The sequence below is a fragment of the Anoplophora glabripennis genome, unplaced genomic scaffold, assembly GCF_000390285.2.
Source record: "Anoplophora glabripennis isolate ALB-LARVAE unplaced genomic scaffold, Agla_2.0 scaffold2, whole genome shotgun sequence".
NCBI classification, from domain to species: Eukaryota; Metazoa; Arthropoda; class Insecta; order Coleoptera; family Cerambycidae; genus Anoplophora; species Anoplophora glabripennis.
In genome coordinates, this window is record NW_019416325.1 from 3,389,426 (window position 1) to 3,461,514 (window position 72,089).

At 32.5% G+C, this 72,089-nt stretch overlaps 3 protein-coding genes across 6 annotated transcripts; all 3 read right to left on the reverse strand.

Annotated features, from left to right (window-relative positions):
* Window positions 1-15,688: 15,688 nt before the first annotated feature.
* LOC108916932 lies at window positions 15,689-32,003 on the reverse strand. 2 transcript variants are annotated; one of them, XM_018723273.2, is made up of 11 exons: window positions 31,737-32,003; window positions 30,418-30,610; window positions 26,191-26,367; window positions 25,894-26,132; window positions 25,524-25,832; window positions 22,009-25,467; window positions 19,938-21,459; window positions 18,807-19,391; window positions 18,582-18,751; window positions 17,609-18,434; window positions 15,689-17,020 (listed from the first exon to the last, which is right to left on the reverse strand). In XM_018723273.2, the coding sequence occupies exons 1-11, from the start codon at window positions 31,821-31,823 to the stop codon at window positions 17,013-17,015; spliced, it is 7,575 nt and encodes a 2,524-aa protein (XP_018578789.1). In that variant the 5' UTR covers window positions 31,824-32,003; the 3' UTR covers window positions 15,689-17,012. The 2 variants fall into 2 exon arrangements, with proteins under 2 accessions (XP_018578789.1, XP_018578786.1); XM_018723270.2 differs by having other exon boundaries at window positions 15,689-18,434.
* A 2,532-nt stretch (window positions 32,004-34,535) lies between these two features.
* Window positions 34,536-41,453, reverse strand: LOC108917024 (rab11 family-interacting protein 2). Of its 3 annotated transcripts, none has more exons than XM_018723440.1 (9): window positions 41,143-41,453; window positions 40,919-41,063; window positions 40,704-40,867; window positions 38,471-38,853; window positions 38,128-38,347; window positions 37,848-38,060; window positions 37,608-37,693; window positions 37,068-37,237; window positions 34,536-35,466 (listed from the first exon to the last, which is right to left on the reverse strand). In XM_018723440.1, the coding sequence occupies exons 1-9, from the start codon at window positions 41,171-41,173 to the stop codon at window positions 35,421-35,423; spliced, it is 1,458 nt and encodes a 485-aa protein (XP_018578956.1). In that variant the 5' UTR covers window positions 41,174-41,453; the 3' UTR covers window positions 34,536-35,420. The 3 variants fall into 3 exon arrangements, with proteins under 3 accessions (XP_018578956.1, XP_018578953.1, XP_018578954.1); XM_018723437.1 differs by having other exon boundaries at window positions 37,608-37,759; XM_018723438.1 differs by lacking the exon at window positions 34,536-35,466 and adding an exon at window positions 36,278-37,007 and having other exon boundaries at window positions 37,608-37,759.
* Window positions 41,454-43,155: 1,702 nt separating this feature from the next.
* LOC108916442 (M-phase inducer phosphatase-like) lies at window positions 43,156-46,218 on the reverse strand. The gene is made up of 3 exons (XM_018722700.1): window positions 46,074-46,218; window positions 44,095-45,171; window positions 43,156-43,994 (listed from the first exon to the last, which is right to left on the reverse strand). Exons 1-3 carry the CDS (start codon window positions 46,121-46,123, stop codon window positions 43,724-43,726), a joined length of 1,398 nt encoding a protein of 465 aa, XP_018578216.1. The 5' UTR covers window positions 46,124-46,218; the 3' UTR covers window positions 43,156-43,723.
* Window positions 46,219-72,089: the final 25,871 nt, after the last annotated feature.

Here is a 72,089-nt window from a genome sequence, read left to right on the forward strand (position 1 = left end):
AGTAGTTAGTGTCAAAAATGGTTTGCGTGTATAGCAACTCAGAGTTGATGGATATCGTTTTAATTTATGGTGAAGCAAGACAACATTTGTATTATGGTGAAGCATTTGTGTTATAGTGAAACAAGACAGTTTTTGTGTTAGTTCGTGGAAACTGAGTAAGACGGACCCAAATGTGTTTACACGTTGGTTGATAAAATTTTGAACAATTGTTGTTGTAACATCGGGTATGTCAAATGATTTTATTATTTAAAAACATAAATCAATTTTATTAATTAATAATAACAATAAAGGCAAAAGCAGTTGAATTTGCCGATATAAAATATGTGATATAAAATTCTTATTATTTCTTTCCTTGCGAAAGTTTTTTGTCCGTTTTTATCACACCTCCATGCCGGTCGCATTGTGCGAGGTCAGGTTTTACAGTGGACCAGAATTGTATTTGTAAGGGTCCCCTGTACATCCAGAATTTTTTTTTTTTTGGATAAGTTCTAAATCACCCTGTATAGTCCAACATTTAAACAAATAAATTCTTAGGTATATCTCCATTGCATGTAATATTTCATTCAAATTTCACTTTCTTACATTAAATTTACTGGCATTTTTTTGTTCACTCTGTACAAATGAAGAAATTTATTAAAAAAACGACCCTTCCCGTCCATTTACTACATCATGGCTAAATTTCGCGTTTAATTCGTTATACGTGGAAAAGTGGAATAAGTTTTGAGTCGAAACGTGATCTAAATTAGTTGTAAATGTGAGATATTGTTCCTGACAGGCAGTTCATATACCAACAGACAGATGACAGTCAAAATAAATTACCTTCTCTATGTTGCGTTATGTTCGGGTAAAGTAGATGACTGACGGATACGAAATGAGATATTATCCATATCTCATTCGAAAAAAGTTATACTTATTATATACAATATAAAATTGCACTTTCTGGAGACGTATCTCATTTCTCATTTATTCGTATGAAACAGGGCAGAAAGGATACTATTTTTTCGATTTAAGTTGTCATGTCATGTATCGAATTACTTTTGCATCAAAGCAGATTGTTCTTTATCCAAAGAATTATTTAAATCATCAAATGTAAATTCCGAAAACATCATCAATGTACCCCAAATCACAGGTTTTTTTGTTTGGATTATTAATTAAGTTATTTTCGACATATTTTATAAATATAAATGTATTATTTATTTTAATGGGATATAAAGTACGTGATTTTTTAGTAAACCATAAAAATGAGAAAGTTTACTACAACGTGGATGTAAAAATGTTTCTTTTGTTTATGTGTGTGTAGCGTTTTATAAATTTTATTTTCCATAGATTTAGTAGGATATTTAGTTTAGTTTAGTGTGGCATAAGTAGGAAATGCCACAAATAAATAATTACAATTAATTATATTTTGTTTAATCAGGAGTGTCGATCGAAAAAACGAGACATTTTAAAATTTCTTGTAACCACTAATACGGTTCACGATGCAAACCCACAGCCCCGTTTCCCTACGTCCTATTTATGCACCGAAGCGTCAAACTCTCATTATAGTGGTATGTATATATTTATGTTTGATGTTTATGGCGTATGCTTTTACATATACACTAATGCAAACAATTGAAGGGTCAAAAGAATTTCTGAAATTTTTCCGTGATTTTTGACTGTATTTAGGTGAAAAATGGTCGTATCCGGAATTAAAAACAAGTATTTTGAAGCTCTAAGATTCTAGTTTTTAGATCTTTCGGTCGAAATTTTTTAGGAGCTACGGTTATGCAATTCTAAGAAATAGTGCGACAAACAATTTTTGCAAATTTTCTTTTTTTTTCCGAGTCCACGGACTTGGAAAAATTTTTTTCAGCTAAGTCATTGCATGGACCAGATAGCTTGTTTATTCAGCTTCAATTTCATTTCTTTAAATTTCGATACGACTATATTTCATCGAAATATCGGACTTTTAATGGAAAAGGATCCTTTTGTCTTCAATCATCGATATCTCGGCGACAAATGGTCGTACAATTGAAGGGCACTTTCGAAAACTGGAAGAAATTTCCTATAATATGCTGCCGCAACTTTTCGGAAAAAATTTTTCATCTTTTACACGAATTTTAAAAAACAGGAAGAAACGGGTAATTTATGGTTTTTTAGAAAATTGACGGCTATATTAGAAATATTCACGAAATGACTAATGTTAAGCATGACTTTTATAGTTATAGATATACCCAGAAGAACCCTGTGAAGTTTCGTCTCGATCTAGCGAACCGTTTCAAGGAGTCAAACTTTTGAAAAAAATTAAAGGGTCACGTTTTTTGAGCTTCAACACTTCATAATCATAATTAAAATGAAAACAAAAATTTTTTCTCACATTTTTACCGGAAATAACCTGACGAAAAAAAAAATTGAAAATTTCTTTTCGGAGAAGAAAAAGGGTAGTTTTGAAAAAAACTGTCTTTTGAGTGACTGCACAAAAATTAATTAGAAATTCATTGGTATGAATTGGGGTCGAAATCTGGTTTGGGTCTCATCAACTTTAATTTTAATTTAATTAAAAGTTGATGAACAGAAATAGACTCGTGCTGGAAACAATAGGATTTTATTTTCTTCAATGTCCGGAAGGTTTTTCAAAAAAACAATAAAAAAATTCAAAAATATTTTCGAAAATTTTTCGAATTTTTATTTTTTTCATTAATTTAAAGGTTATTTGCTGTGAAAATGTGAAAAAACCCTCAACATTTTTTTTTCCATTTTAATCATGATTATGAAGTGTTTAAGCTCAAAAAACGTGATCCCTTAATTTTTTTCAAAAGTTTGATAGTTTGAAACAAAGAAACGGTTCTCTAGATCGAGATGAAACTTCACAGGGTTCTTCTGGGTATATCGAACTGTAAAAATTATGCTTAACATTAGTCATTTCGCGAATATTTCTAATTTAGCCGTCAATTTTCTAAAAAACCATAAATTACCTTTTTTCCTGTTTTTTAAAATTCGTGTAAACTATGAAAAATATTTTTTTCGAAAAGTTGCTTCAGCATGTTATAGGAAATTTATTCAAGCTTTCGAAACTGCCCTTAATTTCTCTGTACGACCATTTATCGCCGAGATATCGATGACTGAAGACAAAAGGATCCTTTTCCATTAAAAGTCCGATATTTTGATGACAAATTAATGGTCGTATCGAAATTTAAAAAAAAAAGGAAATTGAAGCTGAATAAACAAGCTATCTGGTCCATGCAACGGCTTAGCTGTAAAAAAATTTTTTGTCGCCCTATTTCTTACAATTGCATGATAACCGTAGCTCCTAAAAAATTTCGACCGAAAGATTTAAAAACTAGAATTTTAGAGCTTCAAAATGCTTTTTTTTTTAATTCCCGATACGCCCATTTCTCACCTAAATACAGTCTGTCGAAAATCACGGAAAAATTTCGGAAATTCTTTTGACTCTTTAATTTCGTGCATTAGTGTATAAATATTTAATTATTTAAAATCTCTCTATGTTTAATTACGATTTTAATAACAGAAAGAGCTGATTGTTTTCATAGATGGTTGTTTTCGGTTTTATCTAAATATAGCTTGGCAATACACTCTCGAATATTTAGGGTTGGAAAACGTCCAGCTTCTCTTTCATATAGCTTTTTCTATGGAATAACAGGTATCTACAATATAGGCTAAATTATATGTATTATTATCCATTTAAAATTTAAGAATATGTAACATTATCACTTAGTGGAGAATTCCGAGAGAAGATTCGATCAAGGCACACAATTTCATCCTTAATTGCGACGCATTAATGTGTGGTCTTTAATTTCTTTACCAGCACATTTAATTTTTGTGTTATTACAAACTTATTAAAATTTTATAGGCATGGACCTTTCCGTTAAACAAAGTCCATCTGCGGCCAACAATCACGAAATGTACCGTCAAGAAAACAACGTAGGACCCGCTAGGAGGAAGATATTCTCTGGCTTACCGACATTGGGGCGGTCTGGCTTCCAAGGGTACTCTGGTTCTTCAGCCGTACCCTGCGCCATTAGCCCGCCATCCATCACTACTCGGCCTTCGAGAAGCACAGAGTGTTTGCCCTTTAACAATGTTTCATCGGCGGCAATGTGGCAGTACATGAATTTACCCCATACCGTTACTTCTAAAGCTACTGCCCTACCTTCTCAAAGACAAGACAGCTACAACCTCAATAACCAAGTCCAGCCTACTTTGTTCAATGCTAGACCAACACAGATGCCACCACCAAGACAAGTGAGATCGGCGCGCCCTTCTAATTCGCGATCTAACTTCTCTGCTGAGTCTATGGACTGGCAAACTACGGAACCTTTACCCAAGACTGCTTCAGCTTCCAAGGCACAAGCATCAAAAAAACATAAGAAGAAGGTGTCTTGGTGTGACCAGCCGCATTTTTCAGGCGCTGCTAAAGGTGGTAGCGAGAAAATGCCTGTGCCCAGGGAGAATGGAGATGCTTGGAAAGTTGATAAAAAATTTTTAGATCAAGCCGCGTCTGCATCTGTTCCGGCCCGTTCCAAAAAGTATCCCCTGTAGATTAGAAGTAAATATAACCCCACAAAATTATATTTTTAATATAACTGTTCTTATTTATGATAATAATTAATCAAATGACGAAAATCGAAAGCACAAGGCAACATCTGGTGCCCTTGTAAATGAACCAATTGTCTATATGTTATGGCAGATAATAGACTTTGGACCAAATGATCCTCGAAACAGCGTAAGTCTTATAATTTTTGTCTGTAGGCTACTTTTGTATACCTATATCTATTTATACGTCGAAAATTTCGTGTCCAGGCGACATGAAATATAATAGAATTTGTTTACCATTTGAGTAAATTGGGAACATATTGATAGCTAAAAACACTCAAGAAGGTAATGTGATGGAAAATGCCCCTTTAGGTAAAATCTTTTTTTCCTATTTTTTTTTTTTTTGTTATGTCGATCGCCAGAGTTATTCGTTTGAGAAGTCTCCTTTTTGTAGAGAAAATGGAAAAGATAATGAATCTGGCACATACAGGATGTCTGGGAAAAAGATATCACAAATTTAGGAACCGAGAGAACGCAAAAATAACGAATTTTTTTCGTACTAGACCACAGGCTTTCAATGTATTACATCGTTTTTCGGAAAAGATAGGGCTAAAATTAGATTTTAAAAAATCATATTTGATTCATGTCAAACGTTTTGATGTCCTATCGGCCCCTGAATGTCGATCGACACTTTTGAATATGTCTGTATCTCAGCTGTTAAATAAGGTAGAGTTAAAGAAAAAAACTGTTCAAGACTAATTCTTTGGCGTAGAATTGAATGCCGGTATTAGATTTTCAGTAGGTCTTAAGATTCCAGAGTTATGACCCAAAGTTAAATTTTTTTAAATGGAAATCGTAGCTGGTCATGACCTAAAAAAATGAAGATTTGTTTGCTTTTCAGCAATATATCACATGCTATAGTTATTTTTACAAACACAGAAGATACGGGGTGTTTTATATATAAATTTGATGCTTTTTTACATTTTAATATGACCGGCTATGAAAATACATACAAAACTATAATTCTTACTCATATCTGTAGTAGTTTATTTAAAATATATATTACAGATAAGAAAATACAGTTTTCAAATTTTTATTCCACTTCAAGTCAAGTTACAATATTAAACGTAAATTAAACAACAGTAAGTATCTACATCATCTAAATGTTCAAATTGCCGTCCCTCAACTGTCACACATTTCGCGCATCTTCTGGCAACGCTTCGGGTAGCATTCATTAAATGTATATTGGAAATATTATTAAAAGAATTTTCAACATTTCGTCGAAGTTCCTCGATAGAGTAAAAAGGAATTTTAAATATAATGTCTTTTAGAAAACCCCAAAGGAAAAAGTCCAACGGAGTCGAATCACGTAACCTAGATGGCCATCTGATCGGTCCGACGAGTATATGTTGTGCATTTAAAATAAACGTCATATTTTTACAACAGATATGAGTTTTGTAAAAGTAGGAATTATAGTTTTATATGTATTTTCATAGCCAGCCATGTTAAAAAGGAAAAACATATATTGCTAAAATCAAAAAAAAATCTCTATTTTTTTAGGACATGGTCAGCTACAATTTCTATTTAAAAAAAATATGACTTTGGGTCATAACTCCGAAATCTTAAGATCCACTAAAAATCTAATACTGGCATTCAATTCTACGCCAAAGAATGTCTTGAGCAGTTTTCACTTTAACTCTAACTTATTTAACAATTGAGATACAGACATGTTAAAAAATGTGACAATAACAAGAAACGCCCTGTAACTTAGAAACAAATGAATTTTTCAAATTTCTGATTTGACAATCGAGTTTGCCATGAAAATCGAGCTCGACAACGTCGTGTCAGATTTATCATATCTTTAGTAGTTTCTGAAATACCCTGAATTCCTATCGAAAATGGACCAGGACATTCATTTTTTTTCTATCAACTCAAACTGTTTGGTATCTATTATGTGTTTTTTATTAAATATGTGGGTATTCTGGGCGCATATATATTGTGAATTCGGAAAATATGAATGATTGAAAAACGTTAAAAGGGGAAATTTTAGACCTTTCTCTAAATAATTGGCGCTATTTTTCTGTCAAGAAAAATTTTATAAATTTAACGACATTAACATAAAAAATCAAAACTATAAAGGGGAACAGAGGAACCAATTAATTGCGAAATACATAAGGCATTCCTTGGATTTTATATTTGTACTTTAACGATTTAGTTCTCGTGTTCTGTAAGGAATATCTTATATCATAAACAATAGCAAAACTTCATCACTCTATGCCTCAAAAATACAGCGTTTGCAACACAACGTACAAATAAACATTTTTTCTTTTTTCTCGGTGGAAGGTTATAATACTAGTTTCCTTACCAGTATTGCTGTAGGTCTATATTTTAGGTAATTAAATATTTACTTATGTTCAATGCAGTATAGGCAGCTAGGCAAATGATAATAGGGTAATTTCACTTTTACTGGCTTCTTGTTGAACAACTTCACTTAAAAATCACACTATTATGTAAAGAGTTACTGTATTTTCCCAGGTTTCTCTATAGTTATCCGTACACGTATTTTTTATTGATCTTCAGTGTTGTGCCAGAGGCAATGCCTGAAAGGAAAGATGAATTAGAAGCATTTTGTGTGAAATCATTATTGCGGCTTTGAGACAATATTGTAATATGGAATCTTTGAAATAACTTTTAAATATTTGTCAGCACAAACGGATTTTAACAACAATGACATTCACCCTTTAACACTCAAATTTTGTGATGTATGTAAAATTATTGGGTGACAAATTTGTTTCATTTTTTGGGACAAAAACCACAAATGCAGCAGGCACTTACAATATACTGCGTGCGTATGTTTCCAGCCTCGCCTAGGAGGTCTCTTGGTTATCTTTACAGATACAGATTTCGTTTGGTAATATACAATACAAACGAGGTAAATTCATAGTTTTTATGAACTCCATTTGATTTTTAATTTTCATAACTTTGAGAAAAGTTTTTGTTTCTTTAATTAAACTCGCTAAATTAATTGCGAGTTAGTATTGATACCAATAGTATTTAATAATCAAAAAGCATTTTAAGCGACATACCAGATTATGAAAGAAAAAATATAGGTACTTGCATAGATACAGCAACTTACCTCAAATGTCGTTAAAAATGCTAATAAGTATTGCTATTAATATGTTTAATACTTGTAGGGTAATACATTTTATTACTAGATATATTTACATACTTAAATCGTTTTATATATTTTATACCTTTTATGTTATTTGCTCATTTTTATTAATAAAGTAAAAAAAAATTATCGTTCTAGCTCTTTATAAAAAAAAGTTAATCAAAAATAATATAAAACTAAAATTACTATCGCAAACATTTAATGAAGTAAATATTTAAAATATGTATACCTTTTTAGTAGTTACGTCACATACGCCCAATAATAGGCAACCCCATAGTACACGTTATCATGAAAAATTTCTCAGTATTTTTACTAGATCAATTTTCGACCTTATGTACTTTAGACATAAGTGCCAAAAAATGTCTTCTTTTTCATGACCTTAAATATCGCGATATTCTGGCAATATCAGAAATATTTTAAGAAGCTTCAAACCCCAAGTGACAAACTAAAATAACTAAAAAATTTATATATTTAAATTTATAGAACAATATTGACTTTTACAGTAATTAATAAATTAAAATTATATCAATGTTACTGAGCATGCGCATTAAAAATAATTTCATGTAAGCGAAATAGCCTCGCAACAGGATATCATTCAAGAAAAGTTTGAAGAAAAAAAACTCGATAAACAGACATAGCACAGCACCAAGAAAAACAATAAAAACACTTGGTAGAATTAAAAAATGCCAAGAAGAGAAAATACGCTAATAATGACATATCAACAAGATCTCCCCTGCGTATGAGGCTATTCTTTCCGAGCATGAGTATTAGGAATAACACGGCTATCGTTAAATTTTTACTTTTTTAAATTTAAAAATATTCTTTTATATCGTTTTTGTAAGTTTTAAGCACATCTATTTTACAAAACACGTGTTGATTGTTCTTAAATACTTCCAAATCCTTGTAAAAATAAATTAATTTGAAGTTAATTTTTATAGTATCTATGTAATTAGTATACAAGGGTCAGATTCAACTATGACAATTTGTTGCAGGTTGCCTATATGTGTGACGTCACACTAAAAGAGTCTATTCTTAATATGTGAAATTTAATTTCATATTTTAATATTATCTACATATTCAATATAGGGCGACTTATGAATACAAAATTTGGTTTCAGTATCTTCATTTACTAAGAAAATATTTAAAGATATAACGATTTTTTTAAAGGCAACTGTTTATGTAAGAAAATATTTTTAAACTTGCGACGAGGAAAACCTTCATTAGTTTTTGACAAGGTGGTGTGTTACACTCTGTATACCAACTGCCTCGTAAAAAACGCCGCAAGCTATAACCACCATTTATAGTCCGTTTAAAAAACAAATAATTAGCGTCAATGGCTCTGAAAATACAACTAATGAACATTTTCAGTCTTTTTTTCTCAATGCTCTTTACTTTTTTTGCATTAAATTAAATATAACAAAACAATCAAATTGAATACAAAAATATACATCGTTCCATAAAAAAAAAACAAAAATGGCGAAGTTATAACTTGCAGCGCTATTTTACGTAACACCCTGTACCTAGAGGTCTCTATAATTTTAGTCTAACACTCCGAAATTTACTCTACCGCTAATACAGATAGTTCAGACAAATTCTGACGGAGATATGATCTCTTATTAATTCGCACTAGAAAATATAAATGCAGTTTCCTAGTTGGATTCGAGTTAATTCAATGTGATTTCAAGTAAGTAGGTACAATTATGCAGATGGAACAATTGGGCTCAACTGGAACGTCAACTTCGCGGTAGGTTTAGTGAGAAATGTCAGTCGTAGTTAACGTAGAACTGTAGTTGTTGTTAATAATGCAAATATTCCTGAAATGTAGAAGATATAACTCGTTCATGCAAATAATTTTCTTTTACCAAAATGATTTTCTCAAGATTTGCATTTACATTCGGTATTTATTACTTTTACCTAGTTTTATAAGTAACACCCTGTACCAAGTTTTAGTTAATTTAATTAACCCGTTTGGAAGATTTAAATAAAACCAAATATTATACAGAATCTTTAACACCCCGTATATCGTACATGAAGTGTTTCCGGATATACATACGTTTATAAGAACTTTTTTCTTATTTTTTTTTTGCAAAACTGTGCGTTTAATATTTGTAACTGTTTTAAAATTCTGGCTGTAGCGTCGTGGCGATATTATTTCATTTATAATTGGTAACACTGAACCAAACCCAATGATTCAAAATTTTGGATGTCGGTCTGTACGTATACATATAAATTGAACTATAAACTGTTCTTCTTAGGCGCATTTAAAAGGATGCTTATCGAATTTGTCCTTCCATGTAGACACACAAATAGAATCAACTTTAACTGCCCTAATTTCATTTCATTCGGTAACTCAGTTTGATAAATTTGTTTCATAGCGCAATTTTCCAAGTTCAAACATGTGCTCAAACGAATAGATATGCATCCATTAAACTACGTTAAAGGTATAGTCACAGCCTGTGGTATAGTCACTGATATACCTGATATTGAGTGCTTTTAACTCAAGTGATAGATTATTAGAGAATTAGCTTACAGCAGTGCACTTACTGAACTTTAAAATTTACCGTATCCTCCAAAAAGTTCCCACGAATTCTATCGAAATTATATCGTGAGAAAATAAGTTATTGGAATATTAAGAGAATTCTCTATGTTAATTGTTTTCGCTTCTCTTTACTTCTTCTCCTTACTGAATATGACATTCTTCAAGATTTATACTGCGCGACTTACTAAGAATTAGAGATTTTTTGAAAATCGCTTTAGAGATTTCTTTATTAAAAATGTAGCTGTTTAATTTTTGTTTCAGTTTAAAAATTTAGAATGTAGAGGGTGCATTTTTCAGAAAATATAATGGGAATTTTTTTATAGAAAAAAATAACATCATAGAATTCTAAATAAAGATAATGTCAATGGTATGAAATAAATTATTTTTCTTGGAAACACACTTTCAATTTTAAGAACTTGTAGGAAGCTGAAAGTTAGGCTGGATGCTACCTCTAGCGTCCAATATAAATACTACGTTGCACGGATTTATTGTTTGCTGTAATAAAAAACTTGTGAGTGAGTGTATTAGACTTATTAGAGTGTGCTCTTGCCTTCTATTTTTAGTTCAGACGACGTCCCGGAGGGCGCTGTCATCACCTTCGAATGTGTTCTGTTCCATGTTCATGGTTATCAACATCTGTCATCTATCAATAGTTCTGTGAGTAGTGCGTGCTGCAGTGCATCGCGTTCGATAACCTGCGTGCCGGTCGTTTTGAAAATTATTCAAAGAAAGTGGTTTATTACTTTTAACTATTATTCCCGCGTGTATGTGGTGTTTACGCAACTTGTAATATTTTATAATTAAAGCTCTGTGTATTTTAAGTTTTTGTTGCTTATGGTCAAAACACTAGTAAAAGACACACACGTTTGAATATGAAATAGTAAGTTCGTATTCCCATGTATACACTTCGAATTAGATTTACTTTGTTTTGCCATCTTTTAACATACTATTCATATACGTACATACTAATGCTTTTTAGAATAGGACCTAATACCAAATCAACATCGTACGTTGTAGATATGTATGTTTTAACGTAAAACTCGGACGTAACACACGTGGTGTGTACGACGAGTTGGGTCATGTAGACGTACAGTCATCAGTAGGTCCATGTTCCACCAGCCTGTACGCATTTAGTTTGTACATCATAGATCAATTTTTGAACTTGTTGACCTGTTGATAAGTGTCCAAATTTGGTACACGTTTTTAGCAATAGATAGCATGGAACCCACTTTTTCTTGGGTACCTTGATAAAAAAAAATTCTCAGAGGAAAAATATCGACAAATATATCAACGTTGCTGTGAAAAGCATGGGCGTAGCAAGGGGGGGCAGGGTGTGCACGGGGTCACCCCAGAAAGTCCGGTGCTTTGTTATATGGGCAAGTTGTGACTTTTTTTTTATAATCAAATCAAAACGTGTTCAGGTTTTTGAAATTTTATTTAAATAAAAAAAAATAAATGAAAATTTAAGTCTTTAAATCGCTGATTGCGAGGGTTTTTTTTTAGAGGCTTCCATAGAGCATAGTGCCCTGGGCCCACATCAAACAAAGCTTCTAGCTACGCCCATGGTGAAAAATGAGTCCAAGCATCTTTTGTGGTCTTGTAAATATGGGTCATAAATAGCCAAAAACGTGTACCACATTTGTTACAAATAAAATTGGTTTAGAAGATATTTAAGAAAAAATATTGTCAACAGGTCATCTTCAAGTCGCTATATATCTTCGCAAGAAGTTGGAGTCAATCCCTTAGTTTATTTGAACATGGCGAAAATTCTAAATCTGTCCCGATTAAACGGACAGTTCATCAACTTATTTAGATACCTGTATTAAGATGAATGGTGTAAAAGTTGTTACAAATGTAACTTCTCCTATTTCGATGTATATAGTTGATGATGAGCTGTCAAAATGGAACTCTATGATGAAGAGATGTATAATTAACTATACAGGGTATGCCATTTAACACTCCCGCTGCCAATATCTCCGAAATGAAGAAATTTATTTTAGTTTCGGAAATTGGAGTAGTTAGGTCCCTCGAATAGCTTCAAATTGTAGTTAGAGTTGTTAGTTCAAATCTTTTTGTATAGGTGGCGTGGCGATACTAAAAAATGTTTTGTTCCCTGGAATGTAGAAATACAGCCCATCTGAAAGATCGTTAAATTTTGAGTAATTTTTGTAATATAAAGTTTTTCCCTATATTTACTTGTTTTCGAGATATGCCGACTTCAATATGCAATGTATCATAGAACAGGAAAATCTATTATTTTATTTAAATCACATCGAGACAAAGTATTCTTTTAAAATATTGTTATAATAGCTTTATTCACATCACATACTAACAAACAATAAATTATTAAAAATACGAATGATCAACTACAGAAAAAAAATTGTACAATGGTAAATCTTATAAGGGGCAGAGTCGAACCATATTTTATCAAATGTTATTAATAAATGTAGTCGTAGGTTATGTTTGGTTGTTTAAAACAAAACAATGACAGATGACACATATTAGTTTTCCAATAATTACAGTTTTATCAGTTTGCGTCTTTCAATTTAACTATACGATTTACCATTGTACAATTTTTTTTCTGTAGTTGATCATTTGTTTTTTTATAATTTATTGTTTGTTAGTTAGTGGTGCGAATGAAGTCATTATAACAATATTTTAAAAGAATATTTTGTCTCGGTGTGATTTAGATAAAATAATAGATTTTCCTGTTATATCATACATTACATATTGAAGTCGACTTATCTCGAAAACAAGTAAATATAGGGAAAAACTTTATATTACAAAAATTACTTAAAATTTAACGATCTTTCAGATGGGCTGTATTTCTACATTCCAGGCAACAAAAAATTTTTTAGTATCGCCGCGCCATCTATACAGAAATATTTGAACTAACAGTTCTAACTACAATTTGAAGCTATTCGAGGGACCTAACAATCCCAATTTCCGGATCTAAAATAAATGTATTCATTTCGGAGACATTGGCAGAGGGCGTGTTAAATGGCACACCCTGTATACTACTATTGTTGGCGTTGATCGACGCGTTATTTGAGCAATTTTTCAGGAAAGCAGTATTGTGGAGTATGTACATTGGATATTATAGTAATCATTGTGTCAATATGGGTGAATATGCAAACTCTCATGTAGTAAAGAACTTGATTCTAAAGAAACTGGTTAAAAATTTTCACGGGTGGCAAAAACGCAAGTAAATTGCACGTTTCTTATGGAACTTGGTTAAAAAATTAAACATGTTTTCCTGTTAATTTTCATATTAGTCAAAAGTGATCTAGTGAAGGGAAGGGGACCTAGCACCAATGAAAATCACTCGCTATATAAAAAAGAATTATTTGATTTATAATTTTCTATACATAACAGAATATGAAAAATATCACTGACAGGTAAATAAAAAAGTACAAAAGTAACTGTCAGTGATATTATACAATATTTATCATGTTAATTTATAAACTGTTACAAAGTTAAAAAATCAAATTCTAAGCCAAAACATTTAAATTTGGCACCTGCGATATCAAAGTACAATTAAAAATAAAATTATATTTTGTAAGAACATTTATTGGAAAAAATACTGTAATAAAAAACCATACAAAGATTTATCTTATACAAATATAATTTGCATACTGCATACACTACAAGAATGAGTATACATAGCTCAGATTTTTTAACAAAGGATAAAATAAATCGTATCAATACTTGAAATATTCTTTAATAATTCATCGAACTATAGTAATACAATTTCATAAATGTATTAGTAGTAAAGTAATACTTTTATAATTCTTATAAATAATAAGCCCTATTTTTTATATAAACAACATATTTTGATTAACAAACAGCATCTTTTACCCAAAAAGAAACAATGAACGCTATATTAGAAAGGTCTTACTAAACTGCTTGTTTCATCAAAACTTTTTATTTTGAATTTTGACAATACATAACATAATATACATATGTACACAAAAAAATGGGCCTAAGGGCTAAGTATGTTCTTATTCACTGTAAATAGATTACAAGAAATATACACATTTGCTCAAACTTTACTTCCAAGAATTAAATAATTACTATACAGAGAACAAAAAACTAATCTTTTATCACACGTCACATGACACAACAGTCTTGAACATAAAACTAAAATACTCTACAACCATTGAATTGCTGCAGTTAGTTTTATTCTAAAATTTTTAAAAGAATATCAAGAGTGGTTTCAAATTGTCTCTCGATGATAGCTTCGTTTGCGGAGCCAGTCAAATTGGTCCGGGATCGGTCAGAGGCAGTAGTCCGGCTGCTTTCTGTGCTATTTCCCACAAGCATAGCGTAAAGGAAGTGGCTGGGCGATTGCTTCTGACTGGTTCCGAACTGGTTTCAGCGACTCCGCGATCAGAGCTATTATTAGCACAGACATCGCACATCCGAAAATAAGGATACTTTTGTGTACAAATTTGCTTTTAAAAATGAATAATTTTTCAAATGTGAACTATTTTGAACAATTTCTATAAAACAAGTACTTTAGTTGTTAAGGTATCATTTAAAAAAAATTTAAAGTTTTACAAGATGGTGCATTTTTATTTTCAATTGTTTTCTTTTTAATCATAGGTATACTACAAAAATAGTACACTACAAATAAATCCTAATACGTAATCATTTCAAAATCGGCTTGATTTATCCACGCCAAACAAGTTTTTCTATAATTGTCTAAATCTGAGGTCAGCAACTGGCGGACCGCAGAAGGTAAAATACTGGACCCCAAAAAATTTTTTTTAAAGTATAAATTACTCAAATTATTTAAAAAATATTTTTTTATGTTTGTGTGCCACTCTTTATCATTTTTTATACAATTGTGCGATTGATTTGAGTTCTTAATGGTTAACAAGCAGAAATTTGAGTGCAAATTAAAATAAAAAATTTGTAAGAAATATGTTTTTTCTGGACTTCCATTAAAAATTTTGAAAAGTAACCGGACCCCACCTAATATTACTTGCCGACCCCTGGTCTAGATATTAATATTACAGTATTTAAAAAAAAGTATAAAAACTAGAATATTAAGGATGAAAAATAGTAAGTCAACCCTAGAATTAATCTTTACACAAGATGTGGGATTTGAGAATATATCTGGCTGCGTCTAAATTTAAAATATGAATAAATTATATTGAATCGTCTTTAAAAAGTATCTATTAAAAAATATCCATTAAAAATTTTACATATACAGGGTCGGAAAGTCTCCATGGTTCATCGGCCGTTACGTGAGAGCGATAAACTAAGTCATAGAAATCCGTGCGATAGAGAAAGATGGCTATAATGAAGGCGTCTAATAGTCACCGCCCATTTCGCCCTTCCACAAATAAGAAGTGGATCTTATTTGTGGAAGGGCGAAATGGACGGTGACTATTAGACGCCTCCTTTATAGAAATCTTTCTCTATCGCACGGGTTTTTATGACTTTCTTTATTGCTCTCACGTAACGGCTGATGAACCATGGGGACTTTCCGACCCTGTGTACAAGAAAGGCGCCCTTATTTACTGATATTACTATTCGTCTGTCTATAAAATATGGGTTAAGACAAAGCTGTATACAGGATGCATCATAATTAATAATACAAATTGAAACAGCTGTAAGTACACGATACTAAAAGCAAAAATGTCTTAGTAAACATAGGTCCGCAAATACAGTATGCACCGTTTTCGACATATAGAGTGATAAAAAAATTAATTTCTTTCAGTTTTTTAATATATCAGGAACTTTGAGATACAGAACTCAAATTTTATAAACGTATTATCATTAACATTAGCTACTTTTGAGCACTAATTCAATTTTTATTCATCTGATTAAAGGCTGGTTATTTGGTGATGAACCAGTGCCATTTCAAAACACACACTCACACATTCATCTGACAGTGGCGGAGATTTTAGGATTGGGCAAAGTTCGTTTGCCCCTAATTTTTCCGACTGGGAAAAATTGGCATTTTGAAACCATATTTTAAACTGCTAATGTTTTCTATACAAACAAGATATTCACCGTCAAAAACTCTAACATGAACGGTTGTATTTTTTTAATTTATAAATTTATTATAGCCACGGAATTTGACCCCTCGCATACGTTTATGTTGAAAATGACCTTCTCCTATAGTAATGCAATAATAAAATTTGAATTAATGCTCCAAAGTAGCTAATGTTAATTTGAGTTCTGTATCGTCAAAAAACTGAAAAAAATTGTTATTTTATCGACACCCTGTATTTTAAAAACGGTGTGTTTGTAGACCCATGTTTACTAAGGCTTTTTTGCTTCAAGTATATGCATTGTACTTACAGCTGTTTTAATTTGTGCTATTAATTATGATACACCCTGTATTTCAGATAAAATCACTCAAATCATGGCAACAAATTTTCCCAGAGTTAGAACTAAGGCTTGTCCATAGAGTAACGCTCTGTATAAAATGTTATGTAATTCAAAAGTCAATTAACAGGAGCTAAAATGAATGCGACTATACTTTTTTGAAAAGTAACAAACGTAATTTTTATAAAACACAAAAATGGAAACTAACGCACACAAGGGTAAAAACTAGTAACAGCAAAGAGTAATACAGTTCAAACCGACACTGCATTTATATATTTTTTTGTTTTATTGATTATTAAAATTAATTATTTTACAAACCAAGCCTTGTCAAACGATCATATCTAATTTTTGTTTAAGTTCATTTTGGTGATTTATTTAAATTAATTATTCTTCAACAGATAATGGTGTTCCTCTAGGTCATTTACATTATATACCTGAAAGTAAAAAATAAGGCAAATTGAAATATCTGGAACTGCTGTAAAATAAATTGTGAAATGTAAAATGTGGTGTGGTTTGAATATATCTACCCTAAATAAAAGTAGAAAATTTACATTGCTATTTGCATAATAAAAGTTAACACACTGTATGAGTAACTTATTGCATTCCAATATCCAAGAGCAATATGGTTTTTTAGACAGGTAATAGAGCCTGTCTGTGATAAATTATCTATTAAATTAAATATATACAACGACAAACTGCACATATAATTTAAATATTTTACATATACGAGGAGAATTTACAATTAGAGGTACTAAAAGATTGCAAACGTAGCAATTACTATACAAGTAATGAAGTCTCTCAGACACTAAACACCGGCTGTCAATACAATAATTTGTACTAAAGTGTGACCAGCGACCACTTTCCAACTTTCTAAGTCAACCAACAAAAAATTATAAACAACAATTAGAACTTGCTAAAATGTACAATGGTGCACTATCTTTTTTTATTAAGAAAGGCCTTCTTGTGCGGAGATGCCGGTGTTTGCGGCCTGGAAGAATGAGGTCGTTTCCTCGATATATTACCATCTTGTGATCCGTTGCAGCAGGAGCAGAGCTTCCTAACACTCCTTCGTGCTCCTCTTCCACTCGACGAATCTAGATCTTCTTCGCAGTGCAGCTCGCACTTGTCCTCTTCTTTCACTATATCTGTTTTTGTTATAGCCACATGCACCACTTTGAAACTGTCATCGTCGCAGTTCATTTTTCCCAATTCCGTGCTACCGATGGTATCTTCGGAGCTGGAAACTACTTCTCCTCCAAAATCGTTGGATTTTACTCGTTCTCCTTTTTTCCTATTGCTATACTTGAATTTATATTTGTTCAAACTTGTTTCTGTGTACAGTTCCGGTGAAATAGGCGAGTTCAGTGTTACTTCAGACATCGTCGCACATTTTGCTAATAGTGTATTATCTTCACATCCCGACGATGTTTGGTAGTCTAATTCCGTCTCAACCGTTTGGTATTCAACATATTCAAATAAATCCGTTCTAAGAGAACTGGAATTCTCATCATCACTGAATAAATTCATAGCCGCCTTCACCTCCTCCTTTATTTCACTGCTGTGGGGTGTACGTTTTATAATATCTTGAGACGATTGATCAAACGATGGCGAGTGATTCGAATCGAACAGTAAATCAGCTTCTGGAAATAAATCGCTAGTGCTGGGTTCATCTACACCCAAGTCCTCACATTCTTCCGACAGGGACTTCTGTAAACGCAGCTCTCTTTCCATTGCGGCTTGTTTTTGCATTTCACTGTCAATTTTTTGAGAATCGGCATATATTTTCTTTGCTTTGTTTGTGTAATAAGTCACATGGCCTCGGAAGGTCTTTTGTTCATTACTGCTTGTCTGTAAAGAAACGGTTATCAATTTTCAAGTCAATAAATGCTATTTAAAGTATTGATATTTTTTTAGCAAATGCTGTAATATAAAAATCAAAATTTTTGCATCATAATTAAAAGTAAAATAACATATTTAATCAAATTAATCGCTTGCCTTTTCTCCATTATGTAAAAATTCCTCCTTATTTGGCAGGTCGTTATTATTTGTTCTAACAGTTTCGGAAGGTTTCCTATATCTGGGAGTAGTATGTGACAACATGGGTCCATTTGAGGAACAAGCGGTCACCAGAACAGACTGCATTCTTTCGGTCGACTTAGATTCAGCTGAAACAGGATAACCGAGTTCTTTCATATAATTAAAAAAATATATATTCCTTACCTTTATTGTCTGAAGTCAAAGTCATATTAATTATATTTTGAGAGGTATTCACATCTTCCTTAATGCCAGATGTGGAAGTGGTGGCAATAACGGAGGTGGCGACAGAATTAGTGATAACAGACTTCTGAAACGTCTGGAAAATTTTCTCATTTGAACTATCCGACTGCAAAGCTGTTTCCTCTATCTTAATATCAGTGCTGTCACTAGATACACTAGTGCTACTATCTGGTTGCTGCAACTCATTTGGATTTTTGCTATCAGCCTTAGGATGTGAAATGGTCAGCAATAACTCGTTACTATCTCTATCATCATTCAATTTCTTCAGTGTCAACGGTTGACCAAGCGCTACGGCCGTTGCGACAGAGTTCGATGGTAAGATTACCGGTGGCTGTGCACTAACTCCTGCCAAACTTTGAGATGATATTCCAGATATCGGTTGAATGGTGGAATATTTAACTGCGGATATAGCACCTTTTCGGTTTTGGTTTGTAAAGCTTTGGAATAATAACATATTCTGACCAGACCTAGCAGGAACTGTTGCCAGGATTTTACTGCCGCCTGACACCACAGCAATTTGCTGGCCACCTATGATCAAAGATTGCTTCATTTGCGAGTGTACGGATGGACATATCTACATAGTTTTACAAATGTTAAACAACATAAATTGAAGAGAAACGAGAACAATTTGTAACATAAAAAATTATAGTACACCCTTTTTTAATTATAGCAAATTTATTATTTAAAGCTTGATAATGACAAAAGTCAAATTTACAGAACCATGAAAGTACCCCATAAGTTTTATTACGTCATCGTTGCACCTTTAAATTGGGATATGTGAATTTTATTTAACCGTTTCTTGGCTTTTTTCATTTAAGAATATTTGACTGCTGGTTTTTTACCAGATTATGTGGTTTCATGTTCATCGAATGTGCACGACTTAACACGTTTTACTGAAAATATGCACCTGACGCATTCTGAAGGCGCAACGACGTCTTGAATTAATTCACGACACTTTGTAATGTGAAAAAGTGATTTGTGAAATTATATAATTTGTATTTTAATAAATTGTCAAATACATGACTTCCTGTTTTGAGGAATATATATTGACCAATATAAAAAATGTCTGCTTACCTTTGACCATGGAAACAGGCATGATATAACTGCCAGGCACGATAACAGCAGTATTGGGCATTTTCAGTGCCTCCCCAACACTTGAATCCGCAATGATAAGATTCCTGGATTGATTTCCGCAAGCATTACCATCCGTCAAAATAAGTTGTCTTGAGCTAGATGGGCTAGAATTTTCTGTAGACTCAGGCGTGTTAACTGTTGCTGCTTGTGACTGCTCGTCATCAGTCACTGACAGTTGAACGATGCCACCTCCGGAGCTATCCTCGCTGCCTACCGTAATATCATCTGCGTCAATTTCTATAGTGCTACTCGACTGCCCAGACTTCTTAGCGCTGGTTGAAGATTTCTTACGTTTGGAGTTTTGACTAGGATTAGTAGGAGGGTTCGATCTACGCCTTGGCGCTGGTTTGTTATTCAAATCTGGCGAATTACGTAACTGCTCCGCATACTCCGCTAAGATATCAAAAATCCTCTGGGTTGTATGTTCGTCTTCTTGTGGCTTCTGTTGAGGTTTTGGTATTGGCGATGACTTAGTCGTGCTGTTAGTTGTAGTACTCTTCAAAGTCTTTCCTTTCGAACTTTTCGTAGCTATTTTAGGTAAAGTGGGTGTCGGTGCTGGCGTGACGCAAGGACTCGAACTTCCCTGGGAAGTAACACTAAGAGCTGGCGAAGCAGCAGGTTGGAGATTGCTGTAACTGCTCACAACGACAACTGGCGACAACTGAGTGTATTTCTGTAACTGATTGACGTAAGTGACACTGATTCGCTGCTGTGTAACTTCTTGGCTCTCTGGTGGGCTATTACTTGTTTCTGCTGGAGTCGTACTACTACTACGTTCTTTTATCTGCTTGTAAACCATGTCGAATTCCCTTAACTGTTCTAAAGTTGTAGAGCTTAAATTACTGTTAGGCGCACGTACAACATTCGTAGGTATTTGCAACTGCACCGGTTTTACAATTCGAGCATTTTGCACAAGCGTCGGGCGGGCGAGGGTTACTTTTTCATCGCCAGAGGTTGGTTCTTCAGAACTTTTTTGTCGACCCTGTAAGGCAGCTGCTAGCAATGCACTCATTTTGCTGTGAATGACACTGTCTTTAACCAAGCTGATCTGGTCAGAGTTTGAAGTTGCTATACGGAACACTTGACGAGTAGTGCCACCTGGAGGTATTAGACTTATAGTTTGCCCCACGGGCATTTGCCTACTGTATATAACACTTCCTTGAATTGGTTGTACATTTACTGGTACAGTTTTTGTTGTTATATTCTTTTTACTGTCTACTGTTACAGTAGACGATTCGACGGTGCTTGTGGTAGTTGTAGATGATTCACTGTTATTCTGATAAACAGTTTTTCCAAATGCTTGTTGAAACTTTGGTAAGGCTGATTTGCAAATAAATTGCACAATTGTGCCACCTTGAGCACTCGTTACTGGGGTGCCAGTTTTTAGCTCAGTATTGGCATTTTTAAGAACATTATTGACTTGACTGTTGACAGCTTGTTCACTTGTTAGTATGGGTTTTACCTATAAAAAAAGTTACTCATTAAATATATGATGGAAATGGTTTATAAATGATTAAAAGTATTCAAGAGACACATTTATTTAAATTAATTTTTAACCTACTAGATTTTTAGTGATCAGTATAAAAAATGTTAGTCAGAAATTCAGATCCAAAATAGTTATTAATAATTTAATAGCGTCATTCAACAAAATGGAGTGAAATTTTTATTCATATTTGAATATCGATTCACTATCAAAAAGTATCATCTGTACATAAGAATATTAGCTTACTAAACTTTATTAAAATTAAAAAATTTTTATATGAAAAAAATTAAGAGCAGCCAGAGTGGTTGACTTTATATCAAATAACTTTTGTCATTAATGAAATGATTAAATGAGCCATTTTATAAAATGAATATCATTCCCAAAATTTTAACAACATAAAATACATCTTACACCTTTAGCGATACATGATTCAAAATAACAAATCTTTAAATGATCCACAATATGACCAATTTCATGCTGTAGACCTCTAGACTGGAAAGGTATGAAATTAAATTTGTACCGACTCACCTGGTTGCTGTCAGTTGTGGGAATGGTGGTATTAGTTGTCGTTTTCTGCATTTGAGACGGCCTTATAATTTGCTGTGATAAAATATTGATAAGTGGAGCTTGTCTCCTCACAGCATTGCTCTGGGCCGTCACTGGCCGAATAATTTGCTGAGAAAGTATGTTGATAAGTGTTGAAGGCTGTGTGGTTGTAGTCTTAGCAGTTGTAGTAGTAGTTGTAAAAGTAGTAGTAGATGGTATAGAACTAGAATGCTCTGGTTTCTGATCTGCGACACGAGGTTGGCCGATTCGCTGAATGTGAGGGCTGACTTGTGTACTAGTTTGTGTTGTTTGCATCGGAACATTCTGTGATGATCTTCCTCCCGAGACTTGGACAACATTAACTATATGGTTGACATTAGTGGGTCTGATCATTTGGTAATCATTTAGACCGGGAACATTTGCTAATACAGATCTGGCATAATTCTTATTATCGAGGTGGATTCTTTCGAGTAGAACTTGAGGAAGCTTGATCTCCTCAGTGGACTTTACTTTGTTTATAACATCACAGCAGGATTTAGAATTTTCCTTGGGAATTACCCTTGAATTAATATCTTGAAGAGGCGAAAGATTATAATTTTGTACTCGATTTGGTGCAGTATCATGTTTGTTGTCAGACTTATCCATACTCTTACGTCTTCTGCCATTTTTTGGAGGAGTTTTTCCTCTATCACATTTTCGTTTGACACTTGGATACTCTCCCTCAGCAGCAAACTTTCCAGTTTCAATCAAGTTCGAGGGGAGACGATACAAAACAATTTTTAATTCTTTACAGTTGGTCTGGGGCTTTTGTACATTGGAATGTGGTTTCTTATCTCTATTATTACTACTACTAATATTTACATTTCTACAAAAGTCTAATTTATCTTTCCTCTTGGGAAGATTAACACAGTCTTCATTTACTACAGGTAGCCTTTTTGTAGACTTTTTCGTGTAAGTCCTAATGTTTTCAGTCAAATTAATATTCTTTGGTAATTCGTCTTCTGGGATGTCTTCAAATTTCATCATATTCTTTGTTAAACTCGAGTAATCATTATTATTTTGAAAAAACGTTTCCTCAGATTTATCAGCCAAATCAGAAAAAATCCCATTATCAATTATTCCCAAAAAATTCTTGGACGTCGACTTCTCGTGAGCAATCATTTTAGAAACAACTAGCTCAGACTTTTCAACACAATCCTCTTTTTGCACATTTTTCCCAATATTATTGCACCTTTTATCACTATCTTCATTGTTTACAGCTTCCTGCACTGGTATTGATATTTTCACTTGATTTTTCGTCTTCTGACCCGATTCCTTGCTGTCTATGTCGTTCGAGCTGTTGCATGATGTTTTGCAAAGCGGCAGACAAGTTTCTTTCTTTATCGGCTCGAAGTCGTTCTTGATGCAGGAAGGCGCTAAACTGCTCATCAATTTCCATGTGAGAGGCACTACTAGTGTTTTGTCTATGTCCATATTCTGAATATTGGGTAAGCGCAATTTCTCCAAAACTACTTGAGGTTTGTCCTTTTGGAGATATACTTCGTTTAGCAAGTGGTTGTTGTTTGAAGTTTTGTTCAGATTTTTGTTTTGTTGTTTTGCTTGACTTAAGGATGGATGAGGAGCTACCTCCTTGTCCGGACTTAGGATATGATCCACATTTTGCGAGTTCTGAAGAGAGTAATTTTGCAAGCTGTCCCGTTTGGTAGTTGTTATGGATTGAGTTTTGTCCTGTTTGTGGTTTGAATTTGTTTGTCGACTGTTGTGATAATACAGATTTTTCCGACATTTTAAGAAAGGACGTGGTGTATTGGTTGCCACATTCGTACAATTGGGACGCTGTTGGTCTACATTGACCTGTGAACTCCATTTGGTTTGCTGATGATTCAGTTTGTGCAATTTGATTTTTAACTGATCCATATCTGGGATCTTTGATATTTTCTCTAAAGTGTGATTGGGGCTGGGAGCAGTTTGACATGTCTGTGAGTTGACTGATTCCTGTGTTTTGACTTCTTTGCTGGTTTTCATCAAGTTTCTGCCGAGGGATTCGTTCTGGGTTGTAGGATCCAGAGCTTTCTCCAAACTGCTTGCGTTTAAGTGCTTGTAATTGTTGTTTTCTTTGGAACCATTGAGTGAGTGCCTGCTTAACAATTTGAGCATCAGATCCCGTTTTGTTGTTTCCGATATGGTATTGGTTGACTGATTGTAGGGTTTGAGTGCCTGATCCACTAGGTTTTTGAAAGTCGGGTACGTTTTTTCCATCTTGCGAAATAGATCTTGAGGTTGGAGTTTTACTTGGATTAGGTTGGTTTCTTTCTTCGCCACTTGCCCACCAAGTGGAGGCAATGTGGCAGCCTTTACGTTTTTTGACTGAGACATTTGATTATTTGGATCATCAGATATTGGTACTTGTGGTGGACCTGTGATTCCATTTAAATAATTGCTTAAGCTGATCTTTTTGTCTCTGGTATTCGAAGCAGTGGGGTGAGTTGTATTAACAGCATTACCATCTGTTTTGTGTAATTTCTCCGGACGGTTATCACCAGGTCCCGCATTTCTTGATCTTTTAAGATTAGGTCGAAACATCCGAAGACTTTTAAGCGTATTTGGATCAGATTTAGGTTGAGGGGGAAGTGGCAAGTAAGGGCCTTCACCAGCTCCATCACTACCTAAACTATATGGTCTGGAATCCTGTGACATAGAATCTTCACTAACAGTACTTGATTCTGCATCAGAAACAAAATCTTGATCCAAATACTGTTCATAACCTCGTTCGATACCAGCTAGCTCATCCAGAGGTTCCCTTTTTATACCTTTGAAAATGGAATAGTCAATATCGACAAACTTCAACTCCGTAACAAAGTTTTTAGTTGTCTGAGGATCTTGCAAATACATAATACAAAGCCTATGTAAATCATCCCATGGGAGAAACCAACTTAGTATCTGGTACCTTGGATTCGATAAACATACAACTAGGTCATCACATAAAGCCTCAGAAATTCCTAAAACGGAGTTCTGTAATGCTTCATTAAGTGCCATGTTAATTTTTAAGGGTATATTCAACTGTGGCTTGCACATCCAGTCTCCACACTCAGGGCAAATCCACGCGATATCATCCGAAGGCAAAACTGGAGGATGGAGCTTGCATTTCCATTCTTGACCTGTATCCAAGACTTGAAATCCACTTCTCCTGGCTAGTTCTTCTATATTTCTTAACCGTTCTTTTGTTGGTTCTAAGCTAAAAGCTGTCAAAACACATTCTCTTGCTACTTTCACGTGCTCATCTAAGAAATCGGCTAAGTTACAAAATGCTGCGGCCAATCTAGAAGTTATAGCTGCCACTTTTTCCTTTTCATCTGCATCTTTCTGACGTTCCAAATCATTCATATCGGTTGTTAAGGCTCTAATGTACATTTCAATAATGAAAGTCTTCAGAGTAATAGCCTAGAAAAACATATAAAAAAGTTAGACAGAAGAAAAGCATATAGTTACATGATTACTTTTCGCTGAATAACATCACAGAAAACATATAGTCCAGCAGCATCAGCAAGATTGCTAATACGTCTTATAGAATCAGGGAAATCGTGAAGGAGACTGTCGGTGTTGCACATTGATATATACATTTCAATATAGCTTTCTAAAATTCCTCTAAGATCTTCGGAGTATTTCACTACAGCTTGAGATATATACATTTGTGTAGCTAATATAGCAACTCGGTGACAGTTCTTCCATATTTTCGATATTTTTACTCGTTTCTTGGCAAAACGCTTCACTAATTGCAAACCTTCTTCAAAAGACAATTCTTTCAACTACAAGAAATAAATATATTAAGAGCAATTCGATATATAATTTTAGGTCCATGAGACTTACCAATACAACAATTTTTTGTTTCTCCTGAAATTTATACAGCAAAGCAATGTATATATCAAAAATAAACCACATTTGAGTCTCCGTCGCATTCAGACTGAAGTTTTGATTTTTTGAGAGTTTATTACAATTCATGAATGCTGTTACTAAATTCAATGCTAAATCTTCACATTGAGACTCGCACAACTTTTTCAAGCGGACAGAGACGACATATGCAGTTTCCACACAAAAGAATTCAATCTCTACAAATAAAATTATATAAATAATGAAATACAAAATTTACATATAAATAATAAGAACCTTCTGGTCCAATTTTTGCATCCTTAGTTTTCATAAGCTTCATAAGAACTCCATCCTCCCAAGGATTCTTTACAACATCAGCTAACTTTTTACATCTGGTTGCAAATCCACTGTTGAGTTTTAGCAGCTCAGTTTGGGCTTTCTCAATTTCTTGTAGAAGTTTTGATTGATGAGTCGCTATAATATTTTATTTTAAAAACTAAATAAGTACTATCTTTTTCAACATTCTAAAAGATATGTTTGTTTTATTTTCGGATAAATCAACAAGAAATTGAAGAATATTAATTATACATTACATTTATTATAAACAAGAATTTAAGTGATGCAAGTCATGACCTTATCAACGTATCTTTAATTGCCAACATAATTTTAAATCATTAAACGCACATTGCCAATACTATTTTTTTAGTATGTTTATATCAACTTAGCTACTTTCTAAACAATTAATGTTGTATATATTGAAGTATTAACAAAATTACTCATATTTGGTAGCATAAATTTAATACACATAATTTGTATATACCAAAATTAAGCAACTAAATAGAGCCTTCATAAATGTTTACAAGCCGCGTAAATGCTAAGCTTAGGCAACCAACATCACAAGGCTGCTACTGGTAACGAAAATTCCCTAAATTTTGGTGTCACCAATATTAATGATTCGTTTACAACAACAAACCATTACATCTAAACTCGAGATAATGCGATCGGTTTTTAGCTGAATAGAATCTCATGAAAAATTACACCAATCACAGCTAGTGAAACAGAATGTTGTGTTTTAATGCAAGCTTGGCCTTATTGTTTTAATAATTTTTAATTTTATCGAAATTTAATTGCCAACATGAAGGAAATAAAATTACTGTTCAAACAAAATTACTGATCATGTGGCTTGTATCATTTGTGAAGGCTCTGTGCTAGTGTAAATGTACTCAAAGTATGTGTTTCTAATGTACAGTGGAGTTCGGTTACTACAATTTCGCTTTTCATAACCAACTGTATATTGTGACTTATTTCCATCCTTAAGTATAGATTAATTGGTAGTTTATTACGTCATCTGTTTTGTACAACACAATTTCACTGTCTCTTGCGGTGTCGTTATAATCGAATTCCACTGTACTTGATAATTCAAAAATGTGCATTATTTGAATTCTTGTTTTTACTATAATAATATATAGTATGTTAAAAATTTATTCGCACTACTACTATTATTATTGTTAATCAATCCTTTATCAAAAAATTAATAAAAGTTTTATTTCATATCTTGCAGATTATAAGTCAACCGTCCACCGAGAGCTGTGCTGTAGTACTAAGTTGAAAACAGTGACATGGACATTCTGACTGTTGCATTCTGATGGGAAACATAAGGTAATGTCTTACATTTCACTTTTTTAAATTTTTACAAATATTTTCTAGAACTTCTTGATTATTGAAAACTTTACTGTTTATTTTCCGCAGATATGGATAAAAGTGGAAAATAATAAAAAATAAATTTTCCATTCCCTTTATTACGAATTAGCTTCAGACAGTCAGTAGATTAATTAGATAGGGAGCTGAGTAATGTTTCAGCAATCATCTTACCAATTTTGTACTTAGTGCTCATTATACAGTTCGTTATAAAAAAATACAAGCAAAATAGCATCAATCGTTTGGCATGGCATACCACAATTTCTTAGATGTTACATACAGTTTAATAACAATCATTAATCAAGAAAATATAACTTGTCGCATAGTTTCAATATATTTTTCACTACTAATTCTCAAATTACAATATTGTGATCAACTTAGGACGTTTCATAACATTGTTCTTGTCCAAGTCAATCATTAAGAATCTTAAAAACATTTAGCAAACAGCAATTTAAGAAGAAAAGAAGTACAAACATATTACTTCTTGTCTCAAATATTACATAGTACTAGCACCTACTGTTGCACAATATGACATAAAAAAAAATACATCACATTAACAATAAAATTAGGATATCATGAACAATTCGTCAAAGTGAATGTATTTTGTAATTAATCAAATCAGCAACATATCACCTTTCCTTTTTAATCTCTCAACTAGTTATGACAGATATATCTACCAATTTATACAGGGTGTTTGTAAATAAGTGCGAAATATTTTAGGGGGCAGTTGCCGAAGTTATTTTGTGAAAAAAAGTTCATACAAACGTAGGTCAAAATATGCTTCGTTTCTGAGATACAGTTTAAATTTAAATTTTTTATTTATTTTTATTAATTATTTCAAAGTTTTAAAGATATCGACTCGAAATTTGAAAAACGCTTTGGAGGGATAAATGTGCATTTTTTCTGGTGATCCAAAGATTTCTACTTGCATCTTTAAATTAAAGATTAACAAAACCTACAATAAAATATGTTTAATTTTTTTCCTCAAAATAGATGCATCTTACGAAAAAAATTGAAGCAACCAATTTAATTCAGAATTGACGGCGGATTTCTAAAAAAATATCAAAATGGGAAAAAGTTGTGGCATTCTCGTACAAACGAAGCATATTTCGACCTATGTTTATATGAACTTTTTTTCACAAAATAACTTCGGCAACCACCCCCTAAAATATTTCGCACTTATTTACAAACACCCTGTATAAGTATTCTAATGCTTAAAACAAATATACAGGTATTCGAGGTCTAACACGTATATTTGCCTGAAGTATTACATTTGAATTTCCACCCTTAAAACCACCGCCTAACGGACAATATTTTAGGTTTATAGTGCAAAATCGGATTATGTCCTGCTCCTTATTTTAAAGCTTTTATCACATGAACTGATTTCTTAAATATAAAATACACCATTCATTATTTGAATTTTACACCTTCTGATATATACAGGGTAGGAAAGTATCGATGGTCTATCTGAAGTTACGTGAGAGCGATAAAGTAAGCCATAGAAATCCATGCGATAGAGAAGGATGGCTATAATGAAGGCGTCTCTTAGTCACCGCCTGTTTCGCCCTTCCACAAATAAGATCCACTTCTTATTTGTGGAAGGGCGAAATGGGCGTTGACTATTAGATGCCTTCATTATAGCCATCCTTGTCTATCACATGGATTTCTATGGCTTACTTCATCGCTCTCACGTAACTTCTGATAGACCATCGGTACTTTCCTACACTGTATGCGCAGATGCAAATGCCAAAATGGCTAATGAATATTACCAATATATATATTGCATGTAGTACAGAGTGGCCACGCAAAAATTGTCCTCCGTATTTCTTAGATACTGTTCGTAAAAAAAAATTTACGACATACCATAGGGCTTTTCAATTTGGCAAAAATACTAACTACAGTGCAACCTTTTTAATCCAAACGCCACATTGCCAGGCATTGTTCGTATTATCAAATCGTTCAGATTATCGAACATACTATAAAGATTTGTACATATGTATATTATGTAAGTACATACACATTTTATTATAACAATATAAATATAAATTATATAAGACACACAAAAGTTAAAACATAAACATGTAGTTACATACAGGTTCGGAAAGTCCCCATGGTACATCGGCCATTACGTGAGAACGATAAAGTAAGTCATAGAAATCCGTGCGATAGACTAGGATGATTACATTGAAGACGTTTCATAATCTGAATAGTCACTCCCACTTCTAACCCGAAACGGGCGGTGACTATTCATATTATGAAACGTCTTCACTATAGCCATGCTTGTCTATCGCACGGATTTCTTTACTTTACTTTGTCGCTCTCATGTAAAGGCAGATGGACCATGTGGATTTTCCAGCCCTGTATACATATATGTATTATTTTACGCTTTGCACATTTTTTATTTTTCTTACTTCCAAAAATTGTTACACAAAACACGACACGCAACGTGTTCTTCACTATCGGCAAACAAACCGACTGCCGACTACGCGCGTACGCATGAAGCGATCTAGTCTTTTCTTGTCATCATTCTGATTTGGCCGTTCGGATTAGCATGTGATCGGATTAAAGAGGTTGCACTGTATTAGTAGCTGCTAATAGCAACTTAGAGTTACTCTGAACTGACATTTGTTGCTAATCGGTACTATTTTTGTTAAAATGAAAGCCCCCCATGAAAGCAAATGAATGAAACAAATGAAATGAAACAACTTTATTCTTACTTTTTATTGTATCTCGAACAATAACGGACAAAAGTAGGGGAGGCAATTTTCGCGTCACCAGCACTATTATAATTTTGATACAAACATTTGAATTATATAGAAAACTTACCTTTGTAAGCATTCCACTCAGCCGTAAGTACGATATTCAGAGCATGCAACTTAGCCCAATCCATAATTTGAATGACATGGCGAATATCGAACTTGGACAGATTCAATTCTCCCACACTTTGCCACACATCGATCAGTGACTCTACTTTGTTTTCAAACGACTCATTCTTGTTATTTAAAATGTATTCGTGTTTCTGCAAAAAAAATTGCATGATACAAGATATCTGTGGATACAAGAAGAGCAAAATTATAATACCAATTAAGAGAGGAACTACTGTCTGCTTTAATTCACTATTCAAAGGAATTACTACTTCAATTTTGTTATATTATTTGTTGATCAATGTTAATATATATAGGCAAGGAAATTATATTGATATCTGCTTCTGTTTTTATCAACAATAAGTACCGTTTCACACTTGCTGAAACCGGATAGCCGGCTGTCACTACCGATTGGGTACTGCTTGTTGAATAGTGTTAACAGGTACAAAAATATTTGTTCTTTAATAAAATGCTGGTACTGCTGGCAACCCGGTTCTAACATGTGTGAAAAGGCACTAAGAGTAAATTATAAATAATTCCAATGAATGGGAATTATTTGCAATTACTTTGAATTATGATTTGTAATGTAAAGCAAATGTAACATTAATAAAATGATGCACTATCTATGAAAATAAGCACAGGCCAAGTGATTTCACCAAAAAAACCAAAACCACCACTTGAACATAAATATAATAAAAGTAAGAATGGTTAAAATTCATTTTATAAAAAAAATATATACATTAATATTACAACAAGCTCTAAGGAGGCATGCAGATGCAAAAATACATAGATATAATAATATAACAATATCATGAAGGGCAAATTTGAAGGAATTTAAAGGACAAAAACGTGACAAGATGAAACTGGTTTTAATTCTCCATGAAATCACTTTTGCCCTGAAATAAATAATATTACAAAATAAGAGATACGTGCTTTGAAAGGTGCGAAATAATTTTGTTCTTCGTTAACTAAACTCATCTTGATCGGAACCGTAGTAAGTAATTAAACAAACTATTTAGCAATCTTTTTGCGTTTGGGACTACGAAGATAACATTTCAATTGTGGCACTTTAATAAAACACAGTCTACACAAAGGAGCCAATACTTCACTGGACGATTTTGTTGTGGTATACATATGATGGCCAAAATCTTCAATTTTCTTTACAAATCACCGATGAAACATGGCGGCCAATGCTATATGAAACTACACACTTTCGTCACAATAAACATGCGAAAATTAAATAAACTAATGTACTATAAGCACGAAAATTAAGTTCTTCACCTTATAAACATTTAAGAAGTATCTTTCTTGCTCTTTGTTTACATTTGAAATACACTCAAGTTTGTTATCTTCCTCCTGCGACGCCATATTTACACCAGTTATCTGCACGCAAACGCTCTACTACTACGCTTGCGCTTGCTACCACTCGACTTTTAAGAGGGAAATTTAATAATCCAAAATCTACCATCTCAATCCACACCTAGCCTAGATCACTAGTTTTATTTATTTATGTCTTATATTACACTATCTTGTTGCCAATAGTTAATAACAATTTAAGAAATATTTACGATAAACATAAATCGTATTTTAACCACTTCCTGTTTCAGACCGTATTCGCCGCTATGCTATCATTAAATTCGAGATAAGGCACATATTTTTATATGTTCACGATCTTATTTTATTAGTCTGTTGTCTGTTAAATAAATCATGAGTCAACAACACCAGGCCGGCATCAAACTATTATAAAATGGTGTAAAAATAACTTCAAATATGGTGCCCCCCCTTTAAAATACTTGCGATAACTGATAACACATAAACATCTGCTTTTAGCCTATTAATGTCATTATCTTCCCACATTTTTTATTCCACTGTTGGTTAATTTTAGGAGTCAACAAATCGAGGTGGACACATTATCTATGAAACTTGTTTTGATTGTATCACATGATTAAGTGCATATTAATAAATCCCTTACTTGAACTGATGAGTAGGTAGGTGCGTATTTTATGCCTACAGATTCAATATAATAGAAAATACAAATTTTATAGAAAAATATATATCGGAGAAAATTAAATACCAGTAAAAATTACTAGGTTGTGCTCATTCTTTAATGCGACCTTGTAAAATGTTTAGTCTGTCGACCTAGTTTGTATTTTTCAAGGAAAAATACATTTCTGAAGCATCTAATGTGGGTGGACGTTAATAGTAGGTAATATGTATGTATAGTGCATTCACGATTCATTTTTTTAAACGGCGCGGCGCATGGTTATGCTGATGTTAGAAAGATGTACCTATACTGTTAATAACATTTCGGCTTATCTGGAAAATATACAGTGTCCGCTAAACAATTTTCATCACAACATAGAAAGCCTTTTTTTTCATTGTTGTAGGTACTTAACTTTACATCCGATTTTGACGTCACGTAACCATTGGTTTGGTGGGAAAATTGAAAAATATGAAATCGAAGAAAATGGGATTCCCCGACTATTAACCAAATATATTTGAATATAGTTTAAAATTTATGTATAGGTTTCACTTAAAAAACATTTTGGTGAATTAAAGGAACATTTACATTTTGAAAATGTCTACTGTATTCCTTACTTAAGCAACTGTGAAAGATGAAATGAGAATTTGTATTTTTTTCATTTGAAGCCTTGTGATACCAAGATTAAATTTTGCACGTTTTTTTTTGTAACTTTACTTTTTCTATTCCTATTTTCCTATCTTTTGGGAGATTTTTTAAATTCTGTTTACAGAAAATTGCATTTTATACTTTGCATTTTCTAGGCAATATACACATATTGTTAAACTATATATGCAATTTTGTATTAATATTTTTAAAACCTCTTGAAGGTTAAATTAGAGGAACAAATAAATTTTACTCTGCATAATTTTCAATGCAGATTTATTTTGTTTTTTTGGCTATCTACTCATTATTTTATAGGATTTTAAATAAAAACAACACAATATGACAAAAGTGACTTTAATTAAATATTTCTGTGTAAAAAATTAATTCTCCTTAATACCATAACAGTGAAAAATATATGAATAAATAGTAACATTTGTTATCAATATTTACACTAGAAAACACTGATAATAATGGGTGTAAGTATTAAAATTAGTAACAGCTTAAGATTAAAGTAAAGAGATTATGTAATATTGAGTAAACACTGTTGTACATTTTATAGCAAAAGAGAGAAAATCCATGTTTCCAACAGACAAATTTTGTTAATAGAATCCAGGCAAAGGCATACAAATTCGTAGAAATATATCCCTATTAAAAAGGTTATACATTGAACCTGAACACCCACATGTCATAACCCTGATCATAAATCATTTCAAATCACACTAACTCAAAAACTCAAACTACAAATCTTCAGGCCACCACATAATTCTTTTTTATATTCGATATATAAACGTAAAATATAAACAATTTTACATAATTAAAATATGCATCATCATAATATATTACAAAATAAATCTAAATACTTTATAAATTTCTAACTCATAAGGGCATGGGCATTGGAAAAATCAGAACATTAGTAAATGTCTTTATATTTTTGTCAGAGGGATTAAAAAATTAGGACTAAAAGTCACTTTCCTCCCTGAAATCAGAAATTAAAACAGTACCTTTAATGTAGTGTAAGAAAATGTACGTAATGATAACATACTTTTTTGTTTTACAGTATTACTTACATATATGAATAAATAGAATCTAAAATCTCTTTTCAATTCATAATTTGCTTCTGTAAAACATTTTATAATTTTGTTTATCATAATACAATTTGAAAGAATTATTGGTGGCCATGTACACAAATAAAAGTATATTTCTGAGAAAATATATATACAGGGTCGGAAAGTCCCCATCGGCCGTTACGTGAGAGCGATAAAGAAAGTCATAGAAATCCGTGCGATAGAGAAAGATGGATATAATTAAGGCGTCTAATAGTCACCGCCCATTTCGCCATTCCACAAATAAGATCCACTTCTTATTTGTGGAAGGGTTGAAATGGGCGGTGACTATTAGACGCCTTCATTATAGTCATCTATCACACGGATTTCTATGACTTACTTTATCGCTCTCACGTAACGGCCGATGAACCATGGGGACTTTCCGACCCTGTATATGTTAAATCTGTACAATTTGAAATATTTGGAGTTCTACAATCTAGTTGTTAATAGTGTTAATAATAAAATTCAACTAATACGATATATATAAAAAATATTAAATATATAATTTTTACTCTTTTATATAGCTTTACACATATGAGTAAATCAACAATCTACACATATAAACAACTCTATTTTGTACAATAATTACTACAACCTCAGATGTGATAGAAAATTTACTTAAAAAAATTACTATGATGTAACGAGTTAGCTATATAAAAAGTATACAATGAGTTTGACGGTAAACAACCGATGGAATATATTTAGCACCAAATCCCAAATATGATAAATTTTACTTTGACATAATTACAACTTATTCTGAAAATATTTTGGCCAAAATAAAATGCAACATAAAGAGATTGTCTTAAGAAAAAACAGATCTAATGATTATTAAAAAATTTCAACACAAATTTTAAAACCAGTTGGCTAGTCAGTCAGTTCTTTAGTTTAATAAAAAATGTTTGTATTTTGGTACAAAAAGCCAAGCACACTGAAAAAAAAAAAAAACAAAACTTTGACTAGAATACCTAATACATGTTGAAGATTATTAATAAGATTTTCACAAATAATATATCTTTAAAGGTACTTGAAAAAAGACTCGACTATAAATAATTCATTTTAAATATTTTAATAATTTGAGTATCTAAAAATAATATTTCATAATACCATTCGCACTTGTTTTGGAAAATGTCAAATTTTATAATAAATACATAAAAAGGTTAGTGTATATTCTATAAACTCAATGGTGTCAAAACTGAAAATTGTAAAATTACTTTTTTCTTCTTCCAATAGACCGCTCTAGTGTGATGTATTTCTGCTTTCCCAAGCATCAACTAAAAAATTCCTATAAAAAAAATTAATGCATAAAGTTACAAAAACTTCACTGGAAATTTTTAATTTGATTTGTAAAGTTATGGCCGGTGTTAATGAAGACATTTTGCTAAATTTAAGTATGAGAAGTGAAATTATAACGTATAGTTTTTTACATTTGTAGTAGTCCTTCTGATTTTTTGTAAATCAAATATTAATGAGTTATGTAATTCCAATGATATGGCAATAACTCATGTATTTTTCCCACAACAATGATAGAAGTTTCTGAAAAATATTTGACATAAGTAAAAATCACTAGAAAACATGGGGACTTTGATACTTAAGTGTTAACCATGCACAGTTTATTTTGCGTAATGAAAAAATTTTACTGCCTCGTACATTATGGGAATTAAATGTTTCTGATTGACGATTTCTTGTAAATTTTTTGTATTTGTAACGATTTTCGCTTAATGAATTATTGTATTAATTATAGCAAATTAAATTTTTTCAGGTAGCTTGAAAAATTTGTTAGACAGGACAATATGCTACCATCTCCCCATCTACTTTTAATGTTAATATTTATGTACAACATAAATTTCTTTTAGGTTTTTTATTATTTAAATGTTTTTAAGGCCATCCTATAATATCAAATGGGTTATTTCTTGAAAATGGTTATCTCAAATTAAAACGGGAGTATTTATCTGGAAATTTTTTAACAATCTTTGATACTACAGTTTAATTTTTTGAAAAACTGTAAATAAAAAAGTTATGATCAACTTTCCTAAGGCTTTATAATTTTAATATATTTTTTTGTAGGTGCAGTTTGTTAAGTGTACCAAATATAAAAAAAATGCTCCACTGAAAAAAAAATACGCTTTCTTATAGGAACTTGTAACATTATTTTTGAGTAGGATCACCTCTAAATTTATTGCTCGTAATTAAACCTCGTGTGGCTAGTGGTATGCTTATGTTTCATGTATCTTTGATTTGTGACTCGCATAAGGGTTATACAAGACTTCTAAGTAAATTTCATTAAATCCCTCTGCGTTTTTGTAATGTCACAGCTAATAGGATCTATTCTGAATTGATGTAATGAGTTTACAACTACTGCTTGATTATCATTTAAATCCTCTCTATATTTAATGTGACGCTAAATATTAATATGTGTTGATAAAATCTTTTACATATCACAGATATTTTATCACATTTTAAGTCAATTATTTGAGGGCTTCGAATGGTTTTTGATAAAAATATTATTGCAATTTAACATTTTCCTTAGGTCAAGCATTTTAAGTTCGCAAACATACATAGAATTTACAATTTACAAATACTTAAAGGTTAAAAATAAATAACTGTATACAGAATTGATTTTAAATTAATGTGACCACTTCTTTCGTTATCTGTCTGAACAAATTATCTATTAAAAAATACTTATCTTTGATTAAATTGTCAAAAAAAAAAAATAGCAAAAGCCAATGTTAGTAAACAATCAAAAACAATAATAAAACTTGTATTCGATGGCTTTCTGCACCCAAATTATGAGAAGACGACGATCACTTTGATAGAGATTAACCCCTAAAAATATTTACGTTTATTGACACTGAAATTCAATTTGTAAGGTTAAACACAACTTACTTTAATGACTTGTGTGACATTTTGCAAGTTACGTATGGATTTTGTAAGATTCTAGGTGTAGTTTCCATCACTCTTAGCAACAGATCGTCCAAATAATCTTCCAAATCCTTCAATTTCTTCTTCTGCTTTTCTAAATCGTTTTGAGTTTCACACAAAGCCAATATTAAATCCTAAAATCATAGTTAAAGTATATGGAATCATGCTAACAATAAATAAAACTATGTTATACAGGGTGTTCCATTATTACATGTACATGGAACTATCACATATTCTTGAAATCAAAAGTATATAAAATTTGTCTTTTTTTCGAAACAACTCTAAAATGCTTTGTCTAATTTAAATGCAATTACGTATGTTAGAACTTTTTATAATCTGAAATGAGTGCAATACCCTCTAGCGGCTAAATGTTGCCACTTTGGATAAAGGTTAGTTAAATAGTTTTATTTTGACCTCAAGAATTTGTGGTAGTTCTATGTACACGGAATATTAGGACACCCTGTACGGGTGAGGTGAGTTGTATTATTGTTATATTTGCCTTACCTCTCTTGTCTTTCCTTCGAATTTCTGCAACAGTTCATTGGATATACGATTGTTCTGTATTGGTGCACGTGATTCATTTTCTCCGCCTATAATAATACGTTCAGTTGAGTTACCAAGTGGCTTATCATGTTCTGGGGTAAATTCAGTTTTCTCTAAAAAAAGCAATCTACATGCATCTACTTCTTTCATAACAAAAGATAGTGTACTATAGGAAAAAAAAGATTATTACTTGCAACCTACCTTTTCTAAAGTGTTTGAATTTAGAAAACATTCCTTCTTTTTCCTCTTTTTTGGGAGAGGCAGGTGGCAAATTTGCTTTAAGACTAAGAGTATCTTGTTTACTAATCGGGACATCTAAAAATTCACTTGGTTCCTCCTCTATTTGGGAGGCTAATTTTGATGAATCCCATGACCTTCTATTCAAAGATTCACTACTACCAGGTCGTAAAGTACCTTAACAAAATAATAATAATAATAATAATAACCTATAATCAGACATAATCTGTAATCTGCAACATACTTTTTGATTTGTTTCCTAAGAGTTTTGATTCCCATTCGTCTTGCGGTTTCTGGTCCGATCTTGGTGGTTTAACAGGTGCTATTCCGCCAGTCAAATTATTACGTTTGATATTTTCTGTAGGTGAAGGATTTTCACTTGTTTTTACAACAGGAGAAACTGTTCTATTATTCGCTGATTGGCTTAAAGAACTCGCAGAACTTTTATGAGAAAGGTCATCAAACTAAAACCAATTTACTCTATTTAATATATTTAATTTTAATCGTAGCAAATTATTTTGGACAACGAGACATAGATTCAGTCTGAGAATACATGTTAATTTTAAAAGCGAGACCGCATAACATACCGTAAACTCATCTTCGTCTTCACTGACAACGCCTGGATCAGCATCCTCTAAAGTTTGTCGACTTCTAAATTTCCCTAAATTATTGCTTCTGATCTTTAAGCTCCCTACGCTTCCTATTGAGGAAGCATCATCTTCAGAATGTCCCCCTTTTTTCTTTCCCTTTAGATTCATCTTGGACCCAATGGATTTGGCAAACTTTTTTATTCCTTTGCGACGCTCAGCACTACCGAGGCTCATCAAACTGCCACCCACTGATTGAGCAACATGACCAATAGAAGACTTATGCTTTTCTTTTTTGCTTAAGTTTGTTAAACTTCCAGCCCGTACAGTAAATTGTATTTTAACTTCCAATTTGCCTCGTTCCTTGTTTTTTCCCTCTTTTCCTGCGTTATATTTAATTTTACTTTTTATTTTACTCCAGCATAACAAGGCTGTTACAAAGGCCGTGTTCAGCGAATGGTCAGACTAATTCGGTCAAACTTCTTTAGTCAAACAATTTGCTGAACGGCCTTTAGTAACTGTATTAAAATCTGGCCAATATTCCCAATCAGCTGATTGGACTGACCAACAAAATATTTGTCCACTGAACGACTGATCGGTCCGACCATTTGCTGAACACAGCCAATGTCACCAAATTCAGAAATAATATGAAAATAACTTTTTTTAATCAGTTTAAGTAAATTTTTATTCTATCAATTGCTTAAAAAATATGGTGAAACGATGCGTACAAAACCAATCATGTGATTTTCTTTACTTTAAAATTGACTTTATTTTGTCAACACTTATTTTATTACTGAAAATTACAAATAATAATCAAAAAGAAAATTTATTTATTTTCCAATTTAATTTAATATTCTTATTTCTCTAATAAATCTTTTATTTAGAATGTGACTAATAAAAATACATTTTCCGTTAATACTTTTAAGTAAAAATTTCACTAAAATCAAAATTTACGTTTATTAAAAAATCTTCCTTGTGACATAAACTTTATTGGTCATACTGTATATGAAATATTAGATTTCAATTCCAATGTAGAATCTTTAAAGAAATACAACCAAGGTTATTTCCTTCATAAAGTTCAATGTTTTTTAAAACTGTCATAATAAACAATAAGTAACCCATGGTAGATTACAATTTAATAACATAAATCAATTAAAATAATTACATCTGCTACACCTTTAATTAAATATGTCAGAAAAATTTTTATTAAATTTAATATTCTAATCAAGTATTTCTTATACACATAGTATTAATTTTAAATAAATACATGCAAATATTAAATGATTCATTTAAGGTAATCCAGCTTAACACAAAAAAATTATTCCTTCAATTAGTTACCTTATAGTGATAAACAAATTTTATCTGAGATAATAAATACTATTATGTATCTTGTTTCAAATTAAATGCACAATATAACTTCATTATTATTAGCTAATATTATATTTGATGGTCCATCTTTCCCAGCAAAGATAACATCATTCGCACAAATTTAAACGTAATGTGTTACACAAAGACTTAGTAATTTAACAACCAACTAATCTTTCTCAAACCTTTTTCCAGCATGATATGCTTGTATTACGTTTTAATAGCCAAATCTCCTTTACCATTAGAGGTAGGCACTTAATTCCAAATATTAATGTTGTCACAAGTAAATATATTAGTAAAAAATTTAACAATTTAATTTTAACAAAATTTAATTTATCTTAATACCACAGCAAAAAATGAAGAAACAGATTCCCTCTTTTAATGTATATGCAGTAGAGAATACCATACATTTATTTGTTTTTGCTCAGATTCATCCATTGAAAAAAAATGTCCTCTATTATTAAGGATTGATGTAGTACATTTTTTTGCAAGTGTAATTCAATTTTCAATATCTCTAGAAAGATAATCACACTCAAAAGAGAGATTAATACATAGTAACTGAGTTTATTTCTACCATCCTACTCAATTTGTCACACTGTAAATTGCAAAAATAAATTATACTGAACGTGTTTATTACTCTGTATTATCTGTTATTTGCTGGATGTTTAAACGTCTTAAGATGATCTGTTTATTAACATAAATATCAATCTTGTAATGTAGAAAATATGTAGCGGCAAAATGTTTAAAACTGAATACAATACTGCATTGTCATTTATGATTAAAGAAACTAATTAATAACAATAAAAAATGTTCTCACGATTAAAAAGATTTTCCAATTAGTCAGAACCTAAAATCATGGTTTTCTTACCTGGTTTGCTTTTTAATGGGTACCATTTATTCTTTGGTCTCTCGTATATGTCTAAACTATTTAATGGTATCGCCACACGTCCTAAAAATTCATCCACACCAAGAAAATTATGATGTAGAGCAGTCAGAATAATTTCAGCTGTATTGCCTTGGTCTGGTATTGGACTAAAAATAAAAAATTATATGGTTTAAAAATTATTATATCCTTTTACTTACAGTTCACATTCTTCATGCCAATCCACTTGTGGTCCAGATTTTTCTTTGACTGATGTTTGGTATTTTATTTTACCCAAGGCAATTGTGACAAAACAATCATTGGTACTGTTTTTACCCTTGAGCAATAATCCATCAGCTTTTTGAACTAAAAATAAACAATATGTAAAATACAAATGGATTTTTAACATTTAATATTAAGTTTTAAAGTATTTGTATCTATTTACCTGTAACCTGAACATGAGTAGGCATCCACATTATTAATAGACTTGAATATTATCAGTAATAATTAAAATTCCAATTCGTGATGGAATGTCCTGGAGAAAACAGGAGATTATTTAAACATAACTTATGAATCACTTTGATGTTAGTTGATACTTAGTATACTTGATAAACAGTTACATGTAAAATATTTAAATAAAACAAAGATATAGCACTAATAAACACTACTTAATCATGGACTAGATACTATTTGTGATGTGATATTTTTTAACTGTTTTCTTTCTTAAAAGAGCTGACGTTTCTTATCGTCTTCTTCTTCAAGACACGACTATCACGACTATCCGTATCCGTACATCTGAAATTGTAATCGACCACAAAATGAAATTTATTACAGATAACTACCAAATTTCTAAAACTTTCCTAAATTTCTGACAACGATAGTGTTCTTCACTACTCTTATGGTATTTAAAAGAAGATTTGAACTTTCACTACTAGATGTCACCAGTGATGATTAATCAATACTGCCACAGTCAATGGCAGCCACGCATTTTGAAAGTTGCAAATCATTTAAAAACAGAGCTGACATCGAATCAACTGCTTATTCAAAAATAGAATAGCATCAGTAAATCTAGTACTGTGCATAAAATATAAACATAATTTTTGAACGTCGATCTAAATAGTTGCAGCACCAAATATATGATACTGAATCATTAAATAAAACAACTCCATATTTGGTTAACTGATTTATAAAAATTTTATTAATTACCAAAAAAAAAAAAACAAAAGCCGATGAGATGTAAATTTCCAAAGAATAATTGGTATATTTTGAATAATCTGAATGTTAGCAATGGAATGACCGTCTACCTCTACCTGTCGTTTTATTATTATTCCTCACCCACTTTTACAATACCCAAACTTCTAAACAGACCCATTTTATGTTAGAGAATCAGGTGTAAACACAGGTAGATATACTTTGTATGTCTATTGGCCAGTATGATGCATGATGGATGTGTACATAAATAATAAATAAAAAAACATGGCCTCTATAATAACCAAAAAAAATTGGATTTTTCGTGTTGAACTGGTAATATATTTTCAGCGACGAGTAGAAAGCTTGGGGGGGGGCACATTCTTTCCGCTCCCCCCGTCTGCGCACTATTAATAATGCCTATTTAAACATAAAATATTAGTTATTTCATGAGATTTTTCAAATGTTTTGGGTGAAATGTGTTGTCCAAATTGTTTGCACTCATATTAGATTCACTGATCGTGGGTTGAACTTTTTTTTGTGAGCAAACAACTGTATTCATCGATGGTTTTCTGGTGAGTTTTCCAAATGATGGATGGTGAAAATTAGAATATTCATACTGTAACAGTTTACGGCAACTTCTAAATCTACATAGCGGACTTTTCTGATGGAAAGTGTGGAATGAAGCAAAATAAAAAAATAAAATGATGGTGGCATATCCTGAGATCTTCTCCAAACGGCTTATGCTTGATAATAATCAGGCTCCTTTGTAGTTATAACTATTTTAATTAGATATCCGATATTATATTTTTCAAACTTCAAGTGCTGTAACTCTAAGAAAAACGAAAATTTTGAAAAACAAATAACATTTGCAAATTTGGTTCGATGATAACAGATAAGGATATTATTACATTCACAAATCAGTGAGAAAAAAATGAGTGTCGAGATAATCAAGAAGCAGATTCCGATACCTCTTGCTACATACGTTTTTTTATCGTTCTGCTCTAAGTATTTATGAGGTAGTCTAGAACTTGTATATGTATAAAGTTGTGCATGAAGCATCTGTTCAATGTAACATTCCTCAGTTTTTATTATTGCGTTAACAATCTGATCAGTAAAGCTGATAATGCCTTAAGTTTATGATCATTTTATAGGTTCTATTGAATATTTGTAGTTATTTTGATAGTTAATGTAAAAAAAACTAATAAATTCAGTATAAAAGAACAAAATTTATTCATAAGTTAAACATATTTTATATACAGTTTATTACGTATATCACCATAAACTTAATTAAGAATTTAAAATACAAGGAATTTATCAGTCTGTAAAATAGGGATAAATCACATAACAAATTAAATGTATATTCCTTGAGTTATAAATTAGAACACATCAAAATATGCCAAGTACAAAAAATATTAAACTAAACATTCCTAAAATAAATGAAATAAATATACTTGCAGACTACAATCAGCACATAAAAATGGACTGATACGAGGCGCATCACATTTTTATTGCGAAATTAATTGCACATAAAGAAAAAAAAATGAGGTGACCACAAGACAGTCATTAAAGTCAACTATTTAAAATTATATGTGAAAACTTTGGTGGTAGCATTGCAAAAAAATAGCTCTCTCATTGAATGACGAGCGATAAGCAATAAGGTACTCTTATATACAATTATTTACAAAAGACTAAGTCTTAAACAATCCGTGTAATCGCACCAATGTGATGCAATATATAGTAGGTACAATAAATTGACTTATCGTTAGCATGCACACACCCGTTCACACATCTGACAAAGCATTTGTACTATGTAGGTTAGGATGGCTCAAAAAGGCTTAGTTTAGTCCCAACCTCTTCCAATTCCTTCCACTGTGGGGACGATGACGAGAATCACTGTTCCATGTCCTCGACTTTTGTCTGAAATGTCTCAGATCATCTTCGTGATCAGGATGCAACATCTCTTTATAAGCAATCGGAATGCACATTTCAGAGTACTGCTCGAAGAAATTTTTGTATCCACCTTCCAAAAGATAGATCTCCGGGTAAAACAAATTTGGATAAGCATTTTCATTCTTCTGACGATCTTCTTTGCGAAGGTAACGATATCTGGGAACAAAAATCCTAATTAATAATCTAAAACTAAACATTACAGTAAAGTAGCGTTATCAGTTATTATTTTTGTTATGTAGTAATTGTGAATACTTACAAATTAGGGCCACGTTCACTAGAGAACTCGCAATGGAACACCAAAATGTGCCTCTTCAGGGAACTGACGTACGGCACGTGTTTAGCATCAAGCAGCTCTATACATTGTTCCTTGGTGTAGATGTTGATAGCACCATCAATATGTCCTCCATTAAACTCGTAGGGATAACGACAATCGATCACCTTGAAGGAAGCTATAGTTTCTAGGTATTGTCCTCTCATTAGCTGGGCTAATGTACTCGGTGTAATAGCCTTCAAGTCTTGGTGACGACTCTGGGTTAGTGGCAAGGAAAAAATTTTAGTAAAATCCCCGATCAGGTCTGGTTCTGTAGAGGATCTTTGTAACGCACACATTATGCTTTCTTCTGTGGCCGAAAAAGCACGTTGTAAAGGAGGATGTGCTTCTGGAACTGAGGCTTCTTCTTCATCCGCTTCATCCTCATCGAAGATCCTCGAGCGCTTGATGCCTGTGCTAATTTCTAATTCTGTAGGTGGTTCTGATCTTTTACTGGACCGAATTTCTGATTCGCCACTTTTAAACAAACTTGTACGTACTCTGCTACTGACTGGAGTAATTTTGGTGTTAGTACACTGCAGGGAAAGAGCTCTACGAAACAGCGGTCTGATGATTGTATCTTTCGGTGATGTTCTTTCTTGAGGTTTAACTCTACTGTGTGCCAAAGGGTCATTTATGAGTTTGTTGAAATCCTCTGGCAAGTTGTTAGGCTTTTCTAGCGGTTCGACATCAGAAAAGTCCAAATATTCGTCTTCCATGGAATACATGGAGTTCGCTCCAAAGGAGTTGGTGGTAGTAGGTGATGCATAAGACAAAAATTTGCCATTGTCTCCCGTGTAACTAGCTCCATAACCTGAGTCTTGCGAATTTGAGTCGTGGTCTTCCAGAGGACGACGGTTTACATGTGAGCAATGTGAAGGAGAGTTCTCTGTGAAAACAAGAGGGCTGTTGTTTTCATACATTGACAATTCGTCGGTTTTTATCGAACTGAAAGATTGCATATTTTCTTTGTCCAAATAGAGGTCCTCTTGCATGCCGTCAAAATGTACCATTTTCTTAGCTCTGGAAAGAAAATCGGGCTTAGCATATTTCTGCACTGTTTTAATCTGGACGAGAAAATGAATATAAAAATATCACGCCCGACATTATTTTGAAAAATCGAAACCTACTACTACAAATACATACCTACTAAGTAGGTATTTATTTTATTAGTTCTAATTGTCATACCAAATGAAAGCTTATTATACACGCAATGTAAACAGCTTTTTTTTTAAATGAATATCTTATATTTTTTATTTTCGTTAAATTTTGGTTAGGTTTTTTTAATGATAAGTAAACAATTTTGGTTTAATCAGGTACTAACATTAGTAACAACAGTATTTTTAAGAAGCTAACATCACTGTCAAAATTAAATCGTTGTTACCACTTTCAAAGTAACATTTAAAAATACCTCTCTAACGTTTATTGTAACTGCTTAAGTATATTCCTTTCGTGTTTTTGGATGTCCCAGTGTGTATTCTTTGTCATCCGCCACACATTTGAAAGTATAAACAAGTAAATAATTATGATAATCGCCGACTATTTCGCGCCAAATGTATAATACGACTTTAGTGAAAATTAAGTATTTACTTATTAAATTATTCTCTAAACATTAATATTAAACCATGAAAGAAATAATAACTATTATATAGGACATTAAATACCTAGACACCCGATTAAAACTCTTGTTTTCAACTTTTACTTTCTTGTAGATTCTTTCTTGTCTTGTGAACCGAGTTTTTTTGCGGTATAAACAAAGGTGAAGCGTTAAACAAGGCCGAGTTGATGATATAATTTCGAACTTAAACTAAGCTATATTGTTCTAATGAGCAAAATATAAATAACCACCACCTGCAGAGATAGGTCCTAACAGGATGCGTGAAAAATTAATTAGATACCGGGGTAATGAAATGAACTATTCTCACCTTGAATATTCGCAAATGTTGCAGGGTTCCTTGCTGTCAGAGTCCCACATTTTGCGAATTGTACGAATAATCCAAAAGTTATAAACAAATGAGTTCAAAAACACAACACACACACACACACAGAGATAAGAGCGACGTTACCCCTTGCACGACTAAACGCTTACTGAATTTTGAAAGCAACGGAACCGTCTTTAGTACAAACCCGTCTGGGCCCACACTACAGTTAGAAATGGTGGGGGAACACCCTTGCATGGCACTAGGGGATGATGTAGAGCATTGACAAGGGCGCCAAAATGAGAACCGGCTTTCAGATTGGATGATCGGGTATTTGGAAGGGAAAGTGAGAAGTTTACAGGGTAAACTGCAATATACTTGTTTTTCTTAAGAAATTGCTTTTCAAAGTAATTACCGCCAGGGGATGCAAATTTTTAAAATTTCTCACATTTATAATCACGTTTATCGTTTTTATCGTTTATCTCGTTTTTTTTTTTAAAGAAAATGTGGCAAATCATAAATTTTTGTAATACCTACAAGCATTTTTTTGCTTATCGGTGATGTACAAAATATCTACAGTTCGCTGTATGGATTTTTTAAATATATTTTTGATTTCATCTTTAAATTAACACAGAATATAAGTATAATGCTGGTGTCGCGGAATCTCTCGGCGGGTGGCACACTTGTCAAAATAAGAAAAAAATTGTGTGAGCAATTAACTGTCCCTGAAATTCTTATTTTCAAAATACATAGTTTTAAATGTAGGTACAATCAAAATACAATTCTAAAAACTTGTTTGTCTGTAAAAAAGTGTAAAAAATGGTAATAATAATAATAATAATAATAATAATAATAATAATAATAGTGAAAATAAATTAAATCTTCTGGAATAGGATTAAGCAATTGTTACTTAAAAAAAATAATATCTTAAATGTCTTCAAAATATATTCAGTAATTTTAATGTAATGTTTTCCATATAGCGTGTATAAGTTTATATAAATAATAAGCAGAAAACAAATGAAGTTCTATTATTCTTTATTAAATTGACCCCAAAAAGGTGCAATTTTGAGAACACCCTTAAATCTGTAAATCTTAAACCTGCTACGACTTTTATACAACGCTTGACGTGGCCTAACTTTTTTTTTATTATTATTAAAACATTAAGTGCGCGAGAAAAGTCAAATGTTTTTGCAAATTGCCCGTTTTGAGGACGTATGTTCTTTTCTATGAATCAAATCACGCATTTTAGGGTTGTACATAAAAAAAGTTTTTTTTACTTCTATATTTAACACCCTGTATAAGCTTTTTTTGTAATTATTCATTCTTTTCTCATTATTTTGATGTGTGAGTATAATTTATATTCAATTTTATTATAATAGTGACCAACCTAACTACAACTTGAAATTATTATTACATATGTTATTTTGTTGATCCTAAATTGGTGGATTGAAATCTCATTAAACTGTTGAATGATCTTTAAAACTGGGTTATGTCTCATAATGCTCCTTACTTGGTTAATTTCATATTGGAAGTCGCGACGAAATATGTTGAGCCAAGTCCAGCTGAATATTTGTATAAACAAATCTCATGCGTATTTTGCAGATGTATTGTTTATATTATTTCTTTATTTCTGCCGTTAAAATTGGAGCAGTGATATGGATTCAAGACCGGGTTAAGGCCTAGATAACCACTTCCCTTCACGCCTGCGGTTTGTGATAAATATTATATATAATATATATGTATTATATATATTGTAATTTTTTAATTTGCAGATTATGAATTAAAATGCAAATAAAAAAGATGCTCATTACATACAGCATATCCCAATTTATAAGCGGTTCAAAGATATATTTTTTTAGCATTTCGGTACGTTTTAGGCGTTCGTATGTACTATGTAGTACATATAAGAATATTTAAAAATAAAAATGTCTTGTTTAAGTTATGTTTATCAAATTAACTAATTATTCAAAGTTAAAAGCATATACGATATATATGTTTACAGCTGCCGTACTGGGTATTTTTATTATATAATCTAATTTGTATGTTCAGTGTGTGTGTAATAAATTAATAATAGATATATTTACTTTGAGGCTTCCATTGTAAGTGAGAAAAACAAATGTGAATAAATGTAACTGGAAATAGAAATAGTAATAAAATAGAGCATACCGATTAGGTGAAATATGTTGCACGTATACAGAAAACAGTAAACAGTTAATTGATTTTTGTAAAAATTTGTAATTTTGATAGAATAAATCCTGTATGTATGTACGGGACTGTTCTCATGAATATTACAAAAGAAACTTTACATTCCAAAGAAGTCCCTAAGTGCTAGGTAGTTATACAGTCATTGAAGTTTCAACTTGTTAAGGATCCTGCGGAAGTGATTTGCAATGTCTAAAGAAGTATGACGAATATTCTGTAACCACTTCTGTCACATGGAAATGTTAGTCAAAAATTATTTTGAATTTTTTAAATTAAATTTGATTTTTTAATTTTTAGGATATTGGAAACATTATACGTTTAAGATTCATTAAATTTAATTATTTACTTTCTTTGTACTCATTTAAGTAAGATTAAAGAAAAATATTTAAGGAAATTGAAATATTTTTATAATCTAACCTTTTTAATGAATTTTTCCAAGTAAAATAGGCCGTAACTAATAAATCAATTTATTAGTAGGTTGAATCGACATATAGGTATATCTGTTCATTTAATAACACAATTTTATTAAATGAGATATATTTATATCTGTAAAAGTGATTAGCCTAATCGATCATTCGTCAAAGGGCTCCAGGTACCTTGCCATTAATTTGAAATAATACTGGAAATATTCGGCAATAGATCAAATGATATTTATCGATCCGTATTGATTTTAAATCCTGCCGTCCCTTTCATACCTGTATAATTGGGTATATGTTACCTGAAAATTTAAATTAAAAAATGTCATTATTATCTGTTTAAGATATATTAAAAAAAATTATGAAATCATTTTATTAAAATAATATATTTTTGTGATAAAAACATGCCATTAATAATTTTTGTAGTTTTCAAGTCACAAACAGTTTAAAAATCAATTCAATTTCTAGAACTATTTCAGTATTTTTGAAAATTGTTTTCCAGTTGTTGAAAAAACATATCACGGTATATCGCTGGAAAGTTAATTTGATTGTAATCGTATTACAAAGTATGTTTTGTGAAAAAAATACATCTGTACTTTGAAAATTGTTTATCGCTTTTCGATTCGATAGTTAGGAATTAAAGTATAAGGGTTAGTCAAAATTGCCTTTTTTTGAGAATGACATAACCACTAATCGTCCTTTTTCTGCATCACGTAGTTTTCGAGATAACCCCCATTTTCGATGTTATATCTATATAATATCGATTATTCATTGAAGACAGTAATTTGAGATTTTCGCGAATGTTAGCCATTTCCTTGGGAGAAATTTAAAGTTATTCGTCTATAATGTCTAAATTAAAAAACATATCAAAAATCTGTGTGACAAAAGAATCAAATGAATGATCTTTCAATATCTCGAATTTGGGTAGGCCGTGCAAAAATAACCTCACAAGTTTGTATAAATTTGTTTTATTCGAGCTCACCCTGTAAGGTTATAACTCCCGAAGTTGAAAATGTATACTTATTTACTATCATTTAATATAATAGTAATATATAATAATAATATAATTTTAAATAGTAATATATATCTGAAAACAACAACTTAAAAAAGAACGAAAATCCAAACGGTGGTAAAAATTCAAAAAGTAAGCCTAAAAATTATTTTGAGACCAAGACTGCCGAGGGTGCTCTGCCCTCGGGCCCCCAAAGTAGCTATCAATAAGGTGCATACCAAAAAATTATCCACATTTAATGAAAAACAAAAAAGTTGTAGCGAAAAATCATTTTTCAGCTTTTATAACGGTCCCAAAAAAATAATTATATAAATTTGTGTAAACACCCTGTATATTTTGGATATATTATTAGTTTTTTTTCTAATAATTATTAAGGACTAATTTATATATTTATATAATAAGGGTTATTTCTGTAGCAAGCTAGATACCAAAGGTACATGTTCGAGTTAACACAGGCACCGTATAACGGCGGGAAAGGGTATTTTTTGAAGCACCTTGTATCCGCACGGTGCATCGTCTCGTTACAGTGTTTTTCCTGCCTATGTGGGCGAGTGCCATATGTGCCATATGGGAAAGTCGCTACTCTCATGTGTGATTTCAATAGAGCCGTTCAGATGGGGTTTATTAACAGACATTGCAGTTTGAGTTCTATGACCGGAGCTGCGGGTAGACTGGTGCGTGTGGGGTGGATACTACACAAATTATCGATTGTTTTCGTACTCACCCATCACGCGAAAATCAATATAACGATGCACTTATAGATTACGATTGTGAGTCACAAGTCAGAACGTACTTTGCATGAACAGGGAATGTGCGTTCTTGGCAGCTGCAATGCGTACTGCTCGAAACGGCTTCCGTAACCTTCAGGGGGGTAGCGGTTTTTTTTTGAAAATGTTTTTACTAGGCAGTCACGGTAGCAAGAAGGGAACAAAGTTGTGACGAATTTTTTTAAAATACAAGTCTGTAAATGTTCAAATTATAAGATGTTTTTAATTGTGGGTTATATCAAAAATAATATTATGAGTAATTTCAACAAATAATACAAGAGATTTCATTAAAAAATATTTATTCTTACTTGAATTCTTAAAATATCCGAAATATTAAATCGAAAGAAGAATAAAATAAATAAATAAAATATTCCCAGTTAATTGCACTTTTTACCAATCAGCATTCAGAATAGCTCAAGATTAGTTGAGCCCACAGGTAAATAAAACACGACTATTGTCTAAAGTTGTTTATTTGCGGTATATTTTAATTTTTTCTGTTTATTAGGTTTTGCTACCCCTTAAAAAAATTGAAGATTAATTAAATTAAATTATTTATTGAACTACTTTTGCTTAACCAAAAGTTTAGCACACGCCTTTTACAGTTTAATAAAATAGTCACAGTCTCTTTTAGTTGTCTTTTAACGTATTTTTTTAGTTTTGGCTGAACCGCGCTGACTGTTCTCACAAAGGCAATTGTAAAGTTTACATTTTACAAATTCTCTCATTTATTTTAATGCACTCACACGGTATTCTATAAATGTAACTTTTCGAATTTTGAACATTTGATCGTATTTTAATAAAACGATCCTTAAACTATGAGTTAGGTATCTGAAAAATAATATTAAATTTTTTACCCATTCTCTTAATTTTAAACTCTTAAATTCCAAATATTTCGAATTTTGTAATCATTATCATCATCATCATCAGATCATATTTCAAAATTTGGTTCGAATTTTCACCACCAAGAACGGCAGTGACAGCATTTTTAACATTAAGGCGATGTTTCACATTGTGTTAGCTATGTCCTGTCCAAATTTTGTTCTCGCTTCGTTTCGACAATGTCCATATATGTTTTTAGCCACGAAAATTGAATAATTTCAAATATTTCGAATTTTCACCACCAACAACGGCGTTGACAGCATTTTTAACATTATGGCGATGTTTCGCTATGTCCTGTACTTTAGATTCGTGCAACTCTCTCGGTTTCAAAAATTACAATACCTATGTATGTTTTCAGCCACGAAATTTGGATAATTCCAAATATTTCGAATTTTCGCCACCAAAAACGACGGTGACAACATTTTTAACATTAAGGCGATGTTTCGTATCGTATTAGCTCTATGTCCTGTACAAATTTAGTTTCGTGCAACTCTCTCGGTTTCAAAAATACAATACCAACGTATGTTTTCAGCCACGAAAATTGAACAATTTCAAATATTTCGAATTTTCAGCCACGAAAATCAAATAATTCCAAATATATCGAATTTTCACCACCAAGAACGACGGTGACAACTTTTTTAATAGGAAGGCGATGTTTCGCGTTGCATTGGCTATGTTCTGTCCAATTTTGTTAGTGCGTCTCTCTCGGTTTTGAAAATTCAATACCTATGTATGTTTTCAGCCACGAAAATAGAATAATTTCAAATATTTTGAATTTTCACCACCAGTAACTGTGGTGACAATTTAAATAAACAGATATAAAGTGGTGGGTTGTATCAATTATCTTTCTTTTTACTTATATACTTGCTCATTCAACAAATTTGAGATATAAAAATTGTTTTTAAGCTCTTGTACAAAAATTGCAATCCGTTGAAACGTGATTCACATGTGTCAGAAAATTCAGAAGAAAATAGAAAATTAAAAATGTTGCAAGTTTATTTGATAAACTCGTGCTCAATTTTAACGATTTAGAAGTGACAAGGTGCTGAAGTTATTAAAATACACTTTTGATAAAAGTTTACGTTTAAAAATAATTCAGTAAATCAGGCAATACCTAAAGTTAAATACTTATTATAAAGCCGTTTTTTTTAACAATAACAATTCTTCAAAAATTTGTAGTCTAGACAGCAAGGTTGCAAAAATGCCTACGTGATCTTACCCAGGGATTAGAACACTTGGGACAGCTTAGACAAACTTTGTAATTTATTAAACTATGTAAAACTTACAATAATCTCCAGGTGACTAATCTAATTCTAATACGTATGTGCAAAAAAATTGCTGCTTAGGTATATTTTACTCAGTTAGACCGACAAATATCAATAAAAATAAATGATGCCGCATTTGAGGATTTAAGGGATTAATTAAATAAAGTGGGCATTTTTCACAGTAAACATACTTTCGAATTTGCAACAATCTTAATTTAGTTTGATAATTCAAAACCCATTACACATTATTAAATTTAATTTAACACCCGGATGAATTAAGGATTAATCCGGATCATAATTTAAATATCTAAGGACTAACTAAATACCTTTGCGCCTGCTTGTCTTAATTTGCCCAGATTTTATAAAGAGGGTATGGAACAAAAATCGTGAGAATGATGTCCAGCGAGATACATGGGAACTTTGGGTTCAGGCGGATAACAATTGGGTCAGAATCCTTTGTCGCAAAATCTGTCACATCGGCGTTCCCCAGTTTTGTGTTTTAATGAAACAAGTTAAAAAGTAGCTGTGTCAAATCAGCTTATTTTCTGCACTGCTTATTTATTTATATTTTGAACCGTACAAAGATAGAACGAATATCCAAATTTGGAAAAAAATTGAATATCTGTCGAAAACTTAATATTTCGACTGGATTAAGAGATATAGGACATATTTAAATTTTCATGTTTTTCATTATTGTTTGTGAAAATATTTAGAATATCAAAATTCAGTATATTTTTCCTCTACACAAATCAAATATTTTTACAAAGAAAAAGTTATAAAGCATCATAGAAAATGACCATTATTTAATTCAATATTAATATCATCAATTCAATATTATAAAAGTAAAAAATGGGGTAAAAATTTAAAAATTGGAGATGAAATAGTGACGGTCAATTCCTGAAACTACCTTTTACGTAGTGTGGAATTGATCTTAAAAATCTGGGTAAACGGTTTAGTAGTTTAGTATCACACAGTATGTATTATTTTTTTACGAAGTTTGGTGTGTTGTTTAAAACCAATTTTTTTTAAATTAAAACTGCAAAGCAACTTTTGCATGAACCTTTTTATCAATAAAATAGTTTTCTGATTCAAATTTTTTGTACAAACCAAATAATTTCACTAGACTTATGTGAGTGCAACAAGGAAGAAATGCTGTTTGAAAAGAATGTGTGCGTTTTTGTGGAGGTGGCTAAACAAACAATTAATTTGTTTTTAATTAAATTGAACTTATTGAAACATAACATACAAGGTGTCCGCGGTATAACTGTCTACATTTAATACATGATAGCACAGAACAAAATAAACAAAATTGCCCAATTAAGTGAAGTTCAAAATCAAAACTTACAAAAAAAAAACAAATATTGAATTATTGGTTGAAACTTATTACGTGAAAAAAAAAATTGTGATGTTTTTAATTATGTATCACTCAAGCATATAACCCCCTTTTGTTATTATTGTTTTCCGAACTGCATTATCTTCTCAAATTGTCGAATATTTCCATTGCATTAATATTTACCCAATAATTTACCCGATTTCTGGCCGGAAGATAAATTTTTGCATGCTATAAATTGCATTATGAATTATTATATTATACAGGGTGTCCCGTTCATATTTCAAAAAATCTTGTGTGCAAGTTCCACATGGTAAAATAATGGGGGTAGTTCATGTAAAGTTTTTTTCTTAGACGCCCTGTTTTCGAAATAAAGTGTGTTGAAGTTGTTACTTTCCAAATGGTTTTCCTTAATTATCTTTAAATCGGCTAAAGATAAAAATGTCAAAATTTGTACACGAGTAAACATCAACTGTGCGTTTAGAATAATGTGCAAACGGTTTTATTCTGAAAAGCAGTGTCGCCGATTGAAACATGAACGGGACACCCTGTATATGGTTGTTCTGGGCTATTTTGCCGTTGGTGGCGGTTTTGATATAAAAGCTCGATACAAAAAGGTAAGTAAGCCTATTCGGGATGTCCGTACAAGGGCCTACTGCCAATTATTATAATTAACATTAAAACGGTTATTGGATAAAAATTTCGTCTGGGTTATGAGGCGAAAAAGAAGAAAAACCGCCATAAAAACATGCAATTGTTTCGGTCCACACTGAGAATGTGGGCAATTATAAAAGTAAGGATATATCCGAGATAATTGGCGTGGCAGCTTTTTCAAGTTTGAAGATCCACTGAATGACCCAATTGTTCGAGATGGAAGTCGGAAGCGGTTCCCATGTATCTAAGGAAGTAATTCTCTCACGATTTCGCAAGCCCTGACCCTAAAACTGCCCTTTTGCCACCGGGATCACCTTTTCAAAATTACTAGTAACCACAACTTTATAACAGGTGTTATCAGTGTGTTACATACACTATTTTTGAAGGAACCAAAGACAATATGACTGAAATTTTGTTCACGGGGTGTTATCAGATATGTTCTCTTCAATGAAAATAATGCCATCAACGTAGCACTCCCGGTTATACCGGAAGTAGCTGTCAACTTCGTTATTTTAAATGGAACACCCTATATATTATTGCATTATCGACAAGATAAATTAATCGACATTTTATAAAAATTTTGACAGATGCAAGCGTTTCGAAAATTCCTTATATATTTCTTTGTTCTGGCAGCTTTCCTTTGCTTTTCGGAATACACAAGGAACATAAGATGCATTATTATCTTCCCCTATCAAAATTACCTGAAGAAAATTATACTAAGTCTTCCATTTTTCACGTTACATTTTGAAAACTTAAAATCGACAAAACTTTTTAAATTCAAATGGAACACCCTGTATCTTTCTGCATCATATTATAGAAAATCAAATTCTCTTTTCACCGATATAGGTATTGTAGGGGTTACATTTCAATTTTCTCAGATATTTGCGGTTTACTTACATTCTGAAGAATATTACGTTAAAAATATCATCAAAAGTGCCTTGAGAGGCAAATATTGGTACTGTCTGCAAGCATCAAATATTTTCTCGACAAGAAAAATGCAAATTAATTATTCTAATGAAGATATTTCGAATTTGTTTTATATACAGTCATACATTATGAACCATTACAACATCCAGATGAAACAGTGCTAACTAAAAAACAATATACAGGTCGTCCCACTTCCGCAATTCATTATCATTATTTATTTTTTTGCGAATAACTTGATAACAAAAAAGATATCGAACCCTTTTTGGCGTCTAAATGTAGCTATTTTTATTCTCTTCAAACTTAAAAAAAATTCATTCTGCTATTTCACTTTTTTAAGAAAATGTGAAACAACCTAAACTTGGACAAATAGCGCCAATAAATAAACAACACCTTCGTTAAAAATTTCAAACTTATACTGTATTCATCAATTTTTGTGCTGAATTCATTTATGTAAAGAAAACTATAGCATTACATTTAAAATTTTTGAGAAAAGTCCACAAATCGGCATTCTTTTGGAATAACGCCATCTGTAGGTTTCCATATTGAGGTAAATGACATTACGTATTCACCACGAGATAAATCATGAAAAGACCTTTCCAACGAGGTATAACACTACAGGCTTTTGATGAGCTAGTCCTTAAAAAAATGCATTTTTCTGATCAGACATTAGGGGTTTCCCCCACCCTTTCTGTCGAGAGATAGAACAAAATGTCAGTAACAATAGTTATGCGCAATGAATCCGGCTGTCCATATTTGTACTATTTAATATACATACACATAACATTTCTGAGAAAAATTCAACTCTACGTTTTGGCATGAAGATTGCGCCCCCTAGCGGCCGAGCTACGAACTTGAAAACTGTTTCCAGCGATCTCTCTAGGGTCTATACTTTCTCCAATATCGTACCTCAACGACCGAAAATCTTATTTGTTGGTGTTATAGTATTCCTAGGATTTGTAATACGTTCCCCTGAAACACCCTGTATAATTCGAATTTTCCGTAGGTAATTAAATGCTGATAAAAGGAGCGGAGAAACTCGTTGGCCGCTTTTCACACAATGAGGCCGTTATGTTAAGCGGTAGAACAAACCGCTGTTAATTTCACCAAGTCGACAATTTCAATTTCATGATTAGGGTCAATTACGTCGAGGTTAACTCATCTGTAAATAGGCTCATTTGAAACAATACAGCGAGCGTAACACTCGAACGTAGGAACTCGTGCGCGGGGGTTAAACGTCGCCATGTGCGTTGTAGGGACAGGGCGATAGGGGCAGATGCCGACGCGCTCCGCTTGTGACTACGGACCGCGACGCCCCCTTCCGTTCGATACGAATCGGCTCCACCGTCGAGCGAGAGCGTTACAGGTATAGTCGTCGGTGGCGGTTTTATACGCACCGACATTCGCTTGGAAATTGGCACTGATTGGCGGTGATCATAATATAATATTTCGCTTTTGTGGAATACGCACGGGCAGGGTTATTCACAGAACGTTTTACGCCCTTTTGTACCTTCTATCTTAGAAAGATGGAAAATAGCAAAACAAAACAACTGAGTGTTGTATACAGGGTGTTCCATCTAAGAGGGATTCTTCTGTAACTCTGTAACTGCAAAATTTATAAAAAAATGGTTTTAATAAAAAGTTGTCTTTAATCATGTGGGCCATGTAAACAAGATATTTTTAACTTTACAGAGTGTTCCATTTCGCGTGGGCACTACATAACTTTGTTATTTTAAATGGAACACCCTGTATATTATTGCATTTTTGAATTATTTGGTTATTATTAGGTAGAGTTTATTAAATGTATATGGTGTTTAAAACTTACCGTTTTCGAGATAATCAGTTGTTTTTGAAAAAAAAATCACGATTTCAGCTCTAAATGAGGCTAGATGGCGTCTAAACCTGCAGTTTTCACAGTTCGTTTTGGCATAAATCTTGTCATCTGTGAGCAAAATGTGTACGTTATTCAAACTCGGAAATACTGAGACCTACATTTAATAACACAAAAAAAAAGTTGTCTTTATTTTTTATGCGACATATGTTATTCGTAGTATTTTTGCCTCCTGATCATGAATCCGGTGTCAGAATTGAGCTATCACATCACAGGAATTTCCTAACTTCAAAAAACAGGTCAAAAATAGCAAAAATTCACGAAAATGTGCTAGGAAAAATATAAATAAATATATTTTTTTTCAAATGTTCATTTATATGGTTAAGACCCCGCTGAACGTGAATCCGCTGTCAAAATTGATGGTTCTTTTTCTAACCACAAAAAAAAAACAGGTCAATCAAGGTCACGAATTTTCAAAAAATAACAAATCACGGATCCGAGGTCAATTTTGCAAAATTCAAGATAGCGGATCCAAGATGGCCGACCAAATTTGGCGCGAATGTTATTTTTTGAAAATTTGGTGAGCCATCTTGGATTCGTCATGTTGAATTTTGCAAAATTGACCTCGGATCCGTGATCAGCGACCCTGAAAACCCCCGTTTGCCAAATTTTTAAGTTAGAAAAAGAACTATCAATTCTGATCGCGGATTCACGTTCGGCGGGATCTTAATCATATATATATGAACATTTTTTGAATATAGAAAAAAAAATTTGTGTACATCTCTTAGCACTTTTTCGTGAATTTTTGCTATTTATAAGGTTAGGAAATTCCTGCGATGTGATAGCTCAATTCTGACACCGGATTCGTGATCAGGAGGCAAAAATACTACGGATAACATATGTCGCATGAAAAGTACAGACACCTTTTGTGTGGCTGTGTAATCTTACGAGTTGAAAAACTATTTTTTTTTCAAATGGAATGACCCATATTAATTGTCATGGGTGAATGTAAAATTTGATGCCCTTTCAACTGATATAAGGTTGTCCATACAGTTTTCCAGAAAAATCAGGTTCTTTTCTAAAGTCCGAAAAAGTAGCCATGTAACAGGGTCAAAAAGGCCTTGCAATTGTATTGCAAGGTCATGTTCAAGGTGATTTGAAGGTCAAGTCTTGTTTTTTGGTGGTTATACAATTTCTGGCCCAGAATGCTGAAACAACGAGAAATTTTTCGTTCGGATACGTGGTTGCTTTTTTTAAGGTCAAGGGTATGAGAAGGTCAATGTTATGAGAAGGTCAATTATTGTTTTTTTATTGTAATACAATTTCTAATCCCAGATCCTGAAAGAGAGATATTTTGTGTTCGGAGACGAGTTTCTTTTTAATTTTCAAGGTCATTTGAAGGTCAAATCTTCCTCTCGAACTTTTCAAGTTGGTATTCTTAATTGTTAAGAAAGATCACTTTCTATCTAATATATGCACTATTGTTTAATTTACGAATTCTTACAAATTTTGCCTTTTTTGAGGAAACGTGAGAAATTCGTCAAGTGTTGAATATGACCCACCCTGTACATTATCACCAAAAAAGTATGTCATGTAGGAACATTCGCCTATAGTTTTTGCTTACAAAAACTGCCAAATGGCGTGCACATAATTAAGTTCGTCATTTTCTGTGTGTAATTTTTTTTGTACCACTTTTCTTGGAAAAAATATTGAAATTGACCAAAACAGGTACTTTTCTGTCATTTCTATAAGCCTAATCGTTACCGTGAGACATACCTAGTTATAAAGTTTTATTATTATTTTAAAAATATTGCCTCGAGTATTTTGAGAGCCTTCACAACGTGGTTTTGTAAATTTTTTGAATTTTTTACTAATGTTTCGATTTGAGCAATTTTGGTATTGAAATGTAGACCACCAAAAACTATATTTTGGATCAAAACGAGACTTAAATTCTTCAGATCAAGACCTAATGTGACTATTTTTATGGACCAAAAGTAAAGAAAAATAAGTTTTTTATCAAAAATTGCTACATTGTCTATGATACCTTTAAACTACTAACTTTGTTGAATATTATTGATAAAAAAATTATTGTAAACAAAAGGTAAATTCACTTTTACCTGCTTACCCTCAATAGTAATCTTACCCCTTGATTATCTGCTTAATAGTTCAAAATGAGCTTAAATCATTGACACGTAAACATATTTGACCCTGCCGTTATTGTATTATATTAATAACAATCGGCAACTGACAAAACTACCATCGTGTCAGGCGTAAGACGGATTCTAGTTTTCTTTCCCGGTTCCTACTACCGCCAACCTATTCAAATTTATGTATTTGTTTTGCATAAGGAGAATTAGAACGTACTTATTCATGCGCTAGAGGAGTAAGCGGCTAGACACGTGCTATGGCGATAGGGGTGGTTAAGTGGGGTTGATTCGGTTTGTGATTTTCACGCGCTAAAATTAACGTCTTTCATTAAACGCGCGCCCTTACGTGTAACGCTATTTTTCAGAAAAAATGTCCCATGTTCGATTCGAATCCAAGGCATCTCAGAGGTAGCTAGAGGAAGGGCAAACCGATAAGGCATATTCGACCGCTTTTATACGGGGTGTCCCAGAAACCCCCAACAGTACAGAAATATTTTATTTTCTTTCCTACTGATTTCGGTTATTATCCAATAAATAACTTTATAATTTTCGTTTAAAAAATTGTTTTAAATCCAAGGTCACAATCTAATATTGTTCATCAATGTGATTAAACCTCGTAACGTACTAGACTATCGTTATGTTATTACAGAAAACTTCTCATTTAAGTAGATTATTTCTGTCTCTCTTGATAGGAACAGTGGTATGAAATTTTAGTTGAACTTCCAATTAACAGATGGCGCAGTTAAAACATAAGCATAATGTGTGAATAGATGACAAACACCCCACGACCACAATTTTTTTTTATGTGTAGTATGTTAACCTTTTGATGGACGAATATATATCGAAGTTTGTCTGTACTAAAATATATTCTAAGGGGCTTCCTAGCCCCTAATAATCAAAAACAAAACACTGTTTTGCGAGACCAAAATCAAAACTAATGCAATTTTTCTTCTATTCGAGATATTTAAGCGGCAAAGCCATGCATGGAGATCTCCAACGTAACGCAATTCGCGCCATATTTCGCTTTCCAAAGAAAATAATAAAATAAATTTAGCCACAATTTGTGAAGCGAGACAAACGTGACAATAGCCTAAATTTGCATAAGCAGACAATGCAAAAACTAATAGTTGCCGACCGTTGGCGCCTATACAACAGAGGATCAAATAGGTGATGTGGACTAACTTAAACAATAAGGCATTAGGTATATTTAAGTGTTTGTTCTTCTGTTTATTTTATTTCAAGACAACGTTGCGCGGTCGAATTATCTCCTGAAGAAAAATTTGACAACTATTGCATCTTTAACAACTTAACATTCGTAAACCCAATCTTAAAGTCGTGAGACGCTTCAGATGTAACAAACTACCGCTCCATTACCATCTTAAATAATTTTACCAAAGTTTTTATTGTACAGGGTGTCTCAAACTGGATAGTCTGGGCCTATTGTGATGATATAAAAAATTTATATTTATGGAAAAATATAATTGATGCGGTAAAGGACCTGCTTTCAAAGCTTTCGAAATCATTACATTTTACTACAAAAACCTAATATTATTTGGTATTAGTGACGAATTACTGATATTTCTACCTTCATGATAGAATGCAACATGTTAGCTACATCTGGGGTTCCTCAGGGTTCGAGTTTAGGTCCGCTACTCTTTCTTCTATTTATTAACGACCTTAATAGTACGTTAAATTTGAGAAACTTGTGTGTGCTGCTGACGTTAAATTCTATGCACCTTTTCAGTCAGTCAGGCCCACAACCTTTAGGAAGCACTTAATTTTGTGGTTTGGTCAACTAACGAACTTAATTTTTCTTGAATTGTGTCGATACGTTTAAAAGCGTGCAATTTTTATCTATTTGTACTTATGTAATGGGGGTCTTAAAGATTTTGGTGCATATAACGATATTACGATTTGTTGTTATGTGTGTAGATGGCTTAATAGTTGTTGACCCTTGGCAAACAGTGTGGCGGCATCCAGCAATTCAGGCAATAAGATAATGAGTATTTAAGTGTCATTAGTGCTGACCCATTTTATTTCACACCAACATTGCCAGCTAGAATTGATACGAATTATTAAAGACTCTTCCTTTCGCACCGAAAATTGTAAAAGTACGTACGTGTCAGGAAGAAAATATGTGACGTACACTCATATGTCTGTGGGAATAAAAAAACGTAAATTAAAAATAAAAAATCGTGCACCAATTAGTTTTTTGTTTTTTTTTCTTAATTAAATTGTATTTAAAATTATAGTTCTAACAAAAAAACCAATAATTTTGTTGTGACACGAAAATATTCAGTGGCGTCGAAATTCTAGGGTTTTTAATGACTTACCAGCACCTCCGCCCCTGGCTGACTGATTTGTGTAGCAACCCAGTAAATTTTTTCCCATTATTAGTGAAATTATTAACCGAAGTTTCATCAAACTGATTCAAACAGCTTAAGAGGCATTTAAATAAATCTGATATTTTTTTTAAATTTCAGTGTCTTGTATCTCAAAAATTAGGCATCTCCGGATATTTCTATATCTACTTAATTCAAACACTTTTTTGAAGATGAATTTTGTTGATGTTAGGAAACTCACTTTTTAAGATTTCGTATCATATTTTTAAATTTTCCCGCCAAACCATTAACACGCGCTGAGGTTAATTTTTACATTAAATCTCAATAATGCAACTTTTTCCGTTGATTTATGACGTTGATTATTCTATTAACATGACCAAAAATTTAGTTTCGCCCTGTACAAAGCGCGCCTTGGCATTAAATTGGCGGGAAGACGAATTTGCATGTCAAGAAAGTCCACAAGCTATCTTGAGGAAATAATAATACAATTTCGTATCAAAGAGATAGGCGCATACATTGTGTTTCCTTGGTATGATTCTTTAGCTCGTGCCCCATTGTTAAGGAGCACCCCTCAGTAGGATTTGTCAATCTTGAACGTTAGCCAGGAGGCAGCTGCTCCGCTGGATCTAAGTAACCCTCATGTATAAATTTCAGTTTCGATATACGTTATCACTCATTATTATATTCCCACATCAGGTAATACTGCCGATTAACCGTTTTATTTTAGCACCCGCCAAAAACTTCCGTCTCAGGTAGTTCCGGATTCGAAGCCAGGATCTTTGCCGGTGCCGGTGGGCAAAGGGAAGCTGGGAATACTTTTGCTTTCGTCTGGCCCCGATAGAAATTTAATTGGAGCAGATATACTTTATTTGGCGAGCGGTAGAATACAGGGTTCGCCAAGAAGTTTGGCGAAGGCTGGAAAATTAATTTATTATCGAAACATTGGTAAAAAAAGTCACTGGCAATGATTCAACACCTTTAAAATTTATTTTGTGTAGAGTTTTAATAATTCGGAAATAAAAACTGGAAAAATTTGGAAAAAGTTGTTTTGTCTATACTTAAAATATGTTTTCAGGTATACAGGGTGTAGAGAAAGAGGGAAAACTATTCTATCTTTCATTTTATGGAAAAAAAACTGGTCGAATGTAGAAAAACGTAGTTTTAAGTGGGCTATTCAATGATTTTCAAACCAAAAAATATCATAAACTGATTATCTTCAAACTTGGTACATGGACATAAATTTTAATTATGAAAAATTTTTCTCAATAAATCAATTTTTTTCTGGCACAATTTTCCTGGAAATTTTAAACTTCTGTTCACGTGACAGCTGGTTTGGCTGGAAAATTAAAAAATGAGCTTTAAAATTTAAAAAGTATGTTTTCGTGCTGACTAAATTGAGAAATTGATTTAATTCTCATGCAAAATTTTAAATAAATAACTAACAATTGGCAACTGTCAATATTTATCTAATGAATATCTGCTTAATTAATGTAAGTTGGAACCACATATGTTCGAACTTACATTAATGAAGTTTAAAAGTTAGAATAGAATTTTTGAGAAGCGGATATTGCCAGAAACAAGCAATTTGTATTTAATTTTTTAATTTGAAACTTTGTGTGTGATAGTAAAATCTAAGTCTGTGCACTTATTCAAACAACTTTTTTCCTCTATTTAGTCACGAAAGCCAATTTTTTGTAACTTCAAACTAAATTTTTCAAATTTCCCGCCAAAATCGTGATCACGTAACACGTCAATATCAATTTTCAGATATGCAGAAATAATATCTTTATTCTTTGTTAAAAATTCTATACAGGGTGTTAGAAGTTTGACTGCCTTGTTGTACAAAAGTTCGATTAATTAAGGAATATTGACCTGTGTGTATAGAATACCATAAAATACAAAGTTTATCAATTTTTTGACCTTCTTTATGCTTCATTCTAAAAAATAATTAGCATTGTAATAAATTTAAAATTCGATAAAATTCATATCGAGCAATGTAACAACGGCGCGGCGGCACGAGGTACTAAGGTGTCCAGCAACCACCAATACGCAATTCAGTTGGTATCTGGATTCGACAGTGTCGGAGTGTTTTTGCGTACCATTAATTCGTTTTCTTGAAAAATTACTAAATGTTGCTTTTTTGGTAAGTACCTAAATTATTTAGATGACGTGAATCTTTGGGTACATCAATTACATATTTTTCAAACAGATAATTTGATTAAAAGTTAAGTTCCTGTTTAAGAGATTCATAATTACTAAAATTCGACTTACAATTTAAGCACAACACTATCTTCGTACTACCGATACATTTTGCTTTATTTATTTAAAAACTGGAAAACAATTATCTTGAAATTTACTAAATGTTTCACAATAATAGCTGTTTACATTTTTTCCGTAGAACAAGTCTGCAGCGTGTACACGTGGTGTACATCAGCAGGTTAAGCGCTGTTGTCACGTTGTGATGAAACTCACTAATATTAATACTCGCTGTATTTTGAAAACTGTTGATCTTACGCCCCTGTAATATATAACTTTTTAGTTCATTTATGATCTCATGCTGAAGTAATGGTAGTCAAACTTCTTACACCCTGTATAATAATTCAATATTTACTAAATTTCATCATTAAATTTGATTTTATATGATTTTTATATGGACTACCTGAACAAGCTATTTCACTTAAAGGTAAAATACTTCTGTATGTCAGGTAATAGTTGTAGGATTATACTGCAAACAGATTAAAATACTTTTGATTTAGAAGGGTTAATGTGATTTTAATTCAAAAATTTGGAATTTTAATTTAATTGAACTTAAAATTGTCATTATATTTCCAAGCATTTAAATTATAATTAAGCAACAATTTTAAGTTATTAAGATATACTACCATATCGTATCAATTTTATTGTCGATAAAAATGTAGCTATTTCAAGACATCGGTTCAGAAAAAAGAAAATAAAAAAGTACCCTGTATATCTTATAAAATAAATGAATGCATGTATTTTATCAAGTGACCTGTGAACCTTGCTCTTGCTCATCTTCAACAAAAAGTAGACCAATTCTTTAGGTTTGTACTAAAGAAAAGGTAAAATTTGCCCGTACCTACATATGTAAACCTACTTAATTTTTTGCGTTCACATTCTGTGGGCCAGAGAACCGAAACCTGTTCGTTTTTTGTCATCTGCAGTGAGTTCGGAGGACAAAAAAAAATCGTAACATATTTCATGCCAGTCTAGTCATTACGCAAATTGGCCCGGCGAAACAAGAAGTGATCCTTCGGTGCAGTATAATGTAGGGTGTGATAATTTCTATACGGCTAAAAGAAAAGTATCCCCCATGTCTAGATCAACGTTCAATTGTTAACTTGAGTCTGTCGAGGTAGGTACCTGGCCGTCAGATTTTTGGCGGGACTGCGAAATGGGAGCAAACGGCAATGTCTGGGTCATTCACATTTTTTTTTCTTCCGTTCCCCAGCCTTCGTAACGTCTTATAATAAAAAAAGTACAGTTGAGCATTGACCAGAAATATTTTTTCTGGCTCGTCGAAAGGTTAAGAGAACCCTATAACAACCGCGTATGTTTATTTGAAAAGTATGCTTGACACTACATATACTGGGTGTTCCATATTTGGAACACCAACAGTTTGTGATTGTTTTAATTTTGATCAGAAAATAAACAAATATATTTGTTGAAATCCCTATAGGGGGCGCTACACTAACTAACTATTGCTTTTAAATATTTAATTATTGCAATAAAATGTTTACGTTTCATCATTTTTAAACAAAAATTGGACTCTGGTTAAATAATTGAATCTAAATCTATAACTTCCTTAAAACTGCATTTCCTGCTCTAGGTCAATTTTTAAAAAATTGTATAGGTACGTAATCCTTTATCCGAAATAATACCACATTGTTAGAATGGTTTACTATGATTTTCTTTTCAGTTTTTAGAGAAAAAAAAATCAAACAGTGACAATTTCGTGAAAAAATAACACATATTCTTTTTACCCGCGGAATGTTTATTTGACGGGTTACATAATCTCACGAATAATTTCGAATGCAACACCCTGTATATTAAAAGACATATTTTCTTTTGTGAATTTAAAATTTCAAGAACACTTTCGTGCTCAAGCACCATCTTAAAATAGGTCCTGAATTATTTACTTTGCGGCTGTTGGACCTAAAACCTTTTAAACTGATAACATCTATTTCATGTTAAAGGTGTAGGTGGTCTTATTATAAGATTATGGATGGAGGTACAGCATATGGTTGCTCATTTGGGCCTGGAAGAAGATACATCCTCAATATTATTACAGAACTTACGATCGTGACTGCATGAACGAAATTAAAAATAACTTTATTACAACAAGGCTGTTTTACTTTTTGCTTAATTAATTTTCATGAGAACTATTTTTTCATATTACGTACAGGGTGATCCGAATTATCTTTTTATTATAATTTATTGCTTTGCTGTCGAGATATTTTAATGGAATATTGACAACCTCAAAAAAAAAGTATTAGTAGTAGTATTTTTGCCTCCTGATCACGAATCCGGTGTCAGAATTGAGCTACCACATCACAGCAATTTCCTAACCTTAAAAAACGGGTAGCAAAAATTCACGAAAAAGTGCTATGAAAAATACAAAAAAAAATGTTTTTCTATATTCAAATTTTCATTTATATGTTTAAGACCCCGATGAACGTGAATCCGCGGTCAGAATTGATGGTTCTTTTTCTAACCTCAAAAAACGGGTCAATTAATGTCAGAATCACGTATTTTTAAAAAATAACAGATTCGCGCCAAATTTGGTATACGGGGGTTTTCGGGGTAGCTGATCATGGATCCGAGGTCAATTTTGCAAAATTCAAGGTGGCTGATTCAAGATGGCCGACCAAATTTTCAAACAATAGTAACAGATTAGCCCCAAATTTGCTATAAGGGTGTTTTCGGGGTCGCTGATCACGAATTCGAAGTTAATTTTGCAAAACTCAAGATGGCGGCAGATTAAATTTTCAAAAAATAACATTCGCGCCAAATTTGGTATACGGGAGTTTTCGGAGTCACTGATCACGAATCCGAGATCAGATTTACAAAATTCGTTTATAAAAATTTAATCAATTACCTACGTACTTTATTAGGCAGAAAACCCGTGAATAGATCTTTTACAGTAAAAAGAAGATATAGCCGAAAAAAAGAGGGTTAAAACATGATTGGGTACTCTGGTTATAAAGTAACAAAAATATTACAAATTGAATTTCGCAGTTCTGACCTCCAATCAGCAACCCCGAAAACCCCCCGTATACCAAATTTGGCGCGAATCTGTTATTTTTTGAAAATTCGTGATATCTGACCTTAACTGACCCGTTTTTTTGAGGTTAGAAAAAGAACCATCAATTCTGACCGCGGATTCACGTTCGGCGGGGTCTTAACCATATAAATGAACATTTTAATATAGAAAAAATAAAATTGCGTGTTTCCTAGCACTTTTTCGTGAATTTTTGCTATTTTTGACCTGTTTTTTGAGGTTAGAAAATTCTTCTGATGTGATAGCTCAATTCTGACACCGGATTCATGATCAGGAGGCAAAAATACTACGGATAAAATATGTCGCTAGAAAAGTACAGACAACTTTTTTTTGTGGCTCTACAATTAATGACATTGCAGGTAACACCTACTCTGCGGATTAAAGTCTCGTCCAGCATTGAATTACACCTACTATTGCAGGTGTAAGCATATTAATTAATAATCATTTAAAAAAATATACACACCTAATATTTAAATAATTAAAGGATGACTTTAAGGGAAGGGATATTTTTCGCAATTTTTTTTAGGCCTAATAGAGCTGGCAAATAGCTTAACTATATTCTTTGGTTCTATAATTGGGGCGGCAACATCAGAGCGGGCCTGGGGCGCCGTCGCAATCAAATCCGCCTCTGCTCAGGATAGAGGCAAGTTCAGTTAAATCCGCTTATTTTGATCGCAGGAACCTCTGGTAACTCCGTGGTAGACGGAATATTGGGACACCCTTTATATGCATTATATTTATACAACCTATTGTTCAAGTCAAATGGGTATAATAAAATCGACTTTATAATTTTAAATTGCGGATCGAATCAGCACCTGGTAGGTACTTACGGGTAACCACCTACGTGTATTTCGTACATACGGGTACTATAACAATGAAGTGGTTGCACATGAATGTCGTAGGGGTTAGAGGCTGCGTTTTTTAATGAAACCCGTGAGATTCGTCCAAGCATAGCTGGCAATGAAAGCTACAAAGTATCAAATGTACGTGAAGAAGAACATGGTAAAATCTAAATCATATAACGCAAAACGAATACGAAAATAAAAAGAAGCTCTACGCCGTATCGTTTTTCTACCGCCTTGCATAAAATGCCCCAGAACTGAGTTTACCGCTCTAGAGGTTGTGACGTCATCGAAATTATACATGAAAGTTCTCATTTTCCTCAACAACTTTCATTAAAAGTGTCAGGTTAGAACCTTGGGGAATCCCCGATGTGGTCACCATATGATGAGATGATGAGATGAGACCGTTGTGTGTGTATCAAACTGTGTTTGATTACGTAAGTAAGAAGCAAAAAGTGATAAGGGAGAATTTTCAATCAATTTTGGGATAGCAAAGACAATAAATGGGGTCTATAGGCCTTAGCTTATGAAATAGGTACGTATTTGGTATCGGCTAGAACTCGGACGCTGCTTATTGAACTTCAGGCGGGTCAAGTTGACGTTCGAACACAGGGTATGGCAAGTCCGTAGGTGATCCTGGTGATAAGTCCGTTCGAGATCGGCACCATTCAGTGCAATTGCTAAAAATTGCTATAATAAGAATCCGCATTTTACAGTAAAAAATGTTCTCTTGTTTCATTGGTTATAAATGTCACTTATCGATTTATAAATTTAGAGAAAAATCCCAAATAAGAAAGTTGTCAAATAGAAGTATACCAAAAGCGTGATAAACAAAACAAAGGATTTTTGAAATGGATTATAGTGTCAGGGTGTCGCAGAAATAAGTACCTAACTTTTAACACTTTTCAAATCTTACATCCAATATATTTTGCTCATTAAAATAACTCTAACGAGCCGCCTATGAACTAAAGAAAGAAATATCTGAGCGACGTATTCTAATGTTTTATGCAATTTCTCACTATTTTAAAATTTTTTGCTAGACTCCCAGCCAAATGTAAGAAACACGACGAGGTTTTAACAGTTGTGATTGTGCGTCGGGTCGGATTTTACGAAAGGTGAATACGTTTTGATGATTTTAGCTTACAGCCTCAGGATCATCATCACCGACAGAATTCTTGTAACTGAGTATTGCGAAACGAATGGTTCATTGGACCTTACGTTATACCAGATAAGTTGGAAGGTCGAAGGTATTTATAATAAATGGTTTACTGATGGATACTGGATTTCGACGTTTGTTGTAACTTAATTCGGTAAAATAAGTGTCAGCCTTCAGAAATAACAACGTTGTTTTCTTTTTGGTGAGTAAAAAGTTTACTATTTTTTACTTTTGATAATTTTCTGCTTAACTGGTTTATAACTTTGTTTATTATTTAAACAACTAAACGTTTCGACTTATGATACAGTGGCGTACAACTAAAATTTAAAATTTAAGGGAGTATTCGGGTATAGTTATCTACAGATTTCCAGCCACAGATGATGACGTAGGGTCAAATAAAGAAAAAAAAATGGAACTCATATAGTGTCTTCTATCTTCACCTCAAAATTCATTAACGCACATTGATTCAGAAGATATTAATTAATTAGTTGAGTTCAATTTTTTTTTCTTGATTTGACCCTACATCAACATCTGTGTCTCGAAATCTGTAGATAACTTCACTCGAATAAAAAAAGTATATCATCTTAAAAACTAAATAAAGTAAATCGTGCGGTTTAAAATTTGGCACTTATTTCTGGGACACCCTGTATTATTTCATATTCGAATATAATGTTTTTCCCGAATTACAATAATGTAAAGTTTTAAGGGTATAATCAAGTTAGTTTTTCTTGAAAATGGTGCATTTCGTAAATATCAGAATAAAAAATATACCGAAATTTAAGTCTTGAAATTAATTAATCCATAAGTTCGAATCATGAGAGAATTGCATTTGCAAAATGGCGCCCTTAAGAAAAACAAACCGTTGTTTCTACATCGATGCAATATTTGAATTCTCCGCAAAAAAGGATAATATTTGCGTTTAAAATATAAATAAAAAAACTAATAAAGAGAATCAATATTTCATTCAATCAATTTCTCACCAATAATTTCATAATAAATCAATATAGACTTCAACTTTGTACTAATTTGTACGAACGATCTTGTATCTTTTAAGATAACCGAGATATTCGCGCTGAGGTTCAAAAAACACCCTGTATACTGTAGATTAGATTGTTACATTTCCTGCTACTTCATCGAAATATTTAAATGTAATTACGTACAAAATAAATATTTTATTGACAATTTCTTTGAAAGACTAAGTTCCATCTTGCCAAAAAAAAATTTAATCCAGTCGGTTGCAATTAACGAGACACTCCAGTTTTTCATTCGGACTAACAAAAGGGCAACGCGGACCGAAAAAACATCTGAGATCTGACAGGAAGAGGAAGTCGAAGAGTGTTCATTTCGCAAACCGAAAAATATAATGCCTCGGAAGATTCTACGTCGAGACACCTGTAATGTTTATTCATATATCATAAAGGGCTTCCTCCCAGGCTAGCTGAGAGGGTGAAATCTAAGAAAGAGGTGGCCACGGTCTGTCTCTGGACCTCGGTTGATGTACCGCATTCCTGTTAGACGAGATGAACGAGATGAATAAGAGAATAATAAGGGAAGATTATGTGGTTCCGCTCCGCCCAGTTCTACATTAGATCGTTTAGAATTAGATGATATGCACTTCTTGAGGGAGCTTTCGGGAAAGCGATTATTTATTCAAAACTAGAAATACGTCGTCGAATATGACGCAGAGGACAGGAAATGGTATTTTATGCCAAGGGAGAAACGATGTAAATAAATAGATATAAAATTTAATTTTGTAAGAAATGCGTATTTTATCGTCTTCTTCATTTTATCTCTTGAACTTATTCTTACCATCGTAGCTGAAGTACAAAAAAGCACCGGCCGGATTTTCGCAGTTTCAAGTGTCCGCATTTGAACGCACGCCCTGTATGCCAGGCAGAATGCAAAATCGTCTTCGTCGAAAAAGCCATTGCCTCACCACCAAAGCAATCTTTGGGTATCACGGCGACCGCAAGCTCAAGGAAGAAATACTTTTAAGTGATTATAAGCTTCCAACGCAGCGCTCGAAGGTACGGCTGAATTAAAGGATGTGGTTGCTCGACTGGATAGTCCCGTATCCGCTGGTAAAAAGGGCATTACATAAAAAAACACAATCGTTTAGTACGTTGACCCGTATCCACTTGTTTTTCAACTAGGCCCATCTCCATATAAACATTCGTTAACGGGGAAGATGCACCTACGAGACGGGTAAACAAAGTAACCTTCCTAGCCGCGATAAAACAATAGATATATCTGTACTATTATAGCGCTCGGTCCATCGGAAGCTCCAGAAACCAGCCAGAGATCGTGGGAGAATTTCGTACGTGTGTCTAGAGGGCAGGAAAACCCTTCAAGTGCTTCCCACTTGAAATAATATCTTAGATAAGATAAAAAGTATACAAAGTTGCTTTACATACATGGTACACATAATAATAAAGATAAGCAATTCACTTTTGATACTTAATTGTCAAAATTCAAGTGATGGTACATAGCTTTTGAAATGTATGAAAAGATGCCATTCATGCTTATGTAACAATACATTTACTTAAGAGATAATATATTTTTGATGTATTGTAATTGCACGGGGCGTTTTAGACCAAAAAAGTCGTAATTCCAGATTTTTTCAATGAATGATGAAAGTGGGGCTAGTGCTCTCAATGTGCTTAAAAATTACAAAGAACGATATAAAAGAATATTCCTAAATTTAAATAAAGTAAAAATTTAACATTAGCCATGTTATGCCTAACGCGCATGCTCGGAAATAATATACAGGGTGTTCCATTTAAATTAACAAAGTTAACATCCGCGGCCATTCTATTTGGACTTCATTTATTTTCTACTATCATTTTAGAAAACTTCATAAAAAATCGTGCAACTTTTGTATATCACATTTTTTGATAACTCTTAAAACAAAAAAGTTAAAGGGGGGGGGTCAAAATATAGTGATTCACCCTGTACA

What these genes read in the sequence shown, in the direction of transcription:
- LOC108916932 (XM_018723270.2), bottom strand. Translation starts at nt 31,823, where the DNA reads ATGGCGTCGCAGGAGGAAGATAACAAACTTGAGTGTATTTCAAATGTA. An exon ending in TGAGTGGAATGCTTACAAAG is followed by an intron (nt 26,368 to 30,417) that starts GTAAGTTTTCTA and finishes AAAATATTATAG; the next exon opens with CGACTCATCAATCAAAACTT. An exon ending in TGCAAAAATTGGACCAGAAG is followed by an intron (nt 26,133 to 26,190) that starts GTTCTTATTATT and finishes TTTTATTTGTAG; the next exon opens with AGATTGAATTCTTTTGTGTG.
- LOC108917024 (XM_018723437.1), bottom strand. Translation starts at nt 41,173, where the DNA reads ATGTGGATGCCTACTCATGTTCAGGTTACAG. An exon ending in TGGCATGAAGAATGTGAACT is followed by an intron (nt 40,868 to 40,918) that starts GTAAGTAAAAGG and finishes TTTTATTTTTAG; the next exon opens with TCCAATACCAGACCAAGGCA. An exon ending in TCGAAGGAAAGACAAGAGAG is followed by an intron (nt 37,238 to 37,607) that starts GTAAGGCAAATA and finishes CTATGATTTTAG; the next exon opens with GATTTAATATTGGCTTTGTG.
- LOC108916442 (XM_018722700.1), bottom strand. Translation starts at nt 46,123, where the DNA reads ATGTGGGACTCTGACAGCAAGGAACCCTGCAACATTTGCGAATATTCA. An exon ending in AACATTTGCGAATATTCAAG is followed by an intron (nt 45,172 to 46,073) that starts GTGAGAATAGTT and finishes TTTTCTTTCCAG; the next exon opens with AGCTAAGAAAATGGTACATT. An exon ending in AGTGAACGTGGCCCTAATTT is followed by an intron (nt 43,995 to 44,094) that starts GTAAGTATTCAC and finishes TTTTGTTCCCAG; the next exon opens with ATATCGTTACCTTCGCAAAG.